The sequence below is a fragment of the Haemaphysalis longicornis genome, unplaced genomic scaffold (assembly GCF_048455015.1).
Source record: "Haemaphysalis longicornis isolate Haplotype H1 unplaced genomic scaffold, Haemaphysalis longicornis Haplotype H1 scaffold_7, whole genome shotgun sequence".
Taxonomy (NCBI): domain Eukaryota; kingdom Metazoa; phylum Arthropoda; class Arachnida; order Ixodida; family Ixodidae; genus Haemaphysalis; species Haemaphysalis longicornis.
In genome coordinates this window covers 21,985,784-22,057,872 of record NW_027526422.1, presented here as the reverse complement: position 1 = coordinate 22,057,872, position 72,089 = coordinate 21,985,784, and positions in this window count along the sequence as shown.

Below are 72,089 nucleotides of genomic sequence, written 5' to 3'. Positions count from 1 at the left end.
TTATCTGCCCCTGGAGCTGAAGGTTTACATGTGCTCAGGGCAACCCTCAACTCATAGAGTGTAAATTCAGAATTGTAACCAGATTTTGACCTGTTAGTGTCATGTAGGGACTTCTTTTCACAAGTATTTTTATGTTTTAGGAAAGTGTTTGTGTAGTGTGCAGAGCTGGAAACATGTTGGAAGTGTTGTGCAAGTGTGTTAGCCTGGTCTTCTAGTGTGTCCCCTGTTGTACTGACCAGGGGCAGGCTGTGTGTCTGTCCTCCTTTAAGGTTACGTATTCGTGTCCAGACTTTGTGAGTGTCGGTGTATGAGTTGATGGAAGTGAGGAAGGTGCGCCAACTCTCCCTTTTCGCCTCACGACGCACACGCTTCCCAAGAGCCTTTGCCCGTTTAAAGGAAATGAGATTATCTGGCGTGGGGTACCGGCGAAGGACACCCCACGCCTTGTTCTGGGCCTCTCGCGCCCGCCTGCAGTCCTCGTTCCACCAGGGCCTCCTTGGGTTGCGGGACGCACTGGAGGCCTGGGGCATGGACTTTTCGGCGGCGTCGACTATGTGCGCCGTGACGAGTTGGGCTGCTTCCTCAACGTGTAGGTGTTTTATGGTTGTGTGGTGTAGTTTAGATGTTTCTGTGAATGTACTCCAGTTTGCTTTTGATTCATTAAACCTGTTATGGGAAGATGGACTGCATGGGCCTTTACCTATGTATGTTAGGGATGTGGGGAAGTGGTCACTACCATATGGGTCCGTGCCCACGCCCCACTCAAGACATGGAAAGAGAATTGCAGAACCAATAGCCAAGTCAAGATGTGAGTATGTATTGTGTCCTAAGTTATGGTATGTAGGCTGTTTTTTGTTGAAAAGGCATGCTCCTGAAGATGTAAGGAATTTCTCTATCAGGCGACCTCGGGCATCCGTTCTAGAGGAGCCCCAAAGAGAGTTGTGCGCATTAAGGTCGCCTGTTAGGATGTATGGTTCGGGCAGCTGGTCGACCAGCGCCTCGAAATCAGAGCTCGAAAGTGCATGATCAGGAGGAATGTAAATGGAGCACACCGTTACCAACCTATTAAATATTATTGTTCGAATTGCTACAGCCTCGAGGACAGTGTTCAGAGTAACAGGGTGGCAGGCTAAGGATTTCCGGGCGACAATTCCCACACCTCCTGAAGAGTGTGTGCAGCCAACCCTGTCCTTTCTGAATACCATGTACCTATTTAAGAAATTTGTCTGTTTGGAATTGAGGTGAGTCTCTTGGAGACACATGAGACTTGGCTGATTGGCATGCAGGATATCATACACATCATCAAGATTTTTAAGGAGGCCTCTGCAGTTCCATTGAATGATGTTTTCTGTTCCCATTATTTAGGTTTAAGAATGAATGGAGTGTGTGTACGTGTTCATGTGTCGTCTTTCGGGGCTGTTACTCTGGGGTTAGGCTTTTTAGGCCTGTCTGTAGGCTTGGAAGTCGGTGGCCGCTCCTTGCGCTGCGTTGCAGGCAGGAACGGCCCGACATCCATATCGTCGTCGGATGTCCGAGGGGTGCCCGACGGACCGGGCCCCCCGGACTTGGCCCCCCCTCGGGAGCCCTTCGTTTGAGCCGCCACCGCCGAGGGCGTCCGGGGCACCAGAGGTGGCACCGGCGGTGCGGTGGCGGTGGGAACCGGTGCGGGGCCCGTGGTGTCCATCACCTCTGTACCCTCCAACGCACTGGAGGGCGGGGAGGCAGAGGCGGGAGCGGCACCGGTCCCTACAGAAGAGGTTGTCACCACAACCGCTGCTGCCTCAGCAAGCGGCGTGGGAACGGATTGGGCTGCCAGAGGCAACCCAGGGGGGGGCGGAGGAGGGACCAGGTCAGACTCGCTGAACTGGGTCCCTGTGGACACCAGACGCCGCTCCGCCCCCCGGCGAGCCGCGTCGGCGTACCTCCCCAGGGGGAAAGAGGCGAACCTCTTTCGCGCCTCTGGGAAGGTGATGTTCTCAGTTACCTTCACATTAATAATCGCCTTCTCCTGCTTAAACTTCTCGCACGTTCGAGAGTAGGCGGCATGGGGTCCCTGGCAGTTGGCGCAGGTGAGGGTTGATGATGGACAATTATCAGATGGATGATCATGCTGAGCGCACTTTGCGCAGGTCAGACGACCACGGCAGGAGTTGGTTCCGTGCCCGAACCGCTGGCACTTAAAGCAGCGGCGCGGGTTTGGAATGTAAGGACGAATGGAGCATCGGATGAACCCTGCGTTGATATGGTCAGGAAGTGAGGAGCAGTTGAAGGTCAAGATGATATGTTTCGTGGGGATTACCTTATCATCTCTACGCATCGTGATGCGGCGCACGGCTGTGACACCCTGATCCTTTAGACCTTCAAGAATATCGGCATCTGTCTCGTTAAGAAGATCTGCCTCAGAGATCACACCCTGCGAGCTATTCAGGCTGCGGTGGGGTGTGACCCTGATGTCCAGATCGACCATTTTCGTCTGACCAAGAAGTGTGGTTGCCTGCTGTTGGTTTTTTACTTCAACAAGGACTTCACCTGTGCGTTGTTTTTTGGCGTTATAGGTTTTCCCAATGATTCCATCAAGGTATTTTGTAATCAAAAATACTGATTGTGAAGCAAGAGGGCGGGCTGTGTCAAGGGATTCGATAACAAGGAAACGAGAGTATTTGTCTGGCTTTGGGAAGCTCATGCTTGGAAGTTGAGGGAAAGATACTTCGGTGCGGCCCCTTTTCAGGGACCGATCACGTTTGGGGGGGGGTTTTGAATTTTCCATACAGCATAGAAAAAAGCAGGGGACGGGGGTACTTTCTTCTCAAACCTTACCCTGATAGCCTGAGAGGTCCCGGAGCTCCCTGCCTGGTAAACAGACAGGGAGCCCATCCGCCGGAGCTTGACCTGGGCTCCGACGGCCACCGTTTGAGGCTTCTACCCTTCACCTTTAAACACATCACCACGGTAGGTTACAGTTTATGTTGGGGGCTCGGGGTCCGCGGTGTCGCCAACACCGTCACCATGAATACTCAAGGTGCCCCGTGCGGGGAAGAATAGCAAATTCAGAAAATAAACTTGTAACTGCGACCGAAGTGTCTGTGTGTAAGTAAAATCTCTTCCGTTGTCCTAATTGCGTGAGGTACAGTATTAATCAGTGAGCAATATAAACGCATGTAGGCAAAAATTGTCTCCGTAGATCTGTCAACAGAAGGGGCGAAGGAACAGCAGACAGCCAGAGAGTGGGTGGCTGCGGTTACGCTGCTTTGTCACCGCTGCCGGCATGGCTAGGGAGATAGGAAATCGAAGAGCGGATCGCCTCCTGTATCAGCCACCGCTTGCGCGTGTTCAGTGCAAGGCGACAAAAAAGGACGGAGCGGAAGGGACGACGGCTAAATGCCGGTACTGATGAATGACGGAAGGTGTGACAGGCAGCCGGTACCTCCGCTACACCGAGAAAATGTGACCACTGAAACAGTTTTTAACGCAAGGAAGGGTTGGCGCAGTGCGCGAGGGGCGTGCAAAGAACGACGCGTTCCGGACTTGTGAATTCGGAGCCAGGCGTGCGTGGAAGAAGGGACAACTGGGCTAGTTAGTAATACCAGAGTCCTTCAATGCATTACTGGTCACGAAACTGCTCCGTAACTCAATGGGAGAGCTTCATACGCTGCATTTGGCCGCCGCGCGGTGGCGCCACCCTCTCACTGAGGGAACTCTTCGGGCGGCGTTGCGCTGGCTCGAATGGCGGAGCCGCGGCGAGTTGTGTTTGTTTTGTGCGGGAAAAAAATGTAACGTGCATATCGCGCTCTTGTGATGCGACTTAAGTAGTGCAACGACGATGCCGAACATGTGTTGCGTCCCGGGATGTCGTTCCTTGAACAACGATACCACAGAAAATGTTTCCTTGTTCTGTTGACCGAGCGACGGGCAGCTGTGTGAGAAATGGAGGGGTGCCATTCCAAGGCAAGCAGCGGGAGATTTCAGCTTCGATTATAAGTGTGCGACAGTGTGTGGAAATGCACTGTGGGTGAGAATGGAAAAAGCAATGTACCCTTTTGAGAGCATCGTGGGCCTAGAATTGTACAAGGCTAACTTAAAGCCGGATTTTTGTCATATCAGTCAGGTTGTAGCGGTGCTTCATTACCTGTTTGCAAACTTGTATTATTACCTTGCGCTCAGGCTCGCGTGTAAAAACGCTTTGGGACATCCTTGTGCTTTTACTTTTCATATTTCCGCGAATTATCCCTTAGGGTTCGTTTTGTTTGTTTTGTAACCGCGCGTGGCCGATTCCGGTTTGTTATCTGGCGTTTCAACCAGAGCGCCCGTTTGCTCTTTTTGTCGTACGTCCCATCGGGCAATATTGTTTGATATGGACAGGGTGCCACCTTGTCGCTAACTTGATTTTTTTGTTTCTTCGACAATGTTCTCGATCCTATTTCCATGGATCTGAAATTAATAACGTTCCAAGAGTAATGCATGCATAGCAAACGCCGCGGAACTCACTTTATCGACGTTCATCTGTTCACGTCACACTGCGGACTGCTTCTTAGACGTTTGTGTTTCATTCTAGTCTTTTGTAGTGCAGGAGATTGCTAGCTCGCTGCGTTCAGAAAAGCTTTGCGTCGTTCTTGGCTACGTGGCAATATTCTGTTTCCTCCGTGAGCTGCACATCGCAGCGCGAAAAAATAAAATTTTGTATGCTGGACCACGCTCTTTTGTCTCCCTTCGTAACATAGAAATTTTTTGTTGCGTGTGATAAAATCAGTTTCATTGTTCTTTTTTCGCTTCCTGTTTTTGCAAGGATTGCAAAGCGTGGAAGCAGAAAGACACATGGAGTAACATATATCTCTTCGTGTTTTGATCCTTCACATTTCTTCAGCGTTTTTAGATGTTCTCAAGTATGTACCCACTCATCGAAACGACAATACTATTGGGCTATCTCTTTTAGCGTTCTGTGCATTACAGAGCAATCAACGGATTCATTAAGCGTAGTCTGAACGACACGTACTTGGTTTCGTTGAGTTTTTTATTGTATTATCGATAGGCCCGCAGCAGTCCGTCACTACACAGCTACCGTATGTGTGGTATTTACAACTTTGCTTTAAGAAAAGAAGCAATATAGATTTAAAAATTCGTAAACATGACGGCGCAGCGCTTGTTCTAGAGCACACAGAAGCCGTTGCCGTTCGCGGCCGAAGTCTACGGTAACTTACTTCGAAAAATAATACCCCATTGAAGGCAGGTGATAAACACAATTACTGGACTATTCATCGCTAACTACTACGAAAAAAACACACTTAATCAGCGCGCAGACACCAAAAGCAGCGAGCGTTTGCACGCCATGAGCTGGCAAATACGCCGCACGCGCGGCGGCTGGATGACCTTTGTGCGGCGGTGGCGCCGGTAGTGGCGCGCGCGGTCCCTATATGAAGCGAGCGCCGAAGTTTCGTGACCAGTAAAGCATTGAAGGACTCTGGTAATACCTTTAGGACATCTTGAAGGTAGCGCACTTAAACACGGACACTAAAAAAAACAAACGACAAACGACAGCGCTGACTCACAACTTATTTTTATTAGAACAGACACACATTTAAATACTTCAACCTAAACCCATGTGACCATGCATCAAACGTACGTCACAATCCAGCGTATTATTACCAAAACGTGACAGGCATGAACAAACTGTGTGTATGAAGGCGCGTGTTATATATTTCCGTTGCAGAGCGATTTAAAAATTCAAAACCCACTCTCATGTAAATGTGTCCGTATCTGAGTGCACTACCTTCAAGATGTCCCAAGTGCGTGCAAGGACGAAACCCTTCATTTGCTTAGGGAAGGCTTGGGGCCGTACGTGGCGCCGTTGTTATGACCTCGACCATGTAGTTTAATGTTGCCCCGACAATCGCCTCTGCACATAAGGACACAAGCAGTCCGCAGGAATGGTTATAACAGACTGGCATACCACATTTGACGGTGACGACAGGAAACGGTGTGGGGTCGACTTATTCTACGACCGAAAACGCTCCGGCACGAAAATCGCCTTGAGGCTTGTCTAATGAAACCGTACACCGCGCAAAAGCAAATGTGCCATGGACGCTATGTAACGAATGAATAAGCCAAGCAACGGGAGCCAGAACCGGAGAGGAAGTGTACGCCATTAGGGAGATTTAGCACTCCGTGTGCTATGTACATTCTGTTCGTACCGTGTTGACCGGGACCCGACTGGGGACTTGCGGATTCGTTCAGTTAGGAAAGATCAGTTCATCGGGACGGCCCTTGCACTGCCTGCGTATTCGTTACGGTGGGGTGTGTCCTCCTCGACGTGCCCGCGCGCTCTGGTGCAGTCGGGTCCCGGTTCTGACGGTAAGCACGGAATGGACGGAGCATACGGAGTGCTAAAACTCGCTAATATTGATGAATGCAAGGGGCTAAGAAGCCATAAACGACGGAAGGAAATTCGTCGACTCGTGTAAACAATCTGTTTGCGAGGTATACAGCCGCCATCTTCCACGCAGCTTTTGTAGTGCCCTAACGCGTACGAATAAGCTCATTGCGCGTGCAACCGAAAGTTAGAGAAATGCTTATGTGGCGCGAGCCATTTAGTATAGCGTAAGCGCCTTTCCCCGCCGTGTGTAGGATAGCTTCACAATCCGGTTTTTTCTTATTTGTGAACATTCTACTGTGTATGTCTAGGAAATATTGCCTCCTTAATATAACGCATACCGGTCCATGAGGGTACATAGGCAACTTAAGTACAGAGAGAGCATTAATAAGGAGCTTTAAGGACTACACATGCGAATATTAGAGCTTATATTACTCCCCAAAAGCGACAACAATTAAGTTGTACATAGAAATACAGGTGACCTTAAAGGAGTTCGGTGTGCATCAGGCGTTCCCCTATACAGCGAAAGAAAGTTCTCCGGCACAGAATTCTGCATATTGAAGTGAAGTATTGGGGCAGTAAATAAGTCAAATATTTTCACGAAGCCAAAGACGACGCAGTTGTCTTCAAGGAAAACAAGTTTATTGGAGCGAACGTTTGCTCCCCTAACAACTCAAAGAATACTCAGGCGGCGAAGCAGCAGTCAACAAAGTGACGTGGGACGGCGAGCGTCGACGATTCGAATGCCGCAGCGTCTGCTCCGCAGGTATTTATCTTTGGGCGCGAGTGTTTCTCGAAAAGTCGAAATACATCCAGAACCGTGTAGATCAAAGATTATTCTAGATGGTTGACGTTAGTTCCAAGCGCTGTCCCTATCAAAAGAGATAACACGTGCGGTATAGAAATAAAGAATGGAACACGCGCTTCCCTTGGCACACAGATAACAGAGCCCGGCGCAGCCGGTCGGCGAAAACAAAACATAAATAAACACAACGGATGGTTCACGGCAATATGAAACCCTTCGAGGACTTTGCGCTAGTACGATGAATGTGTCCGGAATGCTTGGGCAGTATTGCAAAATTTCCCATCAGCGTTTTCTGGCGATTTCTCTGCGCAGCATTGGTTCCTGGTGGACACGTTGCAAGCATCCCGCAGTCCGTATTTCAGATTTTTGCACAACAAATTCGCAAAGTTCGCAGAGATATTGCTGGCAATGCCTAAATCTGTGCTTCCTATTATTGGGTTATTTGTAGCACGAAGACTACGTTCCCCTTCTTCTATAGTCGCATCTGTCGGTGGGAAGCCTGATAAAAGTCACAGAGAGAAAGAATGCCGCGAAAGCAAGAATGAGCGCTTTCCGGCAATGCCCGCTGGAACTGCTCGCGGGAACTGCTCGCCTGCTATCATTCTTTTCTCTGCCGTTGCCCTTGTCTCCGGCACCGCGACTACTTGCGACATAGAAGCGGCTGGATCAGTGGCCATTTGTAAGCCAGTGAACCACTGGCGATACCTTACTCCAGAAATCACACATTTCTTGGCGTGGTCATCCACAGGGACCTGTCATGGAGCGCACATGTGTCTTCCTTAAAGAAAAAACTCACCACCATCACCCACATTTTCAAATTTCTCGCTGGAAAGACGTGGGGCACATCGGTCAGAGGAATGCTGCAGCTGTACCAGGCACTTTTACTAGAAGTTTTGCGCTACAGCTTGCCAGCGGTATCCGGTACATGCTCCACTAACCTTCGGGCAAGCGCAGGCTCTCCGCACGAGTCTTGGTTTGCCGCGATGTGCGTCAACAGTGGGCACAATATACGTTGCCCAAGACTATCCTACAGCTACTTATGTGACTGAGACGCTTTGCCTACACATCAGGCTCCTGAGGAGGCTACCATGTCACCACCTTGCCCAGCTTCCTCAGAGTCGACCACGCTCTTCCTTTGCAGCCATGGTCGCAGCGCATAGGGCTGAGGTACTGTCAGATTACACGCCTGCGGTCACACCGTTCTCCCCGTTATGGTGCCTGGCAACACCGGAGATTCGTCTCCATGTTACGGGCATTGGAAAGAAGGCTGACGTGCCCCCACTGCTCTCAGACAGTTTTCCGTGCAGTTATTATGGCACGACCAACACAATGACAGGAAGCATATGTAAACAGATGGTTCTGTGACTTCCTCGAGCTCGGCAGGTGTGGGGGTTATACCATCAGAATCAACCGAAATTCGATTCCCTGCTGCCCATATCATGAGCTCAACGGCTACTGAACTTGCAGCCATCCATCAAGCTCTGCAATACACTAGGGCAGCTCCTTCCCAAAAATGGTCCATTTTTAGCGACTCCAAAGGCGCTCTGCAAAGTTTCCAAGCAGCCTTGCGCTGCGGTCCTTTCTACCAACTTGTGACAGAAATTCGAGAATTACTTCACCAGGCCATCATAAAGGAGCATAATATTTTATTTCAGTGGCTGTCAAGCCACCGTGGAATAACTGGCAATGTTTTGGCTGATGCCGCTGACCGGACAGGCCATGACTGTGAAAGGACCATCTTCCTTCCGCTTTCAAGGACTGATGCCGCTAGGCTGCTTCGTTAGTTCGCGCGCACGACCTCCATTACTCAATGGAATACACCGGACTTTGTGCATCCGTGCCTCCACAACCAGGACCCTCTACTCCAGCGTCGTCTTCCACGTGGGCTGTCTCGATCACTGCCTACTTCACTTTGTAGGCTGTGGTTGGGAGTGGCCTTCACGAAAGTCTACTCCTTCCTCATCGGGATGGCCAGTAGTGCCCAGTGCGACGCCTGTGAGTCTGAAGAGACGCTCGAACATGTGCTTTGTTGTTGCCACCAGTATTAATCGGAAAGACTTGTTTTGAGAGCCGAGCTGAGCCTATTGGACAATTAACAGTTCAAACTAGAGACTATTCTAGGACAACGACCCCTACAATCGACTTCGCGGAAGGCAACAGAAGCCCTTCTGCGTTTCTTTTAGGATACATGCTTGGACGAAAGACTATAGTGACCATGAAGGGACTAAACTGTGTGCGCGACCCCGCTCCTATCCCCTCTTTTTCACCTGCCCTCTCTTTTATCCCCTGAACACCCCTTCCCTATTTCCAAGTAGCAATCCGGGCTCTAAGCCTAGATAACCTCTCGGCCTTTCCTTTAGCTTTTCTCCTCTCCTCTCTCACTGGCGAAAGACGCACCGGGAAAAGTTTTGGATTCAAGTTTTAAGCAGGAGGGGGTCAAAAGGGGAGTGGACAAAAGAGATTTAAAGGCATTTGATTTTAGACTAGACAAGTTTACTGCTTGAAAACAAAGTTCACCCGCACCAAATGTGAAGTGTGTAATTCCTGTACAAAAGCAAGTGCGTTAAGCTTGTAACCGCCCTACAGCAGATAAAGAGCGTCCGAATAAGAATACGTGATGCCGTAAATAACGGATAAGAATGCACTTAAGCAATGTAGCATAAGCCCCTTCAAAGGCTGAAAAGGGGGACCCGCATTCGGTTGTCTTAGGGCTGATAAGAAAGACTTGAGTTCACCAAAGTAAAACTCACCGCGATCTGACATCAGCACACCGGTTCCAATTCACGGGTTGGCCGGCAAGTCATTTCTCGGGATAGCTTACATCCCCACGCGTTGGTCTGATTCCGTCTTCCGAAACAATGGAGACTGGGTTTCCTCCTGGGAGATGGCAAATGTATTTTATATTTCCGGCGTGCGCCTAGAGTGTCCAGCACCAACTTACGCACGCACGCACGAAGAGTGGAACATAGTTTTGGCACAATAAAAGAGTTTTGTGATTTATATGCAAACCACGAAATTTAGAAGTTCCAAAAATATATTTTGTACACGGTCCTAGACTGTCCAGAGCTCTAATCTCATATTAGGTTTTGAATTGTCGTTCTAGGCCATTTTCTACTCGAGAGAAGTCACCGAGATATTCGAAGACTATGCTGCTTAGTTGAGCTGACCTTTCAAAGACAGATATGGAACCTTTCGAAGTCAGACACAAAGGCCTTTCGAAGACAGACAAATAGCGAACCGACTGTTGTCATCCCGTTATTCAACGAGCTATCTTTCGCGCTTGCACGCTCTTTGTCCAAGCTTCAGAAATTAATTAGGGCTCTGAACCTACAGCAAAATTTAATCACCAACTCTTGAGATGAATGACACACACCCGCGTGCGTGCGCGCAAAACAACGTTCATGCACACACAAACACACACACTAGATGCGCGCATGTTTGTGCAACGTTCGACGATGGCCACTTTGGTATTAGTGCGTGCTTTTTCGGTCGTGCTGCCGCCCGCGCGGGGTTTTAGCTCCGAAGTTCAGAAAAAAAGCTCCAACTTTCACAAAGCGCTGCACTGAAGTTTACGCCTTTTCTAGGAGTTTGTCCCATCCAATTTTTCCCCTCTGGTCAAAACGTAGCTGACCTTATAGGCTGAAATATGCCTGTCACATGGCTGGGAGGCCGTAATCGGGGGGAAGACTAAAGCGAGAGAAGTGTTCGGGAACGTGGAACCACCTGCAGAAAGCTGACGTGCAGACGCGGCCGATGAAGGAATACAGCGAAAAAAAAAGAACGGTGATTGCAGGAACTATGCATGTACCGAGGACTAGAGATTAGCGAATCGATCGGGGCCATTGAGTGAACGGCGGCCTGGTCACCCGTCGGTTATGAGGGCAGCCGGGGACAGCGGCCGTCGCGAAGAGAGTGCCCCGCCCTCGAATGTGGGTCAATAGCTGGGCGGTGGCTCGGCGGATGATCACGCCGTCCGGAGACTCGCGCCGTCTATTAACTTCACTCTGCACAAAAGATGAAATATAAAAACGACGATATGCGTTGCCTTATGATGTTACTTTCCAGTCGGCGACAGGAAAAAGCAGCCGTATAAGCGGGAACCCAGAGGGCTTCGTTCAGAGCCTGCTCGGGCTTCAATTCTTCCCTACTCCTCTTGCCATGCTGTCATTTTGCTAAATTATTCAGCGAATACATCCCGATTTCAAAAGTGGATGACAAAACTAACCCCGAACAATTGCTGTTGCAAACCCTTTAATTGATGTGACCGTCGTACATAAGCTTTTCGGGTGGTCTGTCTTCAAAAATGAGCATAGCTTAGCTTACATTCATCATCTCGTAATTCCATAATTCCACCCGTCATCATCATCACCAACCTATCTACGCCCACTGCAGGGCAAAGTCATCCTCCATTAATCTCCAATTATTCCTGTCCTGTGCTAACTGCGACCAATTTATTCAAGAAAACGTCTTGATCTCACCTGCCCACCTAACTTTCGGCCACCCCCTGCAACGCTTGCCTTCCCTAAGGATCCACTCTGTTACCCTTAACGACCAACGGTTATCTTGCCTTCGAATTAATTACATGCCCTGCCCACGTCCATTTCTTCTTCTTAATTTCTACAGGTATAATTCCACACGTAAGTACTCCTAATCACAAACGTCCTGCCGCTTTTAAATTTAAATTCAGGGGTGTTGAAAAGTGCAATAAGGCTTACGCATTCCTAATCCATGAAAAGTTTTAGGTGTCGTCAGAATTTTTTTTTTATGAAGGCAGTGAGTATTACAATAATTCATTCGTTTTTTGTTTTTATTGGTATTGATAGGAATGGAATCTAGAGCTCGTAATCACATTTGTGCTTTTTTGCCTCGCTTTGCTTTCCTAATATAGCTGACACAAAATTTCACAACATGCGATAAAGTAGTGTATTGCAAATTAATCGGTATATATGTTTTTAGTATTGTTCTTTTGTCTCGTACACTTTCAATTGTTTCATTACGCAGAATATATTTTCCTTTCCATAAAGAACTTACATCCTCTTTCATGGAGGAAGAATACAAAGGGGCCGTTTGTTGGTCTTGGCGAAGAGCACTAACATATTCTAATAACAAACTGCAAAACGAGCGCTGACGCGTACACAGCATGCTAAATGTGTTTTTTATGTTATGCAGTTTCAGAATAAATTTTGCAGAAAAAACAGAATAAATCTGTCTTAACATTTTTCATCATGCTTCTGTATCCCCTATTAAAACACCTACCCTTCACAGCACGCTTCTTTGTCATCGCGACATCTCTCTAGCGCCATTTAGTTGTAATGCCTCGAAGAACTGCAAGGAGACAGGATCGACGACGTTTCCATCAACGCGGGAGGAAATATTTTGTTTAGGAAAACTATAGGAATCTGAGAGTAATTGGGATAAAGAATCAGTGACATAAAATCTTGCCGTTAGGAATAGTGTACAGAGGAGTTAGGCTAAAACGATATTAAAAGTGACCCGTCTCGCGGTAAAGTTCGCAATAAAAAAATCGAGGAACGGGGAGAGAAGCATTTTCAGACCCGGAAACAAGCCTTTGATTATCCGACGAGCATAGAAGCTCGTTGAGCAAGCAAAATTACAGAATGTAGACAAGAGGAAGCAGAAAGTTGTAGTTTTTTTAGAGTAGATGTGAGGAAATTTGATAGGAGGCGGAGGGTACATTCATGAATACCTAGCAAAAAAAAAAAAAAAAAACTGAGCAAGAACAAGATATCGCGGTAATGTCTCAGCCTCGTTTACTCTAAAAAACGTTGCCAAAGTTAAAGCGATTACAGTGCATAATTTAGGCATTAAGAAGTAAGAACATGAGAAACTGGTGCGACATGGTAAGTTCTGCTCGATGTAGTTACATTAACCCGGTGTCCGTTGGATGTATTTATCGACTGAAAGCCTTGAAAAGGCAGAATTACAAAAAAAAACCTCACTGAATTCACTGCAGTAGGCAAAAGTACTTGCTGAAGTGTTTTTTTCGCCGGCGAGCGAAGCCTAAATTGGTGAAACTCTCGAGGTTTCTTTCTCGCCTATTTTCTAGCGTAGCTTTTCTGCGCAACTTTCTTGGTCGGCTGTTTTTTACTTTGCTTTTTCTCGCCGATTTTAGCTCCTGGCGACCATAATATTGCAGAAAAAAAATGACCTACGGTTGGACTGGGCCAGCCGTGAAATACCGCGCGAAAGGTTATTTTATTCGACCAAATTAGCCCTCTCCTTGCACGAATTTGTGCTGATCGGCCCTAATTATAACGTGGGCATTGCCATGTGTGCATTTGTGTGTATGAGTATAGGGCGCTGCACTAGAGCCCGCGGAGAGGGAGGGGGGGGGGGTGAGGGCGCACCCGCAGCCGACTCGCAAGATAGGGGGGAGGGATTGCGGCGTCGGAGTCGCGAAGAGTGCCCGAGGGCGCGGTGCAGCGGCAGCATTGGCGTGGTATAGAGTGGTACAAACTGTGGTTGATTCCTCTGTCATAGGAAACGGTAAAACACGAAAGTGAAATGTGCAGCGAAATCTGCAGCTGAGCATGATTTGTGGGTCAACGGCTGTCTTGTGGGTGTGCTTGGCGAGCTACGTCCTGCTGGCGGATCGCTTCGGCAAAGGTGTACTGGCGTCATTTCCGTGACGGATATGACGTCAGTGAAATCTTGGTGTTATTTATTTATTTATTTTGTACATACTGCTAGCCTAACAAAGGCTTTGGCAGGAAAGGGTACAGTAAAGAAAGATCAAAAACGTGCATGAACATTCAGACATTTTTTCAACAAGAGTAGCAAGAGGCATTTGCCTTGATTGAATATACCGGACTACAACACGTTGTAGTCCGTGTATACCGGACTACAACACGTTCGCGTTAAAATATAAAACACGAAAACGAGCAACCTTAAGTACAATGTACTCCTCAGTACTGAATGTTGCTTCCCCGCAAGAATACTCTTTGTGCATGGGTGCAACCTTTACAGGCCGCTTGCTTCGTTGTACTGGCGTCATTTGCGTGAGGCATATGACGTCAGTGAAACCTTGGTGTATCCGGGAATAAAACACTTTCGTGTTAAAAATGTGACTCAGAACACGACACCATCGGCCATCACGTGGACACCACCGGCCCGCCGAGCGCAGGCAGTTCAATGCCCTCCTGTGGACGGCGCCCCTGTCAATCGTGCTTTGTATCGAAAATGTATGGCACCGAGTGAAACGAAAGCTTCTATGGCTATCCGCCACCACATCTATTCTTCGACCATCAATTTTTCAAAGTATGTTTAAGCGTCACTTGTGGGTTATACGATATAGATGCCGTCATACAACAGAATAACTTAGATGGCAGCCGTTTTGGGTTATGTTTAGCAAAACTGCTCATATTTTGCAGACATTTTACAGAACGGACATTTTTATTTATCACGCCAATGGTGATATTTAGCTTTGGAATGCACATGTTATGTTTACTGTCACTTCAGTGCCTATATTATTCTACAAAGACATTTCCGTAACTAATAAATGTAATATAAATTCTCAAATGTTCACGAGATATTCATTTTTTTGTGAAAAAATAATCTGCTTCCGAATGCTTATAAAGTCAAAGTACGCGTTAGCCGTTAATGCGGGAGCTTATTTAACAAAAAGATGAATGAAAAATAAATTTGACAGCGCATGAAGATAGACCTCACTAGAGTATTTGGTGTGATCGAACCGACGTATGGAAACCCTATATAGAAATTAACTGAAGCAATGGAAGGGTTTGGGCTTGTTAGTTCACACGTCAAACAAAAACAGCGCTCAAGACGGAACACAAAGAGGGAGGCTACACACACATAGCACACACATGTAGCCTCCATTTTTGTGTCCCGTCTTGAGCGCTGTTTTTGTTTGAACTATGTAGAGAGAAGAATGACTAATTCTGGAAGTTCTAGGTATACAGCATTTGATCATAAAATAGTACAAGAGGTGCTGTAAAAACCAGAATGCCCGAGAGCGTCTCACAATAACAACACCATGCCTGAAAAGCCAATTCAACGCAAAGAAACAACGAACCATATAATGTGATTGGCGCCGCACTCGATCGTTGCGCTGGTTTCGGTGCCTGTACGCTGTGTGACAACAAGCGGGGCTGGCCTGCTGCTGGTATACGCACACGCTAATGCATCGATGTCATCATGCCGCCTACAGAGTTTTATGGAGAGCCGACCGCGCTCTTGTGACATCCTCTTTCGTGTTTCGCATTTGGGGCGTGTTTTGAAGGCACCGGCAGTGGCTGCTTATTTATGGATGGGAGCTCGTCGTCCAGCCAGGCCAGCATGTATGCTGCGAGCGCTCACGAAACAAGATGATATAATAGTGATCAAGAGCATGAGCGCATTCGCATAATATGCGCTGTTTGGGCTCCCTGTGGCACATTCTTATATTTAGACGGCAGCGCAGGGCTCATTCATCTACGAGTCAGGTTACCAGAAAGAGATCAGGAACACGGTGGTAGGGCCGAACTCACAATTTCTCGCTTTTTTTCTTTGAATTGCGGCTCGTCGATGTTAAGGGCGCTTTCTATACTCCCTACCAGTAGTTTGTTTCATCGCTGGCAAGCCCCCGATGGTCCATGCACATCTGTATGCTGAGAGTTGGAAACCGTTACGTAGTGCAAGAGGTCAAATATAGGACTTATTGAACATCTCTGAGATTCATTAAGAAAAAACCATAAGGGATTGTTTGTGATCGTAGACATCAGCAGTGAGGCTGCCAGGGACTCAGTTTACCTACCCATATCCCCAGGTTCACGCCGGAAATCTTGGTGCAGAAAGTAACAGCAATGACAGGCCCTAGATCATGGCACGTTGAATGTAGTGTCCAGCACTCCGAAGCTACACCAGGGCTGTGAGGGGCACCGTAGGGAGGCTGGATTAATCTTGACTTTCTGTGGATCTTTACCTGCGCCTAATCTTGAAACACGGGTGTTTTCGCTTTTCACCGCGATCAAAAGAGCAGCCACCGCTGCCGGAATCTCGGGTCCTTGGGCTCAGCAGCGCGTCGTCATAGCCACCGAGCCTTCGCGGTGGTTAGACCGTGAAACAGAAATCTCTCTACTGAATCACGGTCGGCAGCGACGGAAATTTCCGTCCATCTATGAAGAAGATCTAATAGAAAGGGAGGCCAATTTAGAAACCGCCTAACCGGATGTTGTTGCCCGAATTGGCCTTTTGAACATTAAACTCTCATCAAACATCCAACTCAAATGAGTGTTCTATGTGGCAGATAGAACACTCATTTGAGGTACCAACAATTACTGAAGCCATTCTGTTGCTTTTTAGCGTGTTTCTTCCGTGTGCCTGTCGTTGTATGCTCATGAGTCCGCCATCCGCATGTCGCATGAGGGCTTTCCTCTATATCGGAATCGCTATTATTGAAAGTAATTAGGCGTCAACGACAAAGATGAGATTCTTTAATAACAAAAACATTCGGGGTTGTTTTAAGAATTGAATGGAATGAAACTGAATGTTATTTACAAAGCGTGTGCAGGATACATGAATGGGTACAAAACCACTGGGTGGTTTCAATTTTCAAAAAATGAAGGAAAATCACACTTGCGCGTAAGTCTTGAAGGTAGCAAAGCTGTACCCAACCTTCACGAGCATAATTAAAGTTCAAGATTGCAGCCTATTTGCTTCTTTTTTGCTGCCGCAACGACCTCTACGCCATCATTGTTGCTATAAGTGTGAGCTTCCTTCTTTTTTTTGGAAGTGACAGTCACTGGACATCACCTTAAACGGCGTACGCTATGGCGTGTCTTTCTCGTTCCGAGCAAGTGTTGCCACGATTACGGCGAACTCTGGAGTCTTTTTCGTTCCGAGCAACTGTTGCCATAATTATGGCGAACGCTAGAGTTTTTTGGACAATCTTGCTATTCTCCCTAAGTGGGCGTGCCTGGCTTGACAAACGTGCTCCAGAGACTCTGGGCGGTCGCCGAGAGACACGCACACACGAGCGCTCGGCATTTTCTGTTTTATAACAGCCGAGCGGTCGCCGCAATCTTGGCCACCCTCCATAAGTAGGTGTGCTTGGCTTGACAAACGTGCGCAAGGGACGCTGGGTGGTCGTGGCGAGGCACGCACACACGAGTGCTAGGCATTTTCTTGGTTTTGTTAACTGCGGGGCGGTCGCCGCAAAGACCGCGCTCATGTGCGCGCGCTCGGCAATTTCGTGGTATTTTTAACTGCGGACACGAAAAATTGCGATTTGCTAAAGCGGATCTCTGCCAAAGAGAAAACAGCCTCAGCATGTAGATGACTGTAGATGAATATACTACAATAACGAAAGCAATAAATATTAGACTGATCAACGGGTGCATTAGAATATAACAATGGTTACAACGTCAATCTATTCAGAAAAAAGAGAGTATAAATACCATATTAGCAAAATAGGCGCACATCACTGCAGGTATAATACCGTTGAACGTGAAATATTATTCAGGAAAGTGTTTAGTTTAGTTTAGAAAGGCCAAACGTCAGCGTATTTACTACAAGAGGCGCCAACTCAGTAGAACCACAAGACTCCTAAGTTCACCCGGCACCACCGTACCCCCAGGTGAGCCTTTGGGACGCAGAGAACTACGAAAAACCGGCCTTCAAAGATCTCGCCCCGCTGCGCCGATGCTAGGCCTACTTTCTAGACCTAGCAGATGCAGAACACCCGCCACGTCGGAAGTCCTCGCCGCCACGACGAGCGAGCCAGGCAGACTGCCCATGCTGATGCCTAATATCACAACGGAATAAGACAAAGTGAGCGCACTATTCCTGCCGAGAATCCCTGTGTCACAACCATCCGATCTCGCCCCAAGACCATTGCGCTGATGACACAAAAGCAAGCTGGCAGTACTCCTGTATACGAACCTCGACTAAGCATAAACCATTCAATGAAACAAGAATCCTCCCGTAACCCCTCGCCGCGTCTACCATGCGATCACTATGCATTAGTATTTCGTCCACTCTCAAACCTCAACCTAGCTAATTGGCAACCATGAGGGCTTGCCGGAGGCATCGTAATAGCAAGTCGCACACCTCAACATGAATTCTATGTCTCTCGTCGTTCAAGTACAAACTGCCCAGAATCTGATCGTAGCCAGCGCCGCACGAGTGGAATATGCAATAACGCTCAGTACGATTCGAACTGTTCCCTAGGGCGACGGAACAAGAGCTGACACAGTACGTAAAGCCACCGCCGGACACCAGTCGAGGAGTCATTCATGACCTTGACCAGGAAACAACCTCCGAAGCACTGCAAGCATTACTCATGCTGACAAGCCTCAACTTCTTCATGTGCGCATGATGGGCCGTACCGCGTTGTCCCTGCTTACATTTCAAGGACCCGACGTGGCATTTTATGTGAAGGCAGGAAGACTAATATATAATTTTTACCCATTTAGGCGATCTGTGCAGGTGTGCCACCTGTCCGGGGAAGCAGGACACCACCAGGACGTGTGTGCGAACCCCGACCATCCCAAATGCCTCGACTGTGGACTGAAAGACCCTTAACAGGACCACCAGTCAGCTTCCACGTGCAAACTGTGCGCCCTTGCCCATGCCACTGCAGGAAAGATCTGCCCCAAGAGACTTTAAGCCAACGATTCCGATAATTCATACTCGACCCCTTCCAAGAGCTTCAACTTTCCATCACAGGTAAGCTGGTAAGCAATAGCTAAGCGCTGTCCTACTGCTCCAACACCCCCTCCTCCCTGTATACGACTCCCACTTCCCACGCAATACAGAAACTCCCATCCCAGCCTCCGCATTAGAATAGCTTCTCACAGAACTCAAGCAAAAAAAATGCTGCCATGTTCGCCAGAACACAAGCCCCCGAGAAAGCCAGCTGAGCTTCCTCGCAAACCCTCCCTGCGCCCCTACCTGCTGCGTCAACCACAGCACTTACGACCCCTTTATGCTATTTTTGGCGGGAAATTTTCTGTATTTTCATCCCGATTCAAGACAGAACTACATACATTAAACTGCCGTTACAGTGACGTGGCTGACTCTTTATTTGCCCCGTGCAAACTTTTATCACTGCACTTCACACACCCGCGACCTAAACCTTCAAGGCTAGCGCGTATATGCTCTGGCGTAATCTGAAAGCCCTTCCTCTGTGGTGAATGGTAGTTGTAACACTCAAGCAGAGTATCGCAACTTGCCTGTGCATAGTAGCAGACGACACGCTCCGAGCGCTCCCACTTTCAGTATTCCACACCGACTACCCCTGGTCTTAACATTTTTTCATAAGAATACGTTTTTTTGCTCGTGTAGCCTTGTTTCCCTCTATGGCCTTGACCGGTGAAACTTCACTGCCTGTATTGTGCCTTTATACTTGCATAACGTCACTCCCTGTATTGTGCTCCTAAACTTGCCAATGCGACTTAATTTGCTTCACCAAAGGATGCCTTGATGCAAATTTAACCCCGGGAAAATAAAGTCATATGAGTCATATCCCGCACAACTGTGTAGTCGAAAGATACAAGTGCTCGCTCAGGGCAAACGTCTTCTCATGAGTGATTTTTTTATTTGCTTTGCTTCCGCTGAGCAAATTTCCCAGGGATCGCTTCTTCTTTTCTTTCAGAAGGTTTCTTATTTGTGTTGCAGGCACACACACAAGCGTCTGAGAGTTTCCACCTCTTGGGAAGCCTTGGGAACAAATCCGATCGATTAATCAATGGCCTCAAAGACACCGAGCGCCAGAGAACCCCTGCGGAATGGAAGAGCTACCCCCGTAAAAAGTTCTTTGATGAAAAGTTCAGCGCTGCAGGGGAGGGACTTTCTGGACAACTTGGTGTGTTCTGCCTTCCAAAAATATCTTAATTTATTTGAGAACACAATATATTATTGCATACTGTTTTTTTATCAATCCGTCAATCTTTAATTTTAACATCTGTGTTGGCGACCATGAACAAAAAGCCACCAAACGGGCTTGACAGGGTCCACGGCCCCGTGTACAAGGCAAATGGCCGCAGGGGCTGGCTGCCAACATAAGCATGCACATACTTTAACACATACAAAGTTACAATACATGAATATTAAAACACATATCTCATCGCAAGAAGATATGCGTAGGCATAGCAACAAACTACAACAAGAAGACGAAGGAAGGCGTAACACCAGTTGTCTAAGATAAAATTACACCAAGCGTATATATATACAATCACTAGACAGGAAGTGGTTATCAATTGAACCGCACGGTAAAAAATAAGAGACACCGATTTTTCAAGCAAAGACTATTCAGTGTCAAAGCTTGTTTAGATATACGACTACTCGTAAATATTTGTTCCTGATAACTAAAGCATATTTCTACGCTGCCCACCGGAATTCGGAATATTATCTGTCTGTTCCTTCCTGCATGAGTGTTGGTGTCGGATGTCATGAAACGGTAACTATCGATCCGTTCGCAGTTTGTTACAAACCTGAACTATACAGCTGTGAAAAATCGACGATCTACCAAGATTTCGCGTTTAAAGTACAACTGCTTAGGGAGCCGTGAATTTGAAGTAGAAATTTGAATTTATTTCGCTTATATGATATTTTTTCGCTTATATGATATTATATGATTTCGCTTATATGATATTTCGCTTATATATATTTTTTTGCCTTCCGCAGAAGCACTCGAAGGAGCTTGTATGCCGACAGGGCGGCCGCGCTGATCACACAAACGTCAATCACCCAAAGCTTACAACAATAGACAGAAAGCAACTGGCAGTGCAATTGAATAACAAAAGTGTGCATAGAATATGCCCACAAGAATAAGACCTGTAAAGCACATATATAACGAAGTAAAAATCACCAAGCTTGAGAGAGCAGTGGATAACCGTGATAACATAATACAGCGTATTAAACACGGAAAACCCGGAATTCAAATAAAAAAAATTACACCATCTTCCCGCAGGGCAACCCTGAGTAGTATGCAAAGCAGCCATGGGGTCGACTGAAGTTCCCATTAGTTTTAAGTTCATCCTTTCCGTTGACGTTCAGCTTCGCGTGTCTTCGTTGTATCAGCAGCTTCTTGACGTAGTTTGAATGAGTGAACGACATAAGGCGCATTCGTAGCGCATGCTCCAGTCTCGGTTTGTAGCGCAATGGGAAGAGCGCCACGTACCTCCCGTTGCGGCCAGAGAGCCGTAGGATCGAAACCGGGAGCCGCCTAACTATTTCTTCTTATAGTGGACGGCGCCGACGTCAGCCCGAACGATGACGGGGCTGAAGAGACGCGCATTCCCAGTAAAGTGCGGACGGCGGACAACGACAACGAGGAAGGGAGGGACACAGCCCCGAGCATGAGATGCTTCGCATCTAAAAAACTAAAATGTCTGGTAGGCTGCGAGGAAACCTGAACCGTTTGTTCAAGAAGTATCCATGCCACACTGCAGCGGCCAAAAGAATAAACTAAAATGCCTTATAACCCCTGAAAATATCGTTAACATTCGCATTTATTAAAACTGAGTACAGAGAGGAGACTACAGCGAGAGAGTAACCGAGCCTCAATGAAAGTCCAATATCAGAGAGATCATCAAGACAGACAAAATTAAGGCCGCAGGTGGAAATCACGCTACAAATACAGTGGTGCATTCTGTTGAGTGAGTGAGTGAGTGAGTGAGTGAGTGAGTGAGTGAGTGAGTGAGTGAGTGAGCGAGCGAGCGAGTGAGCTAGTAAACGAGTGAGTAAACAAGTGAGTAAACGAGTGAGTAAACGAGTGAGTAAACGAGTTAGCGAGCGAGTGAGTCAATGAGTAACGAAGTGAGGAAGGAAGGAACAGTGAAGGAGGAAGGGGAAGGAGGGAAAGAAGGAAGAAAGGAAGGAAAAGGGTAAATTTATTTTTGTATTGTAAAAACTCGATTCCCTTAGTCTACACTTCAAGAAATAGCCCCAGGTGGGCGTCACCCCAACGGTGAGAATCATCTATCAGCGTTGCCTAATCTGCGTATTTGGCGAATGGTTATGTGCAGCTTGCGATTAGAGTAAAAAATTCTGCAGAAACTCGGAGAATTATCTACTAATGTGTAGCATTCTGATGCCGCTTGTCTTGAGTGTAAGTTTTTTACAGTCAATTTTTTTGGTTTTTCTAATCCTGCCCAACTAATTATCTCCATTTACGCTGTTATGACGATTAGAAGATGAACATTCGCTAAATCTTCAGTACTGTGGAAACGAGATTCCTGATATGGTCTGCCATTTTCCGTAATTGCTTAATATTTTTCTTAGTTCCTACTTTTTCGAAATTTCGACCGACCAATTATCTCCATTTACGGTAATGTACCATTCTGTAACAACAATAAAGTTCTATTCTATTCTATTCTATTATAACGATTACATTTAGAACGTTTCAGAAATTTGCACTATTGTGGAAATGCAGGGCGTTACACACTTCGCCAGTTTCCGTAAATATTTTATATATTTCTTTTGTTTTCTAGTTTTCAAAATTTCGGTTGTCCAAATACTTCCATTTACGCTGTTATAACGATTACAGGTGAAACTTTCGCGAAATCTGCATTATTGTGGAAATGCCATGCCTTATACGTTCGCCCATTTTCCAAAATTTTTAAATATTTTTCTTCTTTCTCAGTTTTTCAAAATTTAATCCGGCCGGTTATCTCCACTTACGTTATTATAACGATCACATTCGCAGCTTTTGCGAAATCTGTATTGTTGTGGAAATGCACGGCGATACACTGCTCCTAAATTTCGATAAAATTGTATATATTTTTATTTTTTTAGTTTTTCAAGATGTCGTTTGACCAATTATCTCCATTTACGCAATTATAACGATTACAGGTAGAAGTTTTGCGAAATAGGCATTGTTGTGGAAATGCAGGGCGTTGCATGCTTCTCCACTTTCCGCAATTTTTTAAATATTTTACTTTTTTTTATTTTTTCACAATTTCTTGCGGCCAGTTATCTCCGTTTATGGTGTTATAGCGATTACAGGTGAAACTTCCGCGATATCTGCATTTTTGTGGAAATTCAGGGCGTTACACGGTCCGGGCTGTAGGGGTACTCGGCAAGGAATGCTACGCCTTTAAAAATACAAAGATGCACTGGGACAACAACGCCCAATTTGCACGCCTTGCGCTGTTGTCCCGCGCGTGATCTGTTTTTTTTGTGTGTGTGTGTGTCTAATCGGAGGCTGGGCATCACGATTTGCCACATCCGGAAATTTGGTCTCGGTGACTGGTCGTATTTCCACGTTGCAGTGAAGCCCAACTGCGGCGATTTCTTAAAGTGCAGCGTCTCCGTAACGAAGTACTTCGTCTCCAGCGCTTACTGAATGTGAGTGACAAGTACAAGCTGTTCTGCAGAGCAAGCAACCGTGTCAGCCATGCGGGTCCAATTAGGGAGCGCAGCTTAGTTGAGAGGAGGCCGAGGGGAGGTTGTATTGCTAAAAGTACTGTGTCCCTTGGGATATTTACCATAGTGTACACAAATCGTAAAATCGTCGGAGGCATTGGAGCAGAGGACTAATTACTGGAGTGGTGAGGGTGCTGGTTTGCGGTTCGGTATAGAGTACTTCCTTCTCGCCTGATTAAGCCGGATGAGGAGCTGGAGGTGTTGTCTCTTAAGCAGTAGTTGCTTGTATATGGTTTTGGGATGAGAGGGATGCCCCGCAGGGGTATGTACGGTGCTCGGAGACGAACCGCAGGGGCTGCCTTGTTTACCCGCTCATTTCCAAACATTGCAACACGTCCATTAGACCAAATTCCCTGATAATTTTAATTGTGTACATATTTAGTAGATAAGCAGTGCCTCTCCGAACTATGTGTTTGACGTGCCGCCGACAAGCCTCTGGAGAGTAAGTAAGCATTAGGGTGGGTAGTTTAGTCATAGAACGGGCGTATTTGGGATGACACTGAATAGCCCAAGGAATGGGGAAGAGCGCCGTGTCGGCTACCGTAGTGCGCCTATCGATTGGGATCGTTTGGGTGCTAAGAGTACCGAGACGTCTGTTAAATACGGCAAGGTTGCCACAAGCCTTGTAGACGTCACATTGTTTCGCTGGAAATGCAAAATAGTCCCCGTGTCGGGCTTAGCATGCTTCCTGTTCAAATATATTAAAGCATTCACTGTGCCCAGTGGGGTTGCCCGCTTACTTTTGACCAAAGTATTCTGTTATTCTCTCGCCCCATTCATACGAACATAGAGAATAAGGTCGAGGATTAATTAGCTGATACCTAGATGAAAGAAACAAAATTGAGCCATTATTTTTTCTCTATTCCTCTCCCCTCCCCTCTATCTACACAATTCAAAACTGACGCGTTGAAAATAATAGGATTGTGTAAGGCACTGGTTCAGTTGACCCAGTTCCAGTGGCCTCATTTTACGCGTACAGTTTATTAGCCAAGAGTTCAAATTAACTAGCACAGCTTTCCATTTTTAGGCTGTTCACTTACAACTATAAACTTTGAGAATGAACTCCTCATAAATTAGAAGACAAATAGCCGTCTGCCTCAGCCATTCGAATGTTCGAACTGTTTTTTTTTTATTTCTCTCAAAATCTTCCCAGCCGGGCATCTCCACTAACTGTCACACTGAATCTCAAACAGCGAGTCATTTTAGGCCAGTGGGTGTAGGAAGATATCAGAACAACACAATTTTTTGAAACTTGATTCACAACTCTCTTACCCAACGGAAACTATGAGTTTTACGCCTACAATGCATATGAAAGCCCGTTTTGCTATGACGGCCTCATGGTATTATGAAAGTGAAGCGAAATGTTGCACAAATTCTTATTAGGATAATTACTAGATGGAATATATTGCAGTGCAAAAGGTTGCGCCCCCTCCCAGATTACAGTCAAACCCAGGGGAAAGAATGTTACTTGAGTAAATGACACACGATTGCGTTTAATCGTCGAGAGTGAGCCGAAACCGTTCATCAGCCAAATTGGAAAGCGGAGCTTTGTTATCATTGCTGGGCTAGCCCTCGAACAGTTGCCGGCGTTCGCTGCCTTCCATTATATTAGACCGAAAGAACGGAAGATTGAAAAAAGAGCCAAGTAACGATTAGGGCGTGGCATTGCGCAATTCTCCGTCTGGAGCAAAGAACTTGCTTTTTAAGTACTTGTATCATGTTTCCTCCTGTAATTACCACGGTGTTCTCACTCATTGCAGGGATCCCTTACCAGCTGCTAAAACTTAATGAGAAAACATTTCCCCATGACGTTATTTCCAATGATCTAGAACGAGCTCGATTCAGATAAAACTTGTAAATACCTTTATTTAGAAAACCACGTGATTTAACGTTAATGACCCGCCACGGTGGCTCAGTGGCTAAGGCGTTGCGCTGCTGAGCACGAGGTCGCGGGTTCGATTCCCGGCCGTGGCGGCCGCTTTTCTGATGGAGGCGAAAAGCAAAAACGCCCGTGTGTACGAGATTTCGCCGCACGTTAAAGATCCCCAGGTGGTCAAAATTACAACGGCGCGCCTCATCGCCTCTACAACGGCGCGCCTCTACAACGCGCCTCTACAACGGCGCGCCTCATCGCCTGCGTTGCGTCGGGGCGTTAAACCCTACAATCAATCAATTTAACGTAAATGTTTCTTCAGTATTTTAACTTTGATTGTTGAACGCCAAATATTACTATGTCTTTCGGACCGAGTTTAGGTGAATTATGCAGGAGATTTTTTCAACGCGTGAAAGGGGTAGAAGGAAGAAATTTGTTGAGGAAAACAAGGCTCTTGGGTGGGTTGGGCAGTAGGTTAGAACGCTTGCCAGAAAGTTGGATGAATAGTGGCGACATAGTTAATTGCCACTTCAGAAAACATCACGGAAATATAATTTTTAGGGAAACAATAGGGAAAATGTGCGTCCTTGCTTTATTTATTAGGATTAGCCTTCTTAAGCTCGGTGAACGTTGTTCCGACTTTGAATGCGTTGTTTGCACAAAACAAAAGTAAGGAATATCGGAACACTTTCAAGTCCCCGCTGTCACATGTCACTAGTGACGTCATTGGTGCGGCAACAAGCCAAAACAAATCAATTTCACTCCGTACTAGAATTAACGCAGTGCTGTCAAGCGGTACTAGAGGCATCATTGTAATCTCCCAATCATGTTTAAAGGCGACAGGTATTGTCGGCAACTAGCATTCACCGAAGTCCTGTGACGTGAAAGATAAGGTGAGAAAAGTGCATGGCTAGGCTTCACTATTTCATCATATTCTCTTATTAGCAAATGATCAAAATTGCTGTAACACTATCATAATTTTTTTTCTACAGAAAGTCGTTTAGATTAACCAAACGTATATTTCGTCTCCATGGTCCTTTTAAAATTATGTGCCAATAAAAGGATGAAATACATCTAACCATTTGACTTCAGATAGGCGAGGAAATGCGGCCTCTATAAACTGCAACATGGAGAGATGCCGTCTCAGCAAACACATTGCGCACCGAAAGGCGTAAGTCCGTTTCAAAATAATACATTCATGAGTTTTAAACTTCCTATAGACACAAAAGAACGAATCAGCTAGCTCCAGTCGGCAAGAAGATGAGATGTTGACTGGTCGAAAACTGATATTCAGAGCTAGAGAAAGTCGCCAATAGGCACATTTTAAATTTTATTTTAAAAGCAGCTTACTCGAAATATGTGTGGCCTCAGGGTAATTTGATACGAGCAAATATATCAGGACACCAAAAACGGGGCCATAATATTTCTTTCGCTATAAACACTTCTATTGCGTTCTAACAACGATGGTCCATATGCAGTCTAGACGCCTCCGACGAAACTGCTGGTCCAAGCGCAATTCGAGCTTCAGTTTTATCGCTGTCAACAAAATGGAAGAATTGAACGACTAGGAAGCTCGAGCTGTTGTGACACTTCTATTTTTTGGCATAAGATATGTTTTCGATCTACTTGCGTATTCAGAATGAGTAGCTCCGATGTTCAACTTCTCGACAGCTTTCACTAGGATTCCGCGTTTCCGTTGTTCCCAGGACGTGTCGGGATTTTTACTCCGCTTAACCCAGAATTTGGCTGTGCTATAATCCTAAAGAAACGAAAAATGCGCTCACACAAATTTGAATCAAGATGTGGCAAATTTTATGTAGCCAAGGGTGCTAAAACTTGATTCTTTATGGTTCGTATTATTTCCCTGAACTTGAACCTCAGCCATTTTAAAGGAAGATATAGTCCTCAGCAGCCCATCGGTCAATAATATTGCTGCATGACCGAAGAAAAATTTGCAAATTTTTTTTGCTGATTGTCGCTATTATCTGCAAGAGCTTGTCCACTATTTGGTACCCTCTGTTTTGGCTACACTGTGGTGATATTTGCGCTGCAAGAGGACTAGACGAGCAAATGTAATGTGATGAAATAAATAAATAATGCCAGTTAGATTATTTATCTCTCAGCTTGATCCGTATTTGTTCATTCTTAAGGATTATGCTACCCACGCGCGCACACACACACGCACGCACACATGCACACACACACACACACACCCACGCAGACACACGCGCACACACACACGCACACAAGCACACACAAGCGCATACACACACGCACGCACACACATACACAAACGCACACACACAAACGCACACACACACGCATACACATGCACCCACACACGCACATACGCACGCACACACACACGCACACAAGCACAAACAGGCGCACACAAGCACACACACGCACACAGACGCCCGCACACACACAGATACACGCATACACCCGCCACACACACGCACACACACCCACGCCCACACACACGCACGCACCCACACACGCACATACGCACACACACCGGCACACACGCACGCACGCACAAACGCCCCCCCACACACGCACACACACGCATACATACGCCAGCACAAACTCGCACACACACGCACACACAAACATACACGCACACACGCATACACACACGCACACACACACGCGGACATACACACACGCATACACACACGCACACACACACGCGGAAATACACACATGCACGCACCCACACACGCACATACGCACACACACTGGCACACACACGCGCACACACACACGCACACACATGCATACATACACGCACACACGCACATACGCACGCACACAAGCACACACACGCACATGCGCACACACACGCCAACACAAACACGCGCGCGCACACACGCATGCACACAAACATACACGCACACACGCTCACACACGCACACACGCGCGCACGCACACATGCACACACACAAACATACACGCACGCACACGCACACACGCGCGCACGCACACACGCACACAAACACTCACAAACACGCACACACGCATACACACACAAACACGCACACACGCATACACACACGCACACACGCACACCCACGCACACACACGCAAACAAACACGCACGCACACACCCACACACATACACACACGCACACGCACACAAACACACACAGGCGCACCCACACACTCACACAAACACGCACGCACACATACACACACGCACACACGCGCACACACACATACACACGCACACAAACACACACACACATACACACACGCACACACACGCAGGCACATACGCACATACACATACACACACGCACACGCACACAAACACACACACACAAACACGCACGCACACATACACACACGCACACACGCGCACACAAACAAGCACACACACATACACACACGCATACACACGCACACACATACGAACATACACATACAAACACGCATACACACTCACGCACACACGCGCACACGCACACACACGCACATGCAGACACACACGCACACGTACACACACATACACATACGCACACACACGCACACACACACGCGCATACGCACACACACGCACACATACATGCATGCACGCACACGCACACGCGCACGCTCATACATGCACACACACGCACACACACACGCACACACACGCACATGTATCCGCGAACATGCGCATGTAGTCAATGTGCATATTTCAACAAAGAAGAGGTGCACACATAAGGGGGTTAACGCACGAAATTTCTACCGCACGCAGGCGACGATAAAGCCGAAGTTCACCGTGTACGGCACTATTTATCTTCCTTTCGCGTTGTCGCGACTTCCAAACAGCAGCAAGGTTCAATTCCGGAGCAAGGCTCAATTCCGACAAAAAGCAACCCCCTATGGCTCGATGACAATTTCCTCAGTGCTCACAGCTTATACTACAAAAGAGAGAAAAATAGCGGATAAGAGGCGCCGCCAAACAAGTGCGCAAATGCGTCGGAGACTTTCCGCCCAACTGAAGGTCTAATTCTAACCGCGATGACACAGGCAGATGCGTCCGAGCAACTGCACAGATAGCTCCGCAAAGAGAGTTTCTCTGCAAGAGGGCAATAATTTATTCCCTAAGCGCCCGTGTTTCTCACGTCAGGAAGCCGGCCGGGCCATATGGTGGGGTCCCTGTTGCGATCAATGCTCCGAAAACTAAATCTGCGTTAGTTTAGGTCGCGGCTTTGCTTGAGAAAGCAAGGTCGCTGCTTGCCGTCGTTCACTCTACTGTCCGTACCGTCTTTATATCTGTTTTCGTGAAGCCATCTGGGCTAATGCATGCCGCCCCTGATCCGTTCGTAGTACACAGTGACCTTGCATGCGGCGTCGTTAGGACTAATGAACATGTGAGCCGGAACTTTTGTCCGGCCGTGTTGGTACGTGTTCGGCGTAATGCATGCGTTTTTGTGCTTGCTGCTTGTTGAGTTCTCACGCAGGATGCATATTGAAACAGGGGCAAAGCACATCGGGAAAACATAAAAAAATGTGAAAACTCTGTTTTGTTATCACGGGACAGGGCGCTGCTGAAATTGGGCCGATTTAATGATAAGCTTGTTTGAAAACATTGAGATGCCTTAACCCTAATGCGTAAGATGTTTTGTCTCTCGCATTAAAGAAAATATGGTTGCAGCAGAACATAAACATAGACAACGCTAGGGGATTAGTGATATGTTCATGCAACTTTGATATTAGGATACAAATCTTTCTTTTTCTGCACATCGTACCAGTGGCATTGTTTGCTTATATCCATCCAGTAATTTGTGGGCGAAGAATATATCTAGACGATAAAAACGGATACCAAGGGGTGGCTTTATTTTAAAGTGATTATCTTACCAAAATTTGAAAAACATATGGTTGGAACTTCGCAATGGAATGGATTTCGTTATATACCACCCCCTAGCATTGCTCTTCCAACTTCGAATCGCACGGCAAAAAAAGAAAGCGTGGGACTTTCGCAGTTTTTTTTTTTTTGCCGAAGGATTTGAATGTAATCATGCATGGGCGCAAGCAGCTATGAGAGCCACCATTTAGAGCGCACTGTCATAAAAGCTGCGCCCGCTACGTGAGCTACCGAACAGAAAAAAGCAAACCACTTCGAGCACAAATATTGATGCAGGAGCATTGTTCGACAATTGCGTCGCTGCTGTGTCAAACACACGCTGTTCTACATCTCGGCAGCCGCAAAGTTCCACCGCATTCTCATTGGCTGCGGACGTGGGAATGCGGACGATTAACGTCTCCAATGGCTGTGACGCGTCGTGTCGCAAATAACGCGAGACACATGTTTTATCTCCGAACGGGGGTGTACACCGAACTGAAATCCCCACTACCTGTGAAGAGCCATTGAGCTGCAAGCGGGGAAACCGCCAATCACCGGGCTGCTGGCGCAACACTGGTAACAGGAACGCGGGCACATTACGGCCCGTCGTTAGTTTTAATAGCATGCTTCGAGGGCTAACGTCGTCAGTCAGCCCCGCAGTTTGACATACGTTGATTATGACGTTGCATAGAAAGCTGTAAATAACAATGTTAAGGTTATTTATTGCTGAGATTGAATATGTCGTGTAGGCTCCTGGGGAGCCGTGATTCGAGCGATAGAGAGAGCAAGATAAACCTTTATTCGGTCCATTCAATTCAGGTGGCACTTGTAGCCGGTGGCACCCTCCACTCACTGGCGACTTCCACAGCCCTATCGATTAACTGGACCTGAAGGTCCAGATATGAGCTGCGGAGCGTGGCCTCCCAGTGCTCCTCAGAGGTGATTAGGAAACGTATTTTGTTGGCATGCCCATATGATGTGAGAAAGGGTGGCGTGATCTCCGCACAGGCCACAGGCCGCGGTTGGGTAGAGATTTGTGTGTATGTGTGTCAGACGAGCTGGGTTGGGGAAGATGTTTGTTTGTAGTAAACGCCAAATGTGCGCTTTGGTGTTATCCGATTGCTGGTCCGCCGGTAGGTAAATCCGGCGGGAGAGGCGGTAGTGTACTGTGATGTCATGAAATGTGACCAGACGATCCCTCGCAGACCGTGCCTCGTGATAGGGATATAGATTAGGCCCTGCCCAGATCACGAGCCCTCGGGCGACATAGTGGGCCGTCTCATTCCCCTCGAGACCGGTGTGCGCTGCTGCCCAGGTCAGGCATATTTTCACAGGCACATTATCACCAGTGGCTTTCAAAATTCTGATTCGAGCGAAAGAATGGCGCTACTTTGATTTTTCCCCGTGCGTTTATCAGGCAGTCGGTTTCATACACTGTCGTCAGTGACATCACATTGGCCAGTCCCCTCCGGTGCTGGGCAAGCACAGAAATAAGCGAGAGCACTGCAAAATACACCCCTGACAAGGGCAGTTTGCTAGGGTTGTCATTAATAGTTAGGGGGAGAAGGAAAATACGAAGAAGACGAAGGAAATGGAAGGAGAAACCCAGCGAAATAACTCGTCGACATAACTAAGCGACAAGAGGGGCTCACGAATTCCATATTCAGAGAAAACTTAGGTGCACCCGTAGTTTTCATAGGTGTTGCTTTTGCGTGCGTGCAGATGAAGACATGCAATTAGATTGCAAGCCCGCTGGTTTATTAATTGTTATGCATGACTTCATACAGCGAATCTTCTCATGTAATGAGAATACCAACTTGTGAGAGGACGACAACTTAAAATATTCAGGGCTTCTGATGCTTCCGGTCATCACGACAGTGGTCTTAGATATCTTCACAGCCCCAGCGTCAAAACTTTCATGAATACACCGGGAGTTGAGGTGGGTGAGCACTTTGGCGCCTCCTCCTAGATTATGCCACGTCATTAGGGAGAGCGTGGCTGTCTTCTTTCGCAGTGTTTCCAATCAGTGAATCTGCACGGCGGGAACATATTCCAAGCTAGTGGCGCGGTGGGCAAGTGTTTCGGCAGCCAAGCCCGCTGTCAAAGTCCCTCAGCTGCTGTCGCGGTCAAGTTGGCACATCCCCGTGGCAGGTCTTAGATACCATGCGTGGAGTGTGTTCTCGCGGAATAGAGGCTCTCCTCCCCTCACCGCACCCTGCACCGCACCATAACTCACTTGCTAGATCGCACCCTCGCCTCCTTCTCCACACCCGGTCTTAGCCTTTGCCTAAATGCCGTTTTCTGATGACTACACATATCTATATTGCGGGGCACGGTGTGTAATGCGTGTAATGGCTTTCTCCATTAGAGAACATGTGCGGCGGAATTGCCATCAATGGGGCTAATAGTGCTGAGGGATGAGCTTATCGCGGAAGTCTCTCTAGGGCTGCGCTAGTGATTTTAGGAATCATGTCGTACGCGATGCGGGTTAGGTGGCTATGAGCGCGATGGCCGAGACGGGCGTCATGGTAGTTATACATTCACACTCGCAACTAATGCGTAAAACCACAAGTATGATCCGGAAAGCCTGTCTCGACATTCCCTCTGTGATTTCAAAATTTTCATCCCACCTTCCGTGAGATTTTTATGCCGATACGCACAACAGCCTAGGGCCAGGAGGCTCTACACATGGATGCTCTACACCAGGACCAGGAGGCTCTACACAAATTACAATTTTATGTCTCACACTGCGCGTCGATTATTTTTAATGTGGGTAGGAGGAGTGTGGCTGGGAGAATATTGAAGCGTCTCAATTTAAACGCAAGAATTTTTTATGCGAGAGTTGATACATGATTGGCTGCATATTTCTGGAGAAGTTGATTCTGTATGCGATTGCCAAAGAGGCCCTGAGGGGTTTCCAGAAAACGTCGATATTTTTCTTGCACCTGGTCTGAATCCCGGCTAACTTTTGAAAGCGATGATTTCTATGTCTCACTGATTTGTTTTTGGGTGCCTAGAATGAACAGCAGAAAATCCAACTGGTTGATGATCATGAAAATTTGAAACGTTTGCAGAACATGATCAGGGTCCCCTCACCTTTCCTTAAGAGCCTCAAGAAAAAAAAAAATAAAAGCGTATAATTCTTAAAGAAAGATCATTGAACGCGAAGGTTTCTCCTACGAAAACTGAATCAAAGTCAAAGTCGAAAGCCAACGCCACGTAACGAACTCAAGAAATGCCGAGTGACCTGAATTAAATCACCTAATAAAACCAAGTCACCGCATCGGGTCGCAAAGCAGTTCTTGGATTCATTGCGTGATCATTGGCAATGCACTTTGGCTTTGATTCGGTCTGCACAGGAGAAAGCTCCGCGTTCAACCATCTTTCTTTAGAAACCGCTTTAATTTTTCGTTTCAAAACGGTTGTTTCGTATTCATTTGCTAATTCATGCAGCTCATAATTCGCACTTTAACTTCAGCTGGAGTAGAGAATTTACAACAACCACCATGAGCAAGCACTTGCTAATAAGAGCGCACTACGTAAGAATAATGAGAGACATTGTGCCTGACACTTGTAAGGGTTGATGCACAGTGCTAACCTGCGCCAATTTTAGGCCTTCGTGTTTCTCATGGCCGCAAAGAGTAACGTCATCGAAAAGGGCGTGCAGCACAGAAAGGAAGGACGGAAGCTTCTTTGTGCGCCGAGTAATTGGCTCTGCAGCCCCGCCTTTGTCCCCGTACATTGTACGGGTGTCTTGCACGTGAGAAGGTCCTTTCATAACACCGTAACAATAAGCTTTGAGCCAACAATGAACATGCGAGAACAGAGTGCTGCGAGGGGAGTGCCATGTTGCGGTGTTCCTGGTCTGCCGAAAATATGCCCCCACTGTTGTTAAAACCAATGTGTGCGACAACGAGCTGCTTGTACGCAGCATGTCTCGGCACTTACAATTTGCACTTGAACTCACGTGCTGCCGCTGTTGTCCGTGTAATGCAGTACACCGTGGCTATCACTTCACCGGGTAGTGTACTGTGGTAAGTAGAAGCACACGCCCGGCCACCTATGAAGCATCAGTTCCAATAACGTACTTGGCGTAAAGGGATACATCAGCCCTGATTAAGCATCTGGAATGAGAATAAAGGTTTGCATTAAGTTTGAGTAAACGTGTTCTCGTTTATTTTAGTCCGTAGTCGAATTCGCCCGTGTTTAAAATGCTTCTTTAGTGCTACGGTTAGTAAGATGTCAAACACTAAGTTCGACTGCTATGCATTTCCACCTAAGCGATATAGACACCCCGGCCAATGTTATCTACTTAAATTGGGAGCAAACGTTTGGGCATTGAAGCCTAAAAGGCCCACAGCAATCTCAATCAGGTCATCTTTGGCTGTCGGCGTCTCATACTCGTGCAGGCGAACCCAACTGCGTGTTCAAACTGTTCTCCATATGTGTTTTTAATTTCATAAATGTGCAGCATGTTCTACCCCGCAACAAGGAGTTTTAAAAACAACGATGAATTTAAAGAGACAGGCGGCGGTGTGCTATGGTCGGTGCCCTGAGCCTAACGTGGCATCTTAGCGCCTAATCAAACGGCAACGTATCAAATTCCAATGCACGGTGGTTGCGCATTTGTAGGTGTGTTATTTCGGCAAGGAGGGGTGGGTTTGATTGTTATTGGTTGTGACTCATGAACTGTATTGTTAGCATTTGCGATACTTATGAAGCCACTATTACTGTCACATGGTGTTTGCGCGCGTAAGTTGGCAGACAAAACAACCCCTTGATGTTCCTGACCCTGTTTATGGTATTTCTCCATCTTAAGAGCATCAAACCAGTCTTGCGAACCCGCCTCGCTGACGCACTTGTGTGGATGGGAAGGGATTATTTGGCAGGTTCAAATGCTAGGCCTCTGAGACGAAGGTACTTGGTGGTGGTGTCTACAGTCTGTTTGATGGCATCTTGCTGTTCTCCACTGGAACCGTGTGTGGTCTGGAAAGTGATGTCCTCAACGTGCATAGCAAGCTGCAGGGTGGGTATTTTGTTGAAAGTGGGTTGTTCAAGTAATGCAATACTGAGAAGCAGGGGGAACTAACCGTTCCTTGCTGTGTGCCTATAGGGCGCATGCTGACGATGGGCGACGTCGGGCTTCCGAGCTTAGTAGTAGCGCAGCGATCACGGTTAAATGCGGCAACGTAATCGAAGGTGCGAGACCCGCAGTGGGTGGCGTTGAAGTCGCCTAGGATCACGTGGCGAGTAACGTTGTCGAATCCGCATTTTGAGTCGAGCGCAAGGATGGTACATGGTGTAGTGCGCCGTAGGTGATCTAGTGCCTACTCCTTGATTTGTAAGAGAATATCCTGAGTGGACAGTTTGGTGCGAAGACCGAACATTTGTAGTGAATAGAGGTGTTTTTCTTCGAGGTGGTCAGTGAGGCGGTGATGTACAAGACTAGCGAACAGTTTTCAAATGCATGAGGTAAGAGCGATCGGATGTAGCGACGTAGGCGAAATGGATTTGTGGGGTTTGGGGATTAAGCTAATTTCCTGCTCTGGAAGGGTGTCCTTCTTTCAGTGAGCGTTGAAGAGTTGCAGGAGGGAGTCGATGTCAAGGAGGTCGAGGGGACAAGGGAGGTGGTTTGTGATGCGATCGTTGCCAGGTGTGGTGTTACGTTTCAGATTGGCTAATAAGGGCTGCAATTCTTCCACGGTAAACGGGGCGTCGAGTGCAGGGTTGCGTCTGCCAGTGTCAGTCCGGGTGGAAGAAGGGGTAGGTTACGAGCGAGCCGAAAAGGTTGGTCTGGGCTGCACGGAGAAAATCTCTCGGGTGAAGAGATCTGTTCCGAATAAGTCTCTGTATTTGGTGGTTACTCTTGGGGCGGGAGGTCGTGCTGTCAAGTGGGTGGCGGAATAGATGCCAGGTACGTCTGGAGCTTAGCGTGCCTTTGAGTAGGTCGCATAGATAGAACAAGTTCTGCTGATGGAGCATGGACGTAGATTCCTTACCTTGGATAAAGAGGAGGGCAATAGGTTTTCTGACCATTTCACTGTGGCGCTGATTATTCTTCCGGCGTTTAGTGAGGTTGCGGCGCACCTCCAAGATATGTAGCACGTGGCCGTCGACTGATGGGTGATCGTCCAGGCTATGAGGTCATCCATTATGGGAGGAAGAGCCTCGGCGTCCTTTCGGAAGGAGGGCCAATCTGTCAGTATGGCAGTGCCTCTGCTGTGGGGTTTTTGTGCACGGGTAGTTTTATGGTGATTATATAATAATCGCGGCTGAGGGTTTCGAGGGACAGTTACAGTCGATATGAAGGCAATTCTGGGGCCATGAAAGATCCAGGATAGTGTCACGAGTGACCCTGTTGCGGATTCTAGTGAGCATAGAGCGGTCATTTTTTAACACAAGGTCGTAATTTTGTATGGCTCGGAATAACGCTGCACCACCCTTTTTTTGGAGCCCCGAGCAGGGCGAGGAGCGTTGAGCTCACCGTCTCGTTGCGATATTAATTTTAGGATCGGTCAAAAATGTCCTTGAAGTGCAGGGGGTCTTTAAAAGTGCGCCTTCTTTACTCAGCTAAGTGGAGCTATTGCTGGCCTGGGCGCCGAGATTTTCAGCACCCTCCTATTTCACTTTTTATCGACTAATGTCTGCGTCTAAATGTGCGTCCTCTAAGAGTAGCGGTGCATTTCTCCCATGTGCGTCAATCTTTGGCCTAGGCCCTGGCGTTTGCAGCACTTTATTATTTGAGCTTTTGTCAACCAATCTCAGTTTCAGTCTGCGTGCGCTGACGTACTTCCCCTCCATGTGCGCGATACATCCACGTCAGCTGCAGTGATCGATACGTCGGAAGTTCGCCTTGCTCATGCAGTATGTGGCTCCCCGCTCCCGTGCTTGGTCGTCGGTGCACTTAATCATTCAGGCCTAGAAACAAACCAGGAACCTTTCTGCTACCGCACCAGCTTGCGCCGAAGCCACTCCTTTCTGGCGAAGGCGTTATCTCATACCCGTTGTTTCCCTAGTTTCACCTCCTGTTATGGTTGCATGTGCGCGAGTGCCGCCGGCAGCGTGTACCACCGGAACAAGACTTGGACAGAGGAGCCTTCCATTGAAATCCATTCTCAGCATTCAGCAAGCACATCCATCAAGTGGAAAGATGAAACCAGGAGTGATGATGCAGAAAAAACTTTGTTTTCTTGGTCAGCTATAGCTTACAAAACCAAACAAAAACGCTCACATGCGGCAACGTAATAAATGAAATGGTTAACCAGAAACCATATCGGTTCGAAAATCCCTGCGTACAAATTCAGAAGGAATGCTGCAGTGTGCGTTGAGCGGAACATCAGTCCCTGAAAGTAGATGAATGCAGCGTACTCAGGTAGAAAAAAAACAGCCAAAGCGTATACAACACCGAACATTTCGCTACAGACTAAGAACAGTGACTCAACAACGTCGCTTGGCTAAAACCACCGGCCGTATGAGATTGGTCAGTTTGGCTCGAGTGAGCTCGAAAACGTTCCAATATGTGTGCTCGCCGCAAAAATCCTTGTAAGTGCTTGCAGAATATCTTTGGAAGATATCGATACTGGATGCGAAAGAGAAGGCATCGCTGGGTTTTCTTAAGCCTGCTGATGCGGCCTGAATGCGAAAGCATTATGATTTCATTTGGCACACTCACAAACGACTTGTGTGTACAGCTACATCGGGTCTGCGTACGTGAGTTGGGGAAAGTGACACATTTGAAGTCGAACGAAGTCCCTGGACCTCGGCTCTCTTTGCTGAATTGTTCGTGTAAGCCTCCTGACAGCATTTGACATACTGGTGGGATAAGTGTCGATTGGAAAAACGCGAGCAGGCGCGTTGTTATCGGGTAATCTTGCTGCATTCTTGCGGCCGCAAAACATAGAGTGATATTGCTCCCACAAAGGCGCCTGAGAAGTTCGCGGCCGATGAAAAACATTCCCCGGCGGTGCGTTTCGTTTCTTCTTAGAGGAGAAAGACTTTGTCGAAGAAGATGGGGCAGCGTTTGGCCCAACCACTGATTTTTTGAACAGTCAACTGACCAGTCCAACCTCCTGCGCTGCACACAATGGGCGCGAAGTGTAAGGTGGGTGCGCAAGACGGTCAGCATCAGACTGGGCCGTAGTTCCCAAAGCCGAACGGTAAGTCTTCGGGTATTCCGCAACTAAGAAATTTGTTTTGGGCGTAACTAAGAAACAGTCAACCGCTCAGGTTTTGTACCCAGGGCGTAAGTTAGTCGATCACCAAGACAGCAAGTTTCTCCCATCCATTTTGTAAATACCGTTTTGTAAATTACTGTAAATTCAGTTTTTCTTTGCCATACTCCCCTCATTTTCGCCTTCTCGTCTCCTGCTCCATCGCCGTCACCCTGAGTTCGAAGACCGGAAAGTGTATTTGCCGAAACGAACCACCAAACCTACAACTAGGTTTTACTGTACGGCTCCTGCGCTTCGGCATTTGTGCTGAACCAGCGTGGTGGGAAGCGGCTACCTGTAATCCTCGCCACGCGTGCGTAGCCATAATTAAGGGGTCGAACGCGAAAGACTCAGGTGTGTCGTCACTCAGTCTGCGTTGAAAGCCGGTTGCACCAACCCCGTTCGTATAGCAAGCAAAAGCACCTGATGTGGAACGCTTCGCGCTTTAAAGACACGTGGAGCCCCTGGAAGCCGCCAGCAATTTAATGCAAAATACGGGACATCACTTAACGTTTTGACGGAGGTAATTTGGGTGATAAAATGAATAGCTCACCAACGTGGATATTTAAACCGACAAATAAAGATGCGAAAGGGGATGACAAAGTGAAGTTATGTGGGCGCTAATGTTATGTGGGCACCATTAATCCTAATAAACGTAATGACAGCAAAAACCATGCTTCAACAAACCGACCTTCGCTGTTGGAAATAGCCGAATCGCATAACACAGCATTCTCCTCTGTTTTCACCACAGAAAGCTCTCTGCCGCCTCCGCATGTCACCTCTCACCCCGAGTGTGCCGTAATGCCCGATATCTTGATAACATTAGAAGGTGTGGTGAGAGCCATACAGCGTCTCCCAAACAGATGTAGTCCCGGTCCTGACCAAATATCATCTAAATTGCTAAAATTAACGGTAACCCAATCTTCCTCTTTTCTTTGTAAGTTATTTCAGCAATCCATCGACGAGAATTTACTACCTGGCGATTGGAAGCTCGCTTTCGTTGTTCCCATTTTTAAAGCAGGGGACCACACTGACTTTTCCAATTATAGGCCCATATCTCTGACCTCTATACCTTGCAAAATCTTGGAACACATCTTGTACACGCAAATTATGCAACACCTCTCTTCCAATAATCTACTTTTCCCGAATCAGCACGGTTTTCAACGCGGGAAATCCTGCGAATCTCAATTGTTTGAATTTATTACCGACCTACACACCAGTATACACTCGGGTAACCAAACCGATGCAGTCTTCGTTGATTTTTCCAAGGCTTTTGATTTAGTTCCTCACCAGCGCCTAGTATCAAAACTACACAGTTTTTACCTTAACAACAGCACGATCCTGTGGATACAAAATTTCTTATTGAATAGGTCACAGTGTGTCACAATTCATGATATCGTCTCTTCATCTGTTCCTGTCACGTCTGGAGTGCCGCAGGGTTCTGTTTTGGGTCCGCTTTTGTTTCTGATGTACGTGAACGATATTCCAGATTTCATTTCATCCAAAATCCGATTCTATGCTGATGACTGTGTGTTGTACCGCGAAATTAAAGACTGCAACGATTCTATACTGCTTCAAAACGACCTAAACTCTGTATCATCATGGTGCTCCAAGTGGCTGATGCGTGTAAACACTGAAAAAACAAAGGTGATGACGTTTACTAGTGTCCGCTCTCCTCTCTCCTGCGATTATTATATTTCCGGTTCCAACATTGGACGTACAGACCATTACAAATACCTAGGGGTAATTCTGACATCTAATCTATCATGGAACGCCCATATTGACCACATCACAAACAAAGCAAGTAAGACTTTGGGACTTCTACGTAAATCCCTTTATATGGCAACGTGGGAGACAAAACTCATGGCATACAATTCATTTGTACGTCCACAGCTCGAATATGCGGCTATCATCTGGAACCCTCATCAGATGTACCTTAAAAAATCTCTCGATGCAGTCCAAAATCGCGCTATCCGCTTCATTCTACGTAATTACACACATCAAAGCATTACACTACTCCGAAACAACTTGAAATTACCCACTTTAGAACAGCGTCGCGAAAATTTCCTGTTGCAGCATTTTTTCAAGTTATACCATGGCGCATCAACCTTTCGTTATTTGCATATCAAACCGGCAAACCACATCTCCCCCCGTACCGACCACCCCTTGAAAGTATTTCTACCGTTTGCACGTACCAACATGTATAAATATTCACCACTTGTACTGGCAATAAAACTGTGGAATAACCTGCCTTGTAACACTGCTGTAATAAGTGACTACGACGCGTTTTGCAATGCCTTATCACAGCTGTAAACACACTTTCTTTCAATGCAGTCAGTATATCAGTAGTACTGTTTGTTTATGCTGTCTGGATATCTGTATACTTTTCACTTTGTGAACTTCACCTATGTGTAAATATTCATACCATTTTGCACTAAATATTCCCCATGTTCGCTTCATTTCTCGTGATCTGTATTCCCCCCCCCTTATGTAATACCCCTGTCGGGGCCTTTAAGGGTACTCTCAATAAAAAAAAAAAAAAAAAAAAAAAAAAAAAAAAATGGAAGAGTCGCCGCTAAAATTGTCACAGCGGAAGGGGACGAAAGTTATGTCGATAGCTGGGATTAACATGCCGGTGATAGAGCAGTTACACATGTAAAAATGCGCCAAAGCGTCTCGCCAACATGTTGTCTGAACAGGTTCCCGTCTCTTATGGATCCTTCGCAGAGCGGGATGATGATGAACAGACTTTATTGGTAGGAGCCCAGGGCAGTGAACAAAATAATTCGTGTATCTATGTTTATTTTATCCCCGCTCCCGCTTTAGTCTTGATGTCGTCTTAGGGAAAGCATACGGGGCTCTGTGAATTTCTTTTATTTAACACATATGACAGCGCCCGGCTCGTGGAATTATACAACCACAGCGCAGCGGTAAACAGCGTATTTTCGGCCTTATGGGGCACATACGGCTAGCCCACGTAGCCGCTCTTCTGCCTAGCGCTGCGTACGACCAGTAAAGTCAAACCATTCCAGGTCTTATGGAGACCTGAATTGCAACGGAGAAACTGCAATTCGGTCCCTAGAATTCGGATAAATGGGGCAAGTCGAGAGAATTACTGAGCTGTCACCGATGTATTACATTTGATGGGGTTGCTTTGATTGGGGTCGTCCCGATATAATTTTTGGCCTTGGCATGCTGGCTTTTTCGTTTCTAGGAAGTTTTAAGGACCTCCACGACGTCAGCCAAACACATGTGCTCAATGTGCCACCGAAGAGCATTCACCCTGCTCGTGCTACAGCAACGTTTGCTAGCGTTTGGGACGGAATCTTGGTCAGTGTGGAGCTACGCACAAAATCCCTTACAAGATGCCGAAACCCACACGTTACGCGTAGCCTATTCAATCATTGACTCCCATCTTATGTTCATGCACGCTCACTCGGGCTAAGAATTTGCATGTTTGCCGCAGGTGACCGTGGGTGTCAAAAATGGCAGCTGGCGGCTGGTGCGTTGTTCAAACTGGAGGTGAAAACACGCGTCTTTTCGCTTCTCTCTCTTATTGTTAGGCACAAAAACGTGAAGAGGACTTCTCACTAGGAGGGGCAGACAGTGGCAAGAATGGTCAACCTGCCTCTCTGCGCAAACGTGGAGTAATATTAGCCAGCGGCAAGTGACCGCAAGTACAACAGACACCTAATGAGGCTTGCGGTAATGATAGCAAAACTTGAAAGCCGTTTCACTAAAGTGGTGAAAGTTGTAGGGCCACATCGAAAAGAGCACCGCTTGGTTATTGCAAGTTTAGCACAACCTTCATGGTCGACGTCGTTTACGCTCCTGATCGGCTCGACGAACGGGACGCTTAGGGCATCAGTTGAAGTGTACGTACCATCTAGTCCCTGAAAATGATGCGGGACAATAAAGGAGGTGGGTGAGACGTTACGTCACGCACACATAAAGAGTTATGGACAAGTAAGCCTGAACTCCGCTGTATACAGGTTGATGTCTCGATTTTCATCCTCCAAGCATCTCTGCAGCCACCACGCTCCCCTTTGGCAAACACAGCAGCACACGCTCTGCCTAGTCTCAGCTACTCTCGACGCCCCTGGAGATTGCTTATGAAGGCTCGTTCTCGCCCTCGTTGAATTATTTTGCTCTCTGAACTTGATTGGAGCACAGCCCTGGCTATAGCGCAGGCCCCAATTACTCTCGCACCATTCGTTCCTTCGGTGACCGTGATTGAGAGGATTAAAAGCACGAGATGCGCACCGCATGCAGCCTGCATTCTGCAACTGCTGGGCCATACCGAAACAGCTCGTCCCCCTCTCTCGACCGCAGCACTCAACTGAAGCAAGGCTCTCACCGGAGTGAACGATGTAAAAAAAAAGCGGGAACACTAAGTTATGGGAACAACTGGTGTCATTATGCAATGACAAAATGTGGAAGTGATTGGGCTACTTAGGGGCAGCAAGCTCTTGGTATTGCGTTTAGCTGGTACACAGTTAAACAAAACAAAGCATTTTAACAAAAACATTCACTCAGCTTGCACTGTTAGTGCAAGGTTGGAACTGGGCCCCTCTCCCTTCCTCGGAGACCCGGTTGTTGCCTCGCCATTATCCTTGATTGATTTGAGGGTTTAACGCACCAACGCAACGCCGGCGATGAGGCACGCCTTAGTGGGGGGCTCCGGATTAATTTTGACCACCTGCGGATCTTTAACGCGCACCGAAATCTCGAACACACGGGCGTTTTTGCTGTGTGCCTCCATCAGGAAAACGGCCGCCGCGGCCGGGAATTGAACCGTGTCCTCATGCACCAGGTACACTGCAGGACGAAGGCCTCTCCCATCTACCTCCAACTACTCCCGTCCCGCGCCGCTCAAGTCCATTCTTTGCCTCTGAATTTTCTTATTTTGTTCCTCCATCGATTAATTCGCATTCATCTTTTTCTAGACCCGTCTTTCGGTGTCCACTGTGTCACCCACGTAGACCACTGATTGTCATTTCGCCAACTTACGTGGGCAGCCCAAGTGCATTTATTTTATTTATTTGAAATATGATATCTTCCCGAGCTTGCTCTGTAATCCACGAAGCTAGTTGTCTCTCACTAATTGTCACTCCAATTATTATTAGTTTCATCAAACGTCGAGCCAACCTAAGTTTGCTTTGAAGTTGTTTAGTAAGGCACCGAATTTCCGCTCCTATGTCATCATCACCTCGCATGGATTTCCGAACTTGCCGCTGAAAGTTCTCCATGACTGGCAGGCCCGGACCCTATCGTCCACGGGCTTTCACATCTCTACAAAAGTGGACCGTGTTAGCGTATGGTAGAACGCGTGGCGAAGTCTAAACCCAACGCCCGCACTACGAACCCGAAGGAGATGCTGTGCGCCGGAATGCGATGATACTTCAATCAGATAGACGCCGGTTTCGTAACGTGAGGGACCCAGGTGCGATTCTGACCAAGGGATGCGTTTCTTTTTTTATTGTCTGCACCTGTTATTGTTCTCCAGTGCTGATAACCCGTACACTTAGGGCCTTTCGGGTGGTAAGTGGTTATGGCGCCGGTTTCACGGAGTAAAGGTACCGAGTAGGATTCCCGGGGCCTCCTAACCATATTTTGTTTTCTTCACAATTCCGGGATTTCTGTCGACGACGGACGGATTTGTCTCGGCCTAAACATCTTTGCTGCTAGAGCAGCTTTTCTGTTAAAACTAGTTGCTAGAACACGTATTCTTTGTTGTTTACTAGGCCAAAGTCTTGCGTTGTAGCTACCCGCACTTGGATTGCCATAAAGGACAAAAATTCTTCTCTATGTAAAACACCAGCGTACCTATCTTTGCTTCAAGAAATCCTAGAAAAAAATACAATCGAGCTAAGATATATAACAAAGATATATCGAATTATTTTCTATATAGAACAATCTGAACATGCCCTTGCAAATCCTAGTTAAAAGTATGGCGATGTTGTACGCGTGGTTCGAACAACTCATCCCGGGCACAATCGATATATCGAACGCTGCGCCCATGTGCCTCTGCAAGCGCGCATCTCCTGATGGGGTAGATGCGACGATGATGATCATTTCTTGCGGGTGCTGCCGTGCTCAGTGAGGAGGAGGCATGGCCGCGTGTCTCCGATGGCCTTCAAGACCTCCTCGCACGCTAGCATGAGGGGCAGCCACATGGTAGCGAAAACACGGGGAGTGTTTGGGTGCGAAAGGCAATAAAGGAGGAGGTGAAACCAACCGAAAGCGCGCTCGGATTCTGTAATTTCTTTCTGAGTGTTTGTGCGGTTGTCCCTGGTGGCTCGCACAGGAGAACCCATGGGGCGTGGTGCGTGTGTCTTATGTCCGCGACATGCGTTTCGGAGCTATTGTCCCGTACAAAGGTAAAGATTAGGATTTAGCGACGAAAGCGGACATTATTCGACAGGTATAGGCCGGTTATAGTGAACTAGAATGATCAAGCTATTCTAGTTCACTGTAAGGCCGGTCAAACGATGTCGGCGCCATTTCTCGCAGAATTTTTTAATGCGATACTGCGCATTAAACCTCACGTAAGGGTGAAGGCAGCGCGGCCACGGCCCGGCCGTTCCGGCGCGTGTTGTGTGCAAAGCGGCCTTGTAGCGGCTACAGACGAGAGGTGTTCGGATACCGAAAACGACGGCGCTGAGTGCTTCGGGAGTGAATTACGAGATGCGTCAGCCTTTCTATGTGTCATTACCAATAACAGATCAGCACACGAGTTTGAAAGCGCTGACGACGATGTGTAGGCTGATGCGGACCTCACCGATGTCGAAGAAGCGAACCCTACTAGCGGCGCTGACAACGTCTCAAGCGCTTACTGCAGCCGACCTTCCTTCAGTGTTCAGATTAGCCACTGTCGTGGCACAGTGTGCAACGCCGGAGTTTCTCATTTGAACCGCGTTAGTAAGCTTAAAGGGACCCTGCAACACGTACCATGGGCTACTAGGAATGTATTTTGGGGTATAGTCTATTGTCCCAGCAATCTCCTCCCGCAAGGATTATGAAAATCCGTTCAGTATCACCGAAACTACGTGCGATGAGAAATCGCGCATAATCGTTCCCTTTTCTGATGGAGGCGAAAAGCAAAAACGCCCGTGTGTACGAGATTTCGGCGCACGTTAAAAATCCCCAGGTGGTAAAAATTAATCTGGAGCCCTCCACTACGGCGCGCCTCATCGCCTGCGTTGCGTCGGCGCGTTAAACCCTACAATCAAATCAATCAAATAATCGTTCCCTCTCAACTAGACTGCGGACAACGCGACGAAAGCTACGCATTCTCTCCCGGAGAGGGGGGCGGCTCGCAGCGTTCTCTTCCGCGGTCTTCGATATATCACAGTCCGGGGAGGTTTCTTCTATTCTCCGCAACGTGGAGGGGTCTATTTCCGGTCTGGTGCCACAAAAAAGTAGGCGTGCTCTACGGCTGGTTCGTCGTTTTCGAGGCCATAAACGTTTGTTGTCGAGTGGTCTGGTTGGAAGGGAAGTGTTGTGCTCATCACTCAAACTCCGCGCGCTCAAAGCACAAAAGAAAAGGAAAAACTGCGCTTACAGGTTCAGGCATAGAAGAGGTTCGCACACAGCGCTAACGATGGCGTGTCGTCAGAGGAAATGCGAGAAATTAGCCGCGAAGTTGACCAGTGACAGCCGATCGGACAGCCATGGCCTCAATAGCGTCGTTTAGGCCATGCCAGGGGTGCATAATGAAGAGAACTGAGGAGAGCTTGGTTGGTTTCTTCGCGTCTTTCACAGCGATTTGCACGCTCACTGCTTCACGTGCACGTGTCATATTTGGCTCAGGTATATTTTCTGGTAGTGTTCGTGGGGCAGGTTTATTTGTACTGCTCAAAGAGTGTTCCAGGATCCCTTTGAGACAACTTAATGAACGTTTTGACGCAGAAGAAGAAAAGAAGCGCCTATCACAGATATTTTCCATGTTAAATAACGTGCGGTGGTCGCTGTGCTGTGGTTCACATTTCCCGTACTGCGAGGAACAAATCAGTAAGCTACCGCTTGCCGCGACTTTGAAAATCTCTGTGATGTGCGTAGCTTTCACATAAGCTTCACATGAGCATATCTTATATTTAGAATTACTTTTAGAATATATCTTACACACATATATATATATATATATATATATATATATATATATATATATATAAATATATATATATATATATTTAGAATATATCTTACTTTTCGTGATCCCGTTGGTGTTCAATATCTCCGTATCCGACATATCATTGAAGAGGGCAAGGTTAGTTTATACATTTTAAACCCGGCAATAAGGTGTAAACTTGCGTCAAGGGTGAATATTTTTTGTCATATCATATTGGCCTTACTTAGGCCATAAGCCTAGCGGTGAGGCTTCTTTTCTTCCTTTTAAGAGCGAAGCTACGTAGTAAATCGTTATTTTTCGTCTCCGCAATTACAAATACCAAGAAAATGCCGAACATACCAATTTAGGGACATTCGCTAAGAATGCCGAGCACAATTACGAAGGGAGATTCGCCAAGATTGGCCAGAAGGAGCACACCCACTAACAGATATTTTCCAAGTTTGGCAATAAAACAAATCTATCGTTCGCCCTAACCGTGGCATCACTTGCTCGGAGCGAGAGACACGTCATAGCGTACGCCCCCAAATGAAAAAACAAACAACAAAAACAAAGCTCACACTTACAGCATTAATGATGGAGTAAAGGTCGTTGCTGCAGCGAACAAGAAGCAAATCGGCTGAAATTGTGGACTGAAACAGTCCTGATGGTCGTGAAAGTTGTGTACAGCTTTCCTTCCTACAAGTCTTACTCGTTAGTGTGAGCTTTTTTCATTTTTTGTCAAGCAGGCATCAACCTAGATGAGAGAATCAACTAGAGTTGACCATATCATAGTTCAAATAAAGAAAAAGTATTGGACTTGTGCTGGCCATGTAGTGAGAGGAACCGACAGCGGTTGTACAATTAGGGTAACAGAGTGGATACCAAGAGATGGGTCTAGAAGAAGGGGAAGGCCGACAACACGATGGAGGGATGAAATACGGAATTTCGGGGGTAAACAGTGCACTCGATTAGCCCATGGTAGGAGCGGTTGGAGGTGAGTGGGCGAGGCCTTCGCTCTGTAGTGGACCTCAGCTGGCTGATGATGATGATGTTCATGAAACAGCTGCAGTTGGGCTCTAGTAGACATTGCATATTAAGTGCGAATGCACTTTATAAGCGACCCTGAATTCCGTTGACCGCCGTCCGTCCACATAGCAACAGCTGCGCGCGCTCCTCGTCTTCCTTGGCAACGGGGGGAGATGGCACATACCCACGTGGGGGATTGGCCAGGAATCGGGCGTGAGAAGGGCTAATGCACCCGCTTAAAGGAGTACTGACACGAAATTTCAAAGCTGAGATCCGCTCTAGCAATCAAGTACAACGACAACACAAATAGGTGTCTGTGAATAAATGCATCTTTCTTTCTTTGTAGTTGTGTGTGTGTGTGTGATCTCTCTTTCGCGAACATTACCGAACCACGCAAATTCAACTCCTGCATTCGCACTTTCACATTCTTCCCCTCGGGGAAATGCGGGGAAATTTTTGCATCACACTAGTCGGAGTAGAGCCGCTAGGATAATTACTTGCATGCATAATATCTGCCCCATTAAACTTTTGTACATTTTTTATATGGAGGTTTGCTATTACTCGCGGTGTCATATCACAAAAAATGCGCCATATGATCCAATCCGCCTCTGTAATAAAACTTCACGAGGAAGAAGCCTTCCGGGAATGTCTATGCTCTGCCCGGTCTCCATCCGCGGTGGCATCCGATCTCGTTAAAGGCGTCGAGGGGCCAAATTGGGAAATCACGAGAGATTACCCCCGATCGAAACCTAATTTTGCGTGACCGTAATTTGCCGCGCATCGCCTTTTTTCCGAGAAAGAAAGGAAACAAAAAACATAGAGGGAAAGCGGGATGGCTCGTCCGCAGAGTACTGTGAACCATTTGTCTCCCTTGTTGCCGTACTCGCGCGGTCAACATAATCGAGGCCCATGGATTCAAGCAGCATTTGGCAAAGTGCCCTACCGGAAAACCAGACTATGCGACGCCAGGAGTTTATACCTAGTAAAACGTGCCTCGGGTTAAAAAGCGGTAAAATAAGTGTATATTTTTATTGCGGGGTTTGAAATGAGCGGCTTAAGGTACGTACAGTGCCCGCCCGTGTTAATCACAACGACGCATTCTACGCACACTCCCTGCGCAGTTACGTTCATTTCGTTTGTCTTCAGTTGCCCGAATATTGTGACTTCAAGGTGAACTTGGCGTTGTCGCAATAGGCCTGGTGATAAGTCTAGCATTTAGCAATAGCCTAGTGCCGAGGGAAATACATATTGAATGCTTTAGTGCAGCCGATAGTCCGGAAAAGTGTACAGGGGTTGCATACCCAAATTCTGGACGGCCTCGCTACGAAGCTGACCTCGTTTTCCAAAATCCGTGCGCGCATATTCTGCAATGGCAACTAGGCTTCGAGTATCTCAGTGGCCAGGCACGAAGACTCGTCGATATTAAAAAAATAATTTTTTTGTAATTTATGTGTAAGAAGAAGCAGAAAGCTAGATTCAAAATTTTTTGATGGAAGGCTAAGGGGCGAGATTGACCTACAACTTTTACACGAGTTTCTTAACGAAATTTTGGCACAACTACAACCCTACTGAGCAAGGATAGGGCAATGCTGTGAGGGTCATAAGCGATACCTCAATTCTGGTACTATTAAAGTTAAGTAAACGAAAAGAGGTCGAGTAAGTTTGAAGCCTTCTGCACAGGAGAAGTTCTCTAATCGGCGCCATGAAAATCTTAGTCGAAAACGGAGCCATTCGAGGAGCTAAATAAATAAAATGAACTCCTGCTGAGCGGGCCCCCTTCCCCCGAGAGGGAGAAAGAGAGTGAAAGAGAGAGAGAGAGAGATCTCTTTGTATAGAAGAAAGCAGAGAGGCGTGCCGGCATGCTGTCGCTTCATGTTACTACAGTCGAACACGGATATATCGAACACGGGTATATCGCATTATTGTCTATATCGAACTCATAAATTATCCCCTTGAAAATTCTGTGTAAAAGTATAGGAATTCGTACGTTTATATCGAAGCGTATTTTTCCCGACATCGGGTATATCGAGCGCCGCGGGAGCTCGTAGGTGCTCTTCGGCGGTCGCTGCACCCCCGATTGAGGTTGAGGAGGATGTGGAGGAATGCGCGGGCATGGCTAAGGTCGGGTACAGGAGGCGACTCCTCGATAGGCTTTTGATGAACCTCCGCGTGGGCACCGAGCTTAAGGTTTACCTGCTTTGAGCCATACATATGATGACAAGCGCTTGGAACGGCGTGAAGAAGGAGACCGTGGCCAACTGCTTCCGGAAGGCAGGCTTTGTGACGGCCGAACTTTCCGACGCTTGCGAAGACGGCGGCGACGACGACGAGTGCATGGGCGACACGTTTCGTGAGTTGTTGTCCCTTTTTCCGGCTGCTGTTCCAGCCGGAGTGTCTCCCGACGACTTCGTGAACGCTGACACCAATGTTCAGGATGTTTCCAGCCCCGGAGACGAGGATATTGTATCTGCGGTCGCAGGAACCCAGGCCGATAGCTCGAGTGGTGAAGATCGTCCGCACGAGGAGGCGGCTACACGATCGTACTCCGAAGGTGAAGTGGCCGCTGCGTTCAGCTTGATTCGCCGTTGTTGCGGCGACATGGAAGGAACTGGGCTGTCGGACCTGGACGGCCTCGAGAAGATTGAGACCAGCATCTTTAATTTAATTTCCAGGACCAAGAAGCAGGCAAGATCAGCGATTTTTTTTCACGGAAATACAGCGTCCTGTTGCGTCGTGAGTGCGGAATTAATTGGGATTCTTGAATGCGCCCATCGGTAAGTGATCGTTCACCATAGGTGAGCTCTCAGAGCCCATATTTTTTATATCGAATTTTTTATATATCCAACTATTTCGCGATCCCCTTGGAGTTCGATATATCCGTGTTCGACTGTATTCATGGATGGGTAGGAGGAAATAAAGACCCTAAAGGAATTACGCCGGAAGGGAAATGAAAAACAAAGAGCCCACAATGTTAAAAATGGAGCTTCGAGTGGGTGATCTAAAAGTCGTGGTGGTCTCACGGGGTGAGATTAATTCTAAATCGTCTCTGTGACGCCGCTATCGTGTAAATGATCAAATAATGCAACCAAATAATATTGTTGAATTACGTGAGTTTTTGTGTGTATGATGCGCCAGAAGGTTGCTCTGTGTCGAGATTTTCTGGTTTTGGTTTTATTAAAACTCAATTGTTAGTAAGCGCTTGTACTGTGTAGGTCCCGCACTTTTCTGCACTTTTAGTCAGCATGTCTCCATACCAACTTGCCCACTTGTCGGTGCTCCTAATGCAATAAACACTTTTCGCTGATATTATGGAGGCCGCCAGGGTCCGAGAAGAAGAGCTTTCAAAGATATAGGTCCGCTATTGCGGCACTCGATCTTCTACGCGAGGTGGTTTTTTTTTCTGGCTGCATGCCACACACTCTATCAAGATATGCTCAACTCCTCCGGGTAATCCACAGTCGTCACAATAAGGATTTGTGGTTTGACCAAGGCAATGGCGGTAGGAGTTCGTGAGGGCTGCGTTGAGATGTAACCTGTGGTAGAGTCTCCAGCGGAAGTGGATTCCGCTCGGGTAGCTGCGTTCTGAAGCCAGTGCCTATAAAGTGCAGGAAGGCGTACTGAGTTTCAGGGAAAGACCCCAGGTTGTTTCGTTCCTCAAAGGCAGGGGTCGGCTACCTGCGGCCCGCGGGCCGTATGGGGCCTGTGTAACCTGTGTATTATGCGGCCCCCGGCATGGCGTCAGAACCGCCCCCTTCTCCTCTTTTTACTGTCTATCTGAAGGCCCACATGGCAGCCATCACCTCAAACAGGCTTAGACAGGCATTGTCGTCAGTTCGCATTGTCCCCCCATCTTCACACTTCCCCTGATTTTCTCTCTTTTTTTCCGTGGAAAAAATCCGCCGAATTCGCCTGACGAGACCCGCGCGCCCCTGATTAGCCCTCCGGTTACCGCCGCGTCGACTCCCGGTAACTCGCCCCTTCGCCTCAAAATGTTGCCCACCCCTCCTCTGACGCACTCTCCTTCGCTAGCGCTGCGGCATCGACCTTCGTAAAGAACATTTTTCTCGAATTTAGAAGCTGTAGCACTCTGCGAGCGGCCTTATACGCTTTCTCGCTGCCGATAATGCAGCAATGTGCAGGTATGCATTGTAGAGTCACGCAGTGCCCGGCGATGTAGGCTAGATGGTGCAGGTAGGTGACGTCGCAGGATACAGGCACATGAAGGCTGAGGCAGCCCCATGGTCAATCCCAATCCATACCTCAACGCACTATAGGTCAATCCGAACTTCGCCAACCTTTCTCGCGTTCTCTGCAACTAACGCATCGAAATGAATTATAGAAAGCTACCGAAGCCCCCCCCCCCCCCCCCCTTTTTTTACTCTTTCCAACGCTTTTACAGCCGAAACTGTTCCTTTCACAGGAGAACCCGTGGAACTCACCAGTGAAAGCTTATCCCCACCAGTACATCGGCACACTGAAACTAGTCGGTTCTGTTCTGATACCGTGAATAGAATGGCAATAAATAAGAAAAATAACAATGCGAATGATAATAACACTATACAAAAAAGGAGCATATCGATCAGAGACCGCTAGACCACCGTGATTACTCCATAAAAAAATGAAGCTTACCCATTCGTAAGAATTGAAGGTAGCGAAGCTGTACGCAACCTACACGACCATCACGACCATTTAAGTCCACGATTGCAGCCTAGCTATTTGCTTCTTCTTTGCAGCCGCAACAACCTATACTCCGCCATTGTTGCTATAAGTGGGAGCTCCGTTCATTTTTTGAACGTGATAATCAGTGTACCTCACCATGGCAGCGCGTACGCTATGACGTATCTTTCTCGTATCGAGCGAGTGCTTCCACGATTACGGCGAACACTGCGTTTTTTTCTAGAGGGGTAGGTGGTTTTTGATTAAGAATTTGGTGGGCCTGAGGCGAGATCTGGCCTCTGGTATAGTGTAGAAGCCAGATCTCGCCTCAGGCCCATCAAATTCTTAATCAAAAACCACCTACCCCTCTAGAAAAAAACGCAGTGTTCGCCGTAATCGTTACCGATCCTTTAGAATTGATTTGGTTCCCTGCCCAAACGGGTATTGGAGGGAATGAAGTGCCACACACCGCAGCCCGAGCTCCCGTCTCCCGGGCCTGTGATACCAGCACTGCCCCCTATGAAGCCAGATCAGCCCGTGATAGTCTACTCACGTACAGAGACATAACGGAACATTACCGCCTCTCCCGCCGCAAATACCCTCCCGCCCACCCATCCTTATATCAGTGGAAGAGGAACGCCTTTGGCGTCAGCTTCAAACTGAGTCCCTCAAATGTTTAGCCGTACTTCTTCACATTCACCCATCACTGTTTCCCACAACACTCTGCCAGCAGTGCGGAAAACGGGCCACATAACATAATCGTATGTGGGCCTGCAAATCTGACCCCTTCCCTCTCATCACCTCCCTCGGCCAGTGGGAAGCAGCGCTGCGTTGCCCAAACCTGGATCTTCAGAAGTCGCTCACGGGTCGGGCAGCCACAGTCGCCGAAGCTCTACGGTCTTCGGCCACCAAGCTGCGCTAATCCTTGGTTAAATAAAGTGTTATCTCTCTCTCCCTCTCTCTAGAGGGGTGGAGGGGGGGGGGCATTTTGGCAAATCTTTCTAAGTGGGCATGCTTGGCTTTGGAAACATGCGCTGGGGACGCTGGGCAGTCGCCGCACACGCGAGCGCTCGGCATTTTCTTGGTTTTTAACTTGCCGGGCGGTCGCTGCAATCTTGGCCAATCTCCTTAAGTGGGTATGCTGTGCTTGACAAACGTGTGCAGGGGACGCTGGGCGGTTGTCGCGAGAGCCGCACAAATGGGCGCTCGGAATTTTCTAGTTTTTTTACCTGCTTGGCGGTAGCCGCGAGGCACGTGCTCAAGTAAGCGCGCCCGGAATTTTCTTGGTGGCTTTAACTGCGGGCAGGCGAAATTACGATTTCATAAGCAGCTTTGTTGCTGAGGCAGCGGCGTTAGGAAATTACATGGGTCGTTCACTGCCCACATCTCCAGCCTGCGTCGTTACCAGGCCACCTTGGCTATACCACCAGGTGACCGACAACAGGCCACTAACGCGACTTCACAATCGATGCAACGGACATACTGATACGCTTTTCGCGGTCGCGCAAGAACTGGCGGCTGAGTCTCAAACCCAGGTGGTGCAGGCATTTGTGGACGCTGGGGCCAAGGACTACGTGGTGACGACAACACTACAATGTCCTTCCCACCCAGAGGCCTGTCAAACGTGCTTCTTCGAAACACACCTCACACTGCCGTCTATGCTGGCTGAGATTGCGGCCATCCGGGACGGCTTGCAAGCACTAACTCCTGCTCTTCATCAAGCCCCTGGAGTTACTACTTTACCAATTTATACAGACTCCACGGCGGCCATACGTGATTTACGTCGAGTGAATAACAACTCGGCTATCTCGAGGGACATTCATGACATACTGTATACGTACCCCTGCCCTCTGCGGCTCTCGTGGGTCCGGCGAAATACGCTTCCCGCTCACAATGCGGCGGATGGTGCCTGCCACACTGTATTTGTTCCACGACCATTGCCTTTACTGACATTAGATACCCCAGGACAGTTTTTACAAAGGAAAGAAGATCTTCATCGCGCCACACGAGCTCTACGTGTGGAACGGACCTCCCTAGCCGACTCGCTCGCTGGGAGGAGGTCTTGCTGCGAAGACTTCGTGTTGGTGTAGCCCTCTCTCCCGCTGTTACCCGGGAGTGGCCACCACGCTACCATGCCCCATTCGACCAGAGCTGCCCCTTTTGCACGGCTCCTGCCGAAGATGCCGACACAGAACATTTGCTGTGGACGTGCCCTTCATTGCAAGCGGCCAGAACACGACACCTTCGAGGCACAGGCCTCCACCCTGGCAGACCACCTGACCTCCATCGGTGGATATGGGGACCCCACCACCGCTCCCTCCTTGCGTTTGTTCGCGAAACGGGAGTTAACCTATACTTGTAGCATAGTATTTATGCCAACGGGCATACTGTCGCAAATAAAAAAAAAATAAGCAGCTTCGCGGTTAAAAACATTCCTAAGAAGCTCTCAAACTGCTTGATGGTTACTACTGCGCAAGAAAACAAGGACGAACTAAGGAACACGAACAACAACAGAGTTTCGGCACTGTGTTTGTTGTACGTGTTTCTTCTTTCATCCATGTGCTCTTGCACCGTCGCAATTATCAAGCTCTTACACCAAGTCGCCTAAATTCAGCTTTTTTCACTTAAACTGACTTCCGCTCTGCATGGAATATTCATCCAAACAGTTGCCTTTATTTTTGAATTGCGTCGAAGAAACATCAAACATAGTCTTCGTCTGATCACGGTAATAGAAATGAAACAACCTTCCGTACGCAAACTGGCAAGGTAAAATACAAAAACTAATTAACGGAGCCACATTTAGGCTCCGATACACTAAAAACTATAAAGAGCGGTTATGGCCGAAAAAGAAATACGGCGGCAACTAATTGACGACCACCGCTGAGGACCCATACTCAAGAAAAAGCAAACACTTCCCATCTGAGAAAGAATGTAGTTCCAGAATGGCGGCGGGAAATTGCTTCAGTTATTTCGATGGTATTTGTCTTCTTTCACGACGGACGTCTGGAGGCGCTACTTAGGGAGATTTGCGGAGCTGCACGAAACGATTCGTGGATTTCTCTAGCGGAAGGCAATATTTTTGCCCATTTTTCACGCTTGGCTTAGATCTAATTCTGTTTTGCTTTTAGCGCAGCTGCTTCATTTTAATGGGTTGGGCGTGACGGCTTGTTCTTTTTCTCTCCCTATTTTTCCATGTTTTGAAATGGGATGGGCCTCAGGCAGCCATCTGTTAGCTGAAAAAGGGCGGTGGTAGGGAGCCCATTTCGTGTTCGATGGAGCATTACAATGTTTTCGCAAGGTCGGAAGCTTGTGGTCGGAATTTTTTGGGCAGCATAAGAAAGGTTTGTTATTACCACGTACTTTGCACAAGATTAACGAGCAGCAGAAGTACAAGTTGATGGCAAATGATAAAACACAACATGAGCGCCCGTCTCGAAAGTAATAGCAAAGAAAATTTTGCTTTTAGACGTGGTTATTGTATTTGTGCTTCAATATGCAGCTTTCGCTCTTTTTGCCCTTATTTTCTTGCGGAGAAGGCCGTTTATAAAAGGGGCTGCTGTTGTCACGTCCCGGTCCGTCCGTCCGTCCGTCCGTCTGTCCGTCCGTCCGTCCGTCCGTCCGTCCGTCCGTCCGTCCGTCCGTCCGTCCGTCCGTCCGTCCGTCCGTCCGTCCGTCCGTCCGTCCGTCCGTCCGTCCGTCCGTCCGTCCGTCCGTCCGTCCGTCCGTCCGTCCGTCCGTCCGTCCGTCCGTCCGTCCGTCCGTCCGTCCGTCCGTCCGTCCGTCCGTCCGTCCGTCTGTCTGTCTGTCTGTCTGTCTGTCTGTCTGTCTGTCTGTCTGTCTGTCTGTCTGTCTGTCTGTCTGTCTGTCTGTCTGTCTGTCTGTCTGTCTGTCTGTCTGTCTGTCTGTCTGTCTGTCTGTCCGTCCGTCCGTCCGTCCGTCCGTCCGTCCGTCCGTCCGTCCGTCCGTCCGTCCGTCCGTCCGTCCGTCCGTCCGTCCGTCCGTCCGTCCGTCCGTCTGTCTGTCTGTCTGTCTGTCTGTCTGTCTGTCTGTCTGTCTGTCTGTCTGTCTGTCTGTCTGTCCGTCCGTCCGTCCGTCCGTCCGTCCGTCTGTCTGTCTGTCTGTCTGTCTGTCTGTCTGTCTGTCTGTCTGTCTGTCTGTCTGTCCGTCCGTCCGTCCGTCCGTCTGTCCATCTGTCTGTCTGTCTGTCTCACTCACTCACTCACTCACTCACTCACTCACTCACTCACTCACTCACTCACTCACTCACTCACTCACGACTCACTGACTCACTCACTCGCTCGCTCGCTCGCTCAGTGGATTCACTTTCCGCAGAGAGGACAAAAACGAAAGCAAACAGACAGCAGGAGGTGTCGGCTCGAGCTCTTCAAAGCAGAAAAAAAGAGCTAAAGAACAGAAAACGTCCTGTTTAGTGGTGCGAACGCGGGAAAATAAATTGCATTGAGTTATCCTGCATTGCATTCCTCGTACACGGAGCCAGAGGGGCGAAAAGGTTAGAAAGGAATGGTTGTTACATGGCTAGGGCAGCAGAACATGTCCTTCAAGGGCCTTTACGGCGAAGCAAGTATATTCGTGCCCTTTTTTTTCCTATACCCTTCAGTTACCTCCTAGCGTTACACCTTTCAGCCCCCCTCGTGTGGGTAACCACTGTCGCAGGCTTAATACACTGATTTCGCTCAGTTTATTTATTGTACACAGTCTACGCTCTAACTCGTCAGAGCCATTGTGGAGCAACAGCAGCGCTTTGCTCCGCTACCTTTTTGGCGGGGCCTTAAATTCCTCCAGTGAAATTCGTAATTTTCTATTCGCTTTGCTGCAGTTGGTTTGCACCAGCGGTAGCATTTTTTGGCAATACTTGTTGCCTTCGTGGTGCGTGTAACTGTTGCACTGTTTCTTTCAGCTTGCCTTTCCTCTCATCTTTTTTTTATCCTACGAAACAATCTCCTGTATGCATTCGGTCGAATTTCTTCTACTCTGGTATAAACTAATAGTAATTTATTCGCCATTCAAAAGCGGAGATATTCACTATATCACAGGTTTCTGTGTCATTTTTCGTGACACCACTCGTCTCTGTGCCAGAAGGACAACCATACTACTCACATTTCACAAATCACTTTGAATGAATTTATTGTCAAGAAAAAAAGATAATGAAGGTCCTCTAGCAGGCGTAATTTGTCACACGTAGGGGTGGGCACCGGAGCCCCTGCTGCTCTGGGGAAGGGTGAAGGGTATATCCGAAAAGTGGATAGAAGGGGCAAAGGAAATGTAGACAAGATATTAAACATGAAAAGAGGAAAAAAATTCCCTTTTCATTTTTATCAATACGTTGTTGGCTTCTTTCAGCGACCAGCCGTACCTCTGTATTTGCGTAAATGTCCGGAATACGCAAGATGACATCTGAAAGAAAAACAATCCAACAGGATACTTCTTCCATGGCGCAATTTCACGCGCAGGGGAATCTCTGTTGCGCCCTGTCGTATGCAGGCAAAGCAAAAGCTCATTTCCGCCATGGTCCTTCCAAGATGGCATTCGTCGCCAACGGCTCGGAGACACCGTGTTACGAAAAAGCCCTCCCCGTGTAGAGCTCCACCAAACCTCTTTCGTATATGATCCCATATATTTGTCTTCTCGAGTGCCGTTGTCAGGCGTGTTTATATTCTGCACTCTTGGTTACTGGAGGACACCTTAATTCCCGCTGGTCCGGGAAGGGACCACGCGCAAGGCAGAATGCGCCACCGTGCGTTGAAAATTTCTTGCGAATGGCGTGAATGAAACCTTGACACAAAGAGTTTAATATTAGCCGCAGCCGGTGTTCCGCAATACTGTTATCCAGCGGATGGCGTCACCCCGTGGCCAGAGCTGGCGTCTGTGGTCCTGCGTGTTGTAACTGGTTTTGCATTTAACGCCTTTTGACACACAGATATAGAATAATCTTTCTGGGCCTCTGAGATTCTTTGTCCTCATCCTCAACTTCGAATAAAAAAAGACAGCCCTTCCACACAGTTAAGACGGAAGTACAGCGAAGATGGCGCTCTGGTTGCATTTTTATGTTGGGGTTTAGCTAGATTGGGGATTTGAATTGTTGAATTATAAGCACAGTGGCGCGATCTCGCGTCATAGATGAAGGACGCACACGATTGGTGGGCAGAGACAATGTCATATTAATGGCGCGGCTGCGCCAATCGCGGCACAGGACTATAAAATGGGACCTTACCCTACTCCCTCCATAGAAAGCCATGCTTCACTGCATAAGATTAATGTGAGAAAGCCAGCTTAAGGGCACAAGGTAGGCGAAATTAAAAAAAAATGACCTTTTTTTTCTTCGCAATTCGGGAAGTTCAGTTCTTTGTTCACATTTTGTATATTCACAATTTTCTTAGAAAGTCGTATTTCTTGCTCAAAAAAAGTTTTTCTGTAGGCAAGTAGCAGGTGACCACAACCTCTTTAAGAAGGTTCTCCGTGTTAATTGTCCTTTTTTTAATCAAGGAACTTCCAGTTAAAGATCTTAATGCTTTTCAAGAACCAGCTGTAGTAAGAAATTGTTTAGCATTTATTGCATAGCTGAGTTTTCAGCGAGGGCAGTCCAAAGACGCTGCCAGGATTTGAAGCGAAACAAAAACACATCTATTCACCAACTAGCCCACAAAAAGTTCTTCTCAGCCCAAAGACGCTGTTGCACACGTCTCTCCAAATATTTGTCCTTCGCAGCCGCACACGAAAAAACCTCTTTTTTGGGCTTCACACTCTCAAGACTGCAACATTGGATGCTGTTCTTTCATTCAATGATGATAGCAACGCACGAGCCAGCATTTTGAAATCATTCAGATGAAAACCTGGGCGCAACACCACCATCAAGTAGCTTATAGAGGTTGACCACAAGCGAAAATATTTTGCGAACAGAGCTCTATGATGGTGCGCAAAATTGGCGAGGAAGGACAGACGACAGGCTAAACAGCAAAAAAAAAAAAAAGGCTTCGACGGTAATTACGAAGATGGTGGTTTTTAAATGAGTGGCTCCAGTGGTGTTTCTGGCGAGAAAGTATGGTTTTTCACGGCTTTTTTGTACTTTAAACTCCGTTATTTCAAAACAATGTTTTTTTACATAGGTACCATTATTTCCTATATCTTCCAGGACAACGAGCCGAATTCTTTCCCTGTCATCTACGTAACTTGTCATACCTACGGGAGCAGAATTGAAAATATGCACGCGACTGTTTTTTTTTTCTGTTACACAACTTTTAATACTACAATAATGCCACAATTCAGGTACCGTCACAAGAAAATCATAAAAAATTGAATTTTCGCTGGACGTTTCTAATTCTGCTACAGTTAAAACAGCACAAAATGTGAAAGAAAATGCTATATACATTATGTAAATATCTTTATTACATGCCAAAAAAATGTACCTCAAATGGCCAAAAATGCATGGGAAGTATAGGGCTTACCCTGTGCCCTTAAAGTAACCAAGCTAACACTCGTTTGTTAGATTCGGCTTCACCCCTACACACAATCGCATTGCAGAGAATAAAACTTCTGCAGAAATTTAGAGAATGATAAAGATGTTATTATTGCTTGTATTTATTTTCTTGCCACTCTTGCTTGCGGTTGTTATGTTATTTCTTTCTTTTTTTACTGACTTGTCGCTGTATTATATATCTAGTTTTTGTATAACTTCTTGTTATTTTTTGATTATCTGCTCTTTTTGCCCTCCTTACCCAATGCCCTGCTGTGCCTGTGAGGTACTTTGAATAAATAATAATATTAACATTAATTAATTAATTATTAATTATAGAATTAATTAATTAATTAAAATGTCTTGCATTCTTTGTCCTGAGGCTTGTCCTGAGTTTGAGTTTTTATGGCCAAAGTTTTTGGTTTTTCTAAATCCTGTCCATCCAATTATCTCCATTTACGCTATTATAACGGTTCGAAGTGGAACACTGGCGAAATCTGCATTATATTGTGGAAATGCAGGGCGTTCCACGGATTGCCGCTTTCCGTAATTGGTTAATATTTTTCTTATTTTTTTTAGTATTTCAGAATTTAGTTCGGCTTGTTATCTCCATCTACGCAGTTATAAGTGCTACATTTGGAACGTTCGAAATATCTGACTTATTGTGGAAATGCAGGGCTTTGCAGGGTTAGCCACTTTGCGTATTTTTTTTATATTTTCTTATTTTTCTATTGTTTCAAAAGTTCTTTGTACCAATTATCTAATTTACGATAATATGAATAATATAGGCGGAACTTCTGCAAAATCTGCATAATTGTTGAAAGCAGGTCGTTGTACGGTTTGCCATTTAGCGTATTTTTTCATATTTTCTTATTTTTAGTTTTTCCGAATTTCGTTCAACAAATTGTCTACATTGACGCTATTATAACGTCTGCAGGTGGAACTTTCTCGAATGTGCAGTATTACGAAAATGCAAGGCGTCACAAATTTCGCCATTTTCCGGAATTATTTTATATTTTCCCTAATATTTAGTTTTTCAAAATTTCGTTTGACCAATGATCTCCATTTACGCTATTATAACGATTACGAGTGAAAATTTCGCGATATATGCATTACATAAAAAATATCATGCGTTATACGTTCTGATATTTTCCGTAATTTTGTAACATCAATCTTATTTTTTTTAGTTCGGAAACTTTTGTGTGACCAATTACCTCCCCTTACGTTATTATATCGATTAAATTAGAAACTTTTTCTAAATTTGCATTATTGTGGAAATGCAGGGCGTAACACGGTTCGCGAGTTTGCGTAATGATTTTATATTTTCTTATTTTGTTAGTTTTTCAAAGTTTCGTTCGAGCAATTATGTCCATTTACGCTATTATAATGATTACAGGTGGAAATTTCGCGAAATCTGCGTTAATGTGGAAACGCAGAGCATTACGCGTTTTTCCATTTCCCGTATTTTTTGTATTTTTCTTATTTTTAGTTTTTCAAAATTTCATGCGAACAGTTATCTCCATTTACGCCATTATAGCGGTTACAGGTGGAACTTCCGCTATATCTCCATTTTTTTGGAAATTCAGGGCGCCACACGGTACTGGTTTTGGGGGTACTCGCCAAAGAGTGCAACGCAATAAAATTTTCAGGGGCAATGTAGGCTCTCTTGTATCAAAATATGGAGGACATAGGACCTAGGTATTATTTTTATGAAGTTTTTCTATACACTCAAATTTGTTGGTCTGCGGTTCGTCTGCCGCCGGAGTCCATCTGCTGGATCCTAGCCATGTACAGCATTGCAGTAAAATACAAGCCCTGCACGATTTACTTCAACATTTGCCACCACGTAACAATATCGCAGTTAAAAAACCGACTTCGCACTGCCAGCTCTGTCTTCCACGAAAGCGGTACTTGGATTAGTGGGGCGAGAACACGCACCTGGCTGACGTACACAGATAAACGTCCTCAAAGCGCCTAAACCTCTGTGTGCTGATTTCCAGTTTGTATCGACGTATTTCACAAAGCGTAGATGTAGCAGCAAAAACAAGCACAGATGTATAAAAAATTACTCCCACCTCCCCTCGCGGGAACCCCTATGTAGATGCGACGCATAGGGGTTCCGTTGTTGTTTCCGTCAGGTTGATTCTCCCATCGCGTGAAACGTGCCGTGAACCCCCTGCCGCGGCTATGATGCAACGTGGCGCGGCTATGACGCAACACAATCCAACACAATCCACTTTAATCCAATCCAATCCAAGCCAAGCCAAGCCAAGCCAAGCCAAGACAAGCCAAGCCAAGCCAATCCAATCGAATCCAATCGAATGCCCCTCGCGAGAGAGTGTTCGCTATCGGAGAGGAGAGGGGGTGAGCGGCGGAGAGCGCAGCTCGCGCGGCGAGAAGAATGGGGGAGGGGTGTAGACGGACAACGACAACACCGTATGGAGGGACAAGGCGACTGAATGAGATGCCGTCGCATCTAAAAGTGGGAATGGCGATGAGGTACACCGTAATGGGGGGCTCCGAATTATATTTGAGCACCTGGGACTCTTTAAGGGGCGACTAAATCTCAAACACACGGGCGTTTTCGCTCTTAGCCTCCATCAGAAAAGGGACAGCCGAGGCCGGTTAAGAGAGAGGGGGGTTAAGAGAGGCGGAATAAAAAAAAAAACTACGATGTGAACGCGGATGCCTGGCCACAGTAGTATAGAAATTACAGCAGACTGCCGTTATAATGAACTCGAAGGAACCGCCAAGTTTGTTTTGGTATTATAAATTCGTCTTAAGTGGACGTTTTTTGCGTGATGCACGTTACACGAGAGCAAAAGTGTTGTTCGTCTTTAAATTCGTCATAAAAGAGTTCGTTCTAACGAGAGTTTACTGCACAACGACGAAGGCAAAATATTGGTGTGTGAACTTTTGAAGTTGGGATCCTTATCGCGGATTGGGGGCAAGAAGTGTAAACATGTACTAAGCACAGAAGTAGAGGGGGGCTTCTAATAGCATACGTATATTGAACGGCGTGTTTTAGCAATGTAGTAGCTTTTCGTGACTGAGTTAGGAACATAAGAGTACTCAGAATGACAATTGCCGTAAGCAGTACTGAGCAATAACAATACTAGGTTCGATCCGTATACAATTTTGACACGTAACAGACACGTCCTCAACACGTTACCTCTCGTTGCATCGACAAAAAATTATTTCGACATGATCCGCAAAGTGCACCTTATTTGTAATTTTGACAAGGATCGACCCGTCAATCTGTTCAACATGGGGATTGCGTCAACATAGCGAATTCAAGGAGAATTTATATAGCCGAGAATAGGGCCCCCGTGGCGAAGCGCTATCTACAGCAGGCGGTGCATGTCAGTGACACAGCCGGTTGATGAGGCAATTTTCAGTTGTAGATGGACAAATGCCCCCTACTTATATCTGGTAGAGAAGTATTAAGGAAAGCCGAGAAGAGAGAGAGAGAAATGACCTTTATTGCGTTGTCCGGCGCGGGGTGCGGGTCAGGCCACGCAGGGCTTCGCCGTCACCCCTGTCTATCTACCTATTCTAGGTATCGGGCTGACCTCGAAGCAATGGGCCTGGCCTGCGGCTCGGGCTACTAGGGGTGTCCCCGCCCCGCCCCCTGTCGCCGTTCCCGAGGGAAGCAACAGGGGGCGAGCGCGGGTCCTCCTTTCGCCGTTGCCGCGCCAGAGCAGCATTATTGCACGGCAAAACAGCGGCCAATATTCAGTAACATAAGCCATACGGACAGTACAGGCGCTATAGATGGGAAGGACGATGGCGCCTGTGCCCTCTATCGCCTGTGTCCTGCTATACTTCAGCGCTGTTTAGCAAAGTTAGCGAAGCTCACTTGCCATATGTATTGCAGCAAAAAAAAAAAAAAATTATCCAGACACTGATTTGCCCCATTGATTGCAGAAGGCATTTAAAGGGGCCATGAAGACAAAATGCATGTCTGGTTCATTGGAAAGGTTGCCTCGTTAGAATAAAACAGACACCACGTTTAACGAAAACTTCACAAAAATAGGCTATATAATTCGGAAAAGAGGGAATGGGCATGCGAACCCCTAGCTCATTTTCCACACCAGTACGTATCACGTATTATGAGCGGCTGTGCAATTGGCTGAAGCTGGGTAAGGCAAACGCAAGTACGAAAGGACTTATGAGCTTGCAGAATGAACTATTTGCGCTTAAATCTAGTGCATATTATATTTGTAGCAGTAAGGATGGTAATTTAAACAATGGAAGTTACGAACGCACGCGTAAACAAAGAAGCACCAGAGCGTACTGCGCGCACTAGGCCTGTTATAACTGCACAGCAGTCCGGCGCTTTCGGGTTGTCTCACACGACACTGGCCGATTGTCGTAAGCAACATTCTCTTACGTGACCCTGTTTGTCGAGGACACCCAATGTTTCCAGAAATCAGTACTATCAACCGAAACAAAACAAGCCAGGTGCAAATCCGGTCAAAAACAAAGCAAGTGCGGACAGCGGGCCTGAGTGGTATTGTGACGCCAACTAGAGGACGGACGGTAAACAAAGCAATGAAGGTTATTTCGTCGTTTTCTGCAGCCCTAGTCAGCGTACTTAACATTCGTTTCAAATACCTGCCCTGGATGCGTTATCGCTGACGCCACAAAATACACGATATAGCGGGAGAATTGTAATTTTGGTTTAAATGTTTTAATTTCTCAGCGAATAAGGTATCGTTTGCGTGCGGTCAAACGGAGGGGCACTATAAAACACCTAATCTTTCGAATAAAACCAACTTGTATTTTGCTTTGATGGTCCCTTTAAGGCTGGGAGCGTAAAGCAGGTTTTGTGTTGCTTCGTGAAACAGACGTAACATATAAAACCCAGGGCAGTTCATTCCCTCTATGGGACCAGAATATATAGTCCAGGGAACACTTACTACTTAATACGACGAAGGCCATTATCACTCTTCGCCGGGGAAGTCATCAGGGTCTGCGGTGGGTGGCCGTGACTATGAGAGAGCCACGTCAAAAAAGCACGCTCCCATCATCATCTGGCTCAGTCCGCCGTGCATCAGTGCCGCTCTCCATCGTCCTCGGGCATCACCGGTGAATGTGTGGCACGTAACCATTGATCCCAGAAGCCCGTCTAGGCGGCCGGCAGAATCGTTTTGTCATCAATGCCAGGAAATAGATGCATTCATCACGGACAATCCGCGCGAGTTGAGCGGCTCTTTAAAAGGACAGCCAACTGATTTTTGTCGACTACATTTTCTCTAGACCAAATGAAAGGACATCAATTAAAACACTTTAACGCGAAACGGTTTTGCTGATAGTGTCCGAGAACCTTTAAAATCGTAATTTTTAGATCTACCAGTCATGCGTGTCTCGCCAAAAAGAATTCTGGCAACCATCACAGTAAGCCATACGGCAAAATACTTTTAAATGCACGTAGGACGAGAGGTATTTAAAACTTTCCCCCAGGCTAGAATAACAATAAAAGTCAGCGCCTTTCCGCTCCGTGAAGAAGGATGACCAGCAAAGCTGTGGTGCTGAGCCTCAACGTGAGCGACAATATGCTTTGACCGTGCCGTAGTAGTTAAGGAGTGCACGAAGCAATTCGCGCTTGTTTGTAATTTGCGATTGATTATACTTACCGGTTAATCACCTGAACGAAACTTTGAAGGACTAAAGTTTTATTCTGGTGGACAAACATGGGGCTCTCCGTCTCCCTCCCGTGGAAGCCCGTCTATTGACAGCAGACGAGAATTCCACAAAATTTACAACTTAACTGTGAACTATGTAATTTTGAAAAGTAAATTAAACTCGGCGTAACGTTAGAGCCGTCTTAGCTTGAAAGAGTCGTCTGATTGTCATATAACGTGCTTTGGAATAGCTGCAATAAAACGAGAGTTACAGCCACTTTCTATAATCATACTCCCTCCGTAGATGGACGTGCTTCCCTGTGTAACGCTCAATGTGGGAAAACCATCTCACAAACGCCAAGCTTACAACGAGCTCGTAAAAGTCGATTTCGCCTCTAAACACAAATGCATTGCTGGGAAGAAATTTATTCAGTGAAAATATACGGCGCCCTACATTAAAATTTAAAGACCCTAGGACATGTTTTTATTTTTTGTGAGTTTTTACATACGTTGAAAATGTGGCGCAGTTTTGCGACCCCGAGGATTTGAGTGGGCGCCGCTACGTGGCGCTACGCTCGCTTGCGATTCTGTCTACGTCGCTATGTTGCCGGAGACGATATTAGCCACCATAACGATATACTGGAACCTAGCCATAGAGAGCTTTGCTGTAATATACAACCTTTCCTATTCCTTTATGCGGTCTTTGAATAAGGCGTTGAAATGACACGTTTAGACACCACATGAAGCCGCCTTTGATACTTCAGAAAGTTTAGTGCAAAATTAAAACTTTTCCGCATGTTTACTTAGAAACTTCTTGCTGTTATCTCCGAACATAAAACGCTGTCTCTCATATGATCAAGCGGACATGCACTTTACAAAAATTGCTTGACTGTCCCTTTAGAACTTAATTCTTTGCGACCGAGGAATTCTTAATGCTAGTTGTTATTTATAAGTACACCTATGTCGAAGAATTCGCAACTATTGAAGTCAGGGTTGTGACGGAAGCCCGTAAAGCAACCGGAACGTCAAAATCTTTACTTATTTTGCGGTCGGCGTCCCGGTCTTATATTTTTAATCATAACACTTCTATTTAATCATAACACTTCTATTCTATACTTCTAATCATAACACTAAAGCCACTCACTGCTCTTTTAATCATAACACTAGTATATCGGGGCAGAGCCACCCACTGCTTTTCGCCCCCAGTTATGGCGAGTACAATAAGTTCCGCTCTGATGCTTTCACGAAGAAGAGTACTGAACTGCAACGAGGCTGTTCGGCGAATCATCTGTGCCGCCCTCACTCTTGGTATACGGAAAACAATGGGCACTCCCTTAGGCGACCAACGGGGCTAGCGCGTTATCTCATTACCTGAGTTAGGCCCCAATGTTGCCGGAATCGTAGGCGGGAGCTGTACAGGCGTAAGCCTCTAGCGGAATTCCCGGCTTTCCACGTGGGGAAATCGTGCGGGACGTGCTGTTGGACGCTTATCCGCAGCCGTCGGGCGCGGGATGCTCCTGTCATTTCCGATTCATGCACCGATAACCGTCTTTGTGGGCTGCGGACGTCCCTGCTTCGTCCGAGCAATGGCGACAGGTTCGGTAAATAGCGTTTCTGGCCCCATTTGCGTCAGCCTTTTTGTTGAAGAACGGTACGCAGAACTGAGTCCACGAGTGGCCTGCGAATTGTATTCGATGCAGGGCGGACTTTCCCTAAGCAGTGGCGCCGACGTTGGCTGCGTTTTATCTCGAACATGGTCTTCTCCTAAATCGACCAAATCTCTCACCTCTCCCCGATTCACTTCGAACGTAATGAAGAACGCTGGACAACACCAAACTACGTGATGGGGCATATTGAGGCGGCGTAAAAATCTAGCGTAAACATTGCCTTTGCAATGGTCTTTTTACCATCCATTAGGGTTTTCTCGCCGTCTTCACCAAGTCTCACCAGGTCTCCTTTCTTGTAACTGCAGTGTGGAATGTCTTTATTGTTTCTTCAGGGCAGTGCAATGCACTCTTCCTCTTTCACGGAGTTTTTTTACTACTCGTTACTTTTCTGAGCGTTTAGCAGCCTCTTTAGCAGATATTTTTCAGGTTTATTTTGCGTGAGTAAGACTTAAGGGGTAGTGCGTTATGTCCGTTAGCTCCTATTGGCTCCTTGCTGCTACTGCGCCCAGACCTCTCTACTCCAGCCCGCTGCAAGTTCAGGTTCTTGTGGGGCTTTCTCCGCGTAATGTTTTAGACAGCGTTCCGGGTTGTACGTGATACCGATGCCCACCTGTCGTGTGCTTGTTGTGCTTATGTTGTGCTTGTTGTGCTTGCATCTTGTGCTCGATGGAAACGAACAAAGATTGAAGACTACCACTTACGTTCCAACAACTCCCCTCGGCACAGAATTTACCCAAGTAGCGGATATTCCCGAAGCCAGCTGGATTTTGTATCTCAGCTCTTTTTGGCTGAACACTTCACCTTAATAAAAGGGGGCGGGTGGCAGGCTCAATTGAGGGTACACACGCTTAGATGCATCAAAATCAGTGGCTATTGCCAAATAAGAAGACGGCTTTCCCTCCTATTTCTTGATTACAAACCAGAAGCACCACCCACATTATTGAACTGAATGAAAGTTATTCAACTGTTTTTAGTAGAAAACCTTCGGTTGAAGAATTAGAGAGCAGAACTTCCCGAAGATATACGATTGTGCTAGCGTATAACTGAAAGCAGATGGAAGTATTTTTTAATGTTTTATGTAAATCTTCTTCGACAACTTTGCACTGTACGCATACCTGAATGCTACCCAGAATTCTCGAAGATCGAGGGGTAACGCAGGGGCAGTGCAAATAGTCATGTTCAGCTTTCCCGCTCATGGCAGTCCTTTCAACAGCGATTACTCTGCAGTTATTTAGCGTAACGTAAAGTTCTTTTGCGCTGCTAATATTGGGGGGGGGGGGGGAAACTTTCTTTGCGCACAGTTTTGAAGTCTTGCACGTTTTGCGGCTAGGTTCCTGAGCCATAGAAACTATCCCATAGAAATGCATGGGGAGTAAGATTTGACAGTGAATTGCACATAAAGTGTTCAGAATCCTGGAAAGTTCTTCTAGTGGTTTCGTCTTCACGTTGACTTCTTGCTTTGTGCCGAATATCACCTTCCTGGCGTTATTTTCCTAGGTTCCTGAGAGGTCGGAATTTTGAGCGAGAAAGCTGGGTATGGATGAGAAATTAATGTTCAATGTATCCAGCCACAAAACGTGAGTCCAGGTATAAAGATGGAAGTAGCTGGAAATAATGAAGCACAAAGAGTTCTGTTAACGTATCCAAATTCAGATAACTTCTGAGGCTGGCCTTGCACGAATTATTTTTTTTTAATTTGGTGACGCTAAGCGTTGCGGCGAATTTTTCGAATAACATTTTGGACTTTGGTGTAAAAATGCCGCTGCCGCAGTTCTCGCCTCAAATTCCACCTCGTGGTGTAGCTGCAATTCCCTCCTGGATGAAGGGCAACTTTCCCGCTTGGTGAACCAACGTGAGCCCATATTTCCTCAACAACAAAACTAAGGAATCAAAAGGCTAAGCGTAAGAATACTCACTTCTTCAGGTCACTGATCAACTTTGAGGGCAGCAGGCAGCCGATAGCTTAAACAAGAATGACTCGCCGTCTTCTGTGCCGGGCACTTGTGTACGCTTTTTTTACGAGATAAGTAACATGCTGTCACGTCGGAGCCATAGTTTTTTTCCGCTTGAACGACCCTGAATGGGCGAGCGGGCACACAGGGGGAGAATGCAACAGAATCAAAGCAGGTACGCCGATTTCGCTGTGGCCTCCCTCCCGCGCCGCACTTTCCCTGCCTTTTTGGGCTGAGCGGCCATCGTAGGCGCGTTTCTAGCCCATTTGTTGGAGACCGCCTTCTCGGCGCGCACGGCATTCTTTTCTTCACCGGCCATGCAGCTCACTGCGTAGACGCGCATGGCTCATCCCACGCGAAGAATGCGCAAACAGGGAAGAGAATGGAGACGGGGGAAGTAGGGATGCGAAGCGCCGTACGCTAAAAATGTTTGCGGCCCAGAGACCACCGCCCGACTGCAGCTTTATAAAAACTCGCCGTGGCATGCAGGCGATTAGGGCTTCTCGTACGGGCCCACGCAGCAACCTTGATCCATGCACAGGTTCCTTCCTTCCTTCCTTCCTTCCTTCCTTCCTTCCTTCCTTCCTTCCTTCCTTCCTTCCTTCCTTCCTTCCTGTCTTCCCTCCTCCCTTCATTCCTTCCTTCCTCCCTTCCTTCCTTTCTTTCTTTCTTTCTTTGTTTCTTTCTTTATTATTTTGTCTTACTTCTTTTCTTGTTCCTTTCCTCCTACCTATATTATTTATTTATTTATTTTTTATTTATTTATTTATTTATTTATTTATTTATTTATTTATTTATTTATTTATTTATTTATTTATTTTAAGTACCCAAAGGCCAATGAGTATTACGGATGGGAGTGGGGAGGGCACCGTAATACTAAAAATCAACTGCGTTTGGACGGATATTTTCATGCATAAACACACGCAATACCCGCACGCCATATTGAACTATCCCGAATGACGTCAGAAATGAACGTCGCCATTGTTTCAGGAGCCTTGTAAGCATGCCACAGCCGGAAAAAGACGAAAGGGGGTAGACGCACAGGTATGGCTCAGAGTCCCCGTAAAGCGCACCTGAGTTGGACAGTGCTAAAAACGACGCGACCGTGACATGCAACCCCCAATCTCACTTACCGACTCAGGTAAATGGGCCTGGGACGATCATAGCTGTTGTCAAAATCTCACGGCCACTGTGCTAATTTTTGCTGTCAGTGGCTTCAACATACCCGCATAAAAGCCTCGCAATCGAGGAAATTTGACTGTGAGAATGTAAACTGGGGAAAAAAGTTCATGGCCAATTCGGGTGTACGGACTAGCAGCGAGAAATATTACGCTGCCGCCTATGCTACACGGTAGGAGTATTTACACAAATGGTCTTCCCTTCGTTTATATAACCTCTATCGTTACCTAACCGCCTTTTACATACTGACATAACAACAGTAGATACTTCCCACAACAAAGATAATTCACTAATTACTAGACTGTACCAAGAACGTGTAGATACTGACGACTAATAAAACAGAAAACTTCTTATTAATTTAGAAAAAAAGCAGTTTTTAGCTCTTCAGTTATCGCGAGAAGTCCTTCAGTGACCCTATTAGGGGCGCAGCCCTTTAGGGGCTCGGGCTGTTGGCGTCTCCTGTCGTCGTCGTAATCGTCATCTTATGTAGTCACGGTACTAAAACACCGGGACACTTGTTAACGCATCGCGCTAGAACGTAACGCCTGCTGAAAAAAACACCGTGACACTCGTTTACCCCAGACCGTCGAAATATTCAGGTGAAAATTTGAAATTCAGGCCATGCAAAACAATTGAATCATTTGCCTAAGCTTTTGATTTTACAGAAATTTCGTGCTTGTTCTGCGCGGGTTATTATTTTATTTGTCTCCATTGCAAAAAGCCGTACGGTAGGCACAGGAAAGTCGTAATAGACAGGAGAGAGATAGCAGGAGTTAATCTTTTAATAACACGTAAATATCACTGTGCGTTTAAAATCCTAATAATAACCCGCTTCTGAAAAAAGGTGCTTTTCAGTGCGTTCTACGTCAGACGAAATCGACTTCGAAATGTAACGCCAGAATTGCGATGCCGAAAAACCGACAGGGATATATCAATTCATGGAGTGTGTATAACAGTAACAAACAGAAATTTGCAGAAAATACTTACATGCAAATACGAACACAAGTATGTGAGAGAATGGGATAACCTTCTAAACTGGTCTACGCCGCAGCTTGCGCTACCACGGCAGCCGACGTAAACGGAAACCTCGAAAACCGAAGGGAAGCGACGCGGATTTGCGGCACCTGCCCGGAAGTAGGTCGGGAATAAAACGGAGATGGACGCCACCGCTCGCAAGGCAGACACATTTGGAGTTACGGTGAAATTTTTATCTGCACAAAGCCGCGCCTCTACTTTCAGTTCACGCTTTAGCCACTGTGGTGTTATTTTCTCAGGTTATTTCCCAACCCCGTGCTATACGTGTACATCGAAATGGTCTTCTTCTGTGCGCAGGCTACTCCCCCATCGACATGGCGCCACATGTTTATTTGGGTAGCTCTAGCTTAGATTTTTGTTTTGCTACTTCTTTTGAATAGCACGTTATGGTGTGGTGTATTTACTGGTTTCTGGGAAGTGTTTACTGCCACGGAGCAAAACAAGCTTGGCATACGGCTTCTGCGACGCATACATTTTCAATTTCCCTGACTCGATGGTGGTAGCTGAGTTCAGCGAACAGGCAAAGTTTTAATGTGTATGTTTGGCTCGCTGGATACAGATGTAAGAATTTATTTACTAATTCCTTTTTTTTTTTTCAACAACACGTGGCGTTCAAAGTAGTAAACCAGAAACTCCGGAAACCGGAACGATAGCTGAGGGAGGGGGTAGGGGAAAGGGGGGGGGGAAAGAAGAGTTTGAGCTGCCACGACTTGTTCAAAGCGAACAGTGATCACCACGTTTATGTGTTTCATGACGTGCCAATGTGGACGAGTAGTTGTGCCGAGTTTCTCTAGTGAGTGTGAATTTGGGGGTTTGATCTAAGAAGACTTCAGTCATAGCAAAAATATTTATTCATGGCCAATTCCCAACACGTGTATGTTGCATTACCGGGTA